Here is a 72089-nt window from a genome sequence, read left to right on the forward strand (position 1 = left end):
TCAAGCAATTCCCTGCACCTATTTGTGGCTTTCATTGACATTCAGTAAAATCTGTGATGAACCCCTTCCACCCTCCTGTAACCTTGAGAAAAATATGAACAAATACTGTGTTAGCATTGCATCCGAGTTGAAATATAACATGCACTCAAAGACTACATCTGTGGCTGAAATATTACATGCAGCCACAATGAATCATTATGTTAATTGATAGACAATTTCATACCAGCAGAAAAATGGCAAGAGTGACAATAATTTACTCCATGATCTCTTTATCTATTTTACACACACACAACTTCAGTTTGACGTAGAATAGGGTCTGTACTAGTCAGCAAGAAAATATAATAATGACTTTATTATGCAAAGGCATGTCATAGTTTTAGATGTACTATACAAGATTCACATGGGTTGCCTCATAACCTAATAAATACCATTAATAGTATTTATTAAATGATATTTGTGAATTCAAAAGAACATTTTGTTTTAACCGGCTCGAAAGCTGCAACATACTGTGATTGCCCTCAGTCGTCAGTGAGCTGCACCTAGAAAGCACGCTGACACACACACACATTTTATTTCACAAAAGTATAGGTTAAGTTACAGCTCGTTCTAAGTATTGTGTCTTCTTTCTAAAGCTTGGCAAATGAAATCTGCTACAAAAAAAAGTTTCTTTATTAAAGCTTAACTCAAAATGTTGTCATTTTAGTAAAAATGTCATCCCATATGTCCTTGTAAACAGGACAATAAAACAAAAAATGATTGTAGTTCTTAATTTTAGCTAGGGCACATAATAAACAAAGTCTGTCCTCTGGAGTGGCATTAAACCTGTTGGTCTCTAGGGCTGTAGAAGACATACTGTATGCATACTCTTTCATCAAAGCCTGATTGTTGCATTTAAACATAATGGATCACAAACATTATGGTAACAATAATATTGTAGCTTTGCTTTTCAAGATGTTTGTACTGCATGCATAACCAGAATATGATGGCATAAACTGTATGACAATCTGTACTTTGAGTCAAGACATCTGTCTCTCAGTTTCCGTCTAGGTGAATGCACCAGAAACAAAGTGTGACTTGACAGGAAAAACATAAGCAGGTGTATTGAAGCGTTGCGGTCCGCTGGGGCCCCCAGGGTTTCCTGTGAGGAGCACTAACAGTCTTTGTGTTTACTGCTCCACTGGACGTCTCATATGCTCGTTCATAACTGTAATGTTGTTCAGCTTTTTGAATGATAACTACAATCGTTTACCATAACATGTTTTTACAGAGCTTGGCATGGTTCATGAACTAAACTAGTGGTCTGAGAAAATATATATATATATATATAATATATATATATATATATATATATATATATATATATAATATATATTTATATATATGACACACCACTAGTAAATATACTGTGTGTTATATATATAAAACCAAGTCACGGAAATACAAGTTTTTTTTAAGTTTAACTGTTAATATTTTATTTTCATGGACAAATGTATTACATAAATCGCTCACTGTAAGTAAGGCATTAAAAATGGAAAGGCTTTTTTCCCTTGTTTTTAAGACAATCGTTGGTAAGCTATTTTGTCCTTGTTTCATTGTCCAGAAATGTGTAAACGTGATCATTTAAACGTTATTGATCTCAGATAAGGATGACTAGATCTGATGAGGTTTGATCAGTGCCTAACTGCAGCCTATGTACACAGAAAACCCTACAGCTCATTATTTTTAATTACTAGCGGTTTTAGCTCTACCACTGCTGTGTGTTAACAACTGCTTGTGCTGCCAATAACTCAATGCTATGTCCTCAAACGAGAGACCCAATTCATTTGCATTGCACAGTTGACATCAGGACAAAGCTGCTCTCAGATTGTCAAAACTGAATGTGTCCCACATGTGCTGGTGAGCTTCACACAGATCTTACGGCTCAAAGATGACTACTCAACTGTAATGAGGCGCAGTTATTAATTACTTGCCAATAATCTGCCTACAAAAAAAACATCTGCAGACAAAAGAATTGTTTCTGTGACGCAGCCAGATAATGGAAGACAGTGAGCCAAAAACAGGACTTTAAACTAATGAAAAGTAGCTGGGTGCTTGTTTCAAGCTTGCCACTTGTTTTTTTGTGAAGCAGATCACTATAACAGCTATTAAAGCAAAACACATCAATGGTTCTTTCATAATTTCTCCCAAAGGAAGCTAATGACAGTAACACACACATGACAAAGGCATAAATGAGTAGTTGTGTAGCCAACTTTTTTATATAATCTGTCGTAGAAAAAGATAATATTAATTTAGTTTCAGTTTTTGACAAGGCTACACTGAAAAAAGAAGCTTTGCACACACCGCATGCTGTGTTGTAAGAGTTGCTGGTAACCGCAAGAGCAATGTAAATGTCAGAAATAGGTTTCTGGTAGTAACTGTATACTCAGCCCATACACATACAGTATTTATGAGGATCTTTAATTAATACTGGTAATGTGTTTTGTTCAGCACAAAACATGACAACAATAATAACAAACCAAAGAGTTAAAGCCCCTATGTGGATTTGAAAATGATTGACTTAAGCAAGTGGTGCTATCAAAATAAAATGATCGAATGCAATGCACTCTGGCACAGACACCGCCAACCCCTCCGTTTTCCCCAGGATGATCCCAATTTTCTACAATTTAATTCAAATCTTTTTGGCATTTAAATAACTGTAATGGTATAATTACACAGTTTTACATATATAGGCTTTAATTAAGCCAACTCATCAGCTCACACATCAATCAGTGGTTGTATCAACGTGTGTACGAACAGGCGTGATTACATCCGACATAAAATAAATGTATTGAAATACAGAAATTACCGACTGTCCCATTTAATTTATCTCCTCATTTATATCATTCATTCACACTTCACTTGTAACCCTGGTACTTCTGACAGCACCTTGAAGGCAGCATAACGCTCATTTGTTACTTCACATTTATGCAAAAGACAGTCTGTAATCATTCCAGCTTGCCTCACAAAGATACTAGTAACACAAAATAGTTCACAAAAAAATTGGCTCAGGGAGAATGATGGACCCATGAGATGGTTTGAACTTGTCGGTCCAGCGGGTGCACTCCCCCCTCTCCAGATGGCTGGCCCTCTCTGAGGATTCCCTACTTCCTACCTCCCTTACGCTTTGAACACAGCCATTTTGGAACTTGGCCTTCACTTTGATGTCAACTACACACCTGTAAAGATTTGTGACTGCCTCTTGCATGGTTGCAGTGCTGTTGCAGTGTGGTAATTTCCAGGGAGTATGGAGAGAGAACACAAACCATGAGGCTTCCTGCTCACATTCAACTTCCTAACTTTTATCATTTTAATAATTTTTATGTAAAGCACTTTGATTTACCCTGTTGCTGAAATGTGTAATACAAATAAAGCTGCCTTGCCTAAACAAACATAGCTTATAGGTAGCCTCCAACAGAAAATCAACAGAACAAATCCTCACTCTCCCACGGGTAAAGGGATGGATGACTCAACCCTGTCCCTGTCTCTGGAACTTGTACAGATCCATACTGTAAGAATTAAAGAAGTTGTCTGTAGGTTTAGTGCCTTATGAGCACTGTGTATTTGCCTTGAACTACATGTTCAAAGTGTCCATATTATTCTCATTTTCAAAAACACAATATTTTTTATTGTATTCCACATTGCTGCAGATCCTCTTTTCACACTGTGTGTTTAGGTCTCTGTTTAGCTACAGAGTGAGATATCTCACTTCTTTACTATCTTTGTTGGGAGTCGCATATGCTCAGTAGCTAGGTAAGATCCCATCAGCTAGATAGAAACTCTTTCTCCAACTTTGGTCAGTACAAGAAAGGATTAGCTGGGAGACTTCTTCTAAACGAGGGGCACATGTGGAATACCTGCAGAACAGGGACATGGAAGTAGTTCTTTTGGAGATTATGGTGAACTAGCGTGTGTTGTAGCAGTGTTTTGCCATTGAGAATGAGCTTGCATGCTAGCACTAGCATGCAACGGTTAGCCACCTCGTCTCGGCTAGTGACGTAGAAAGCCATGCAGCATGGATGTTTTTTTCTCCAAGTTTGTATGCGTGTGCAAGCACCAGAGACACAAAATAACAGCCCAATTCCCATAAAGTGGTTTTTTTTTTCATAATATGGGCACTTTAATGTAATTTCCTCCTAAAATGGCAAAAAGTCTTACATATGCAATGGTGCTCTCAAGGACAGAGTCTGCAATATTAGATCAGTGCTGGAAAGTATCTAAGTACATTTACCTACAATAATGCAGGTTGCTTACGTACAATTTTGATACAATTCTATTCATTCTTATGAATGGGTTTGTATGATATGGTACAAAAATGTATGCCCACCAATTCGTATGATATCCCACGAAATTAGGCTACCACCGGCTGGTCCCCTGACCCCCTGCTATAGAGCTCCGTGAGCTGTCGGTCGTATCAGCGGCTGTTGAGTTTAGCCAACAAAAGGGTTGCTTTGAGCCGGGTACAGGGCACCATGAGTGACCGTCCTTTCAGGGGCCATGGCAGTTGAGTTTAGCCAATAATAAAAAAGTTTGACAGGTACCATTCATTATATTGGTACCACAAAAAAAGGACAGAAGCCGAAAGAAATATTAACTACATAACTATTGCCAGCACAAGTCCACTTTAACGGTATTATTGTAAAGGCCGTATTATTGTAAATGCCAATCTACAAAGTAAAAGTCAAGTGAACAACATGTGAGGCAGCTAATAGAACTGCAAAGAGGTCAAATAAGTTTTAATGAAAAGGTCAACTCATATTGGAAACAAAGAAGGCCCAGCTGTTACACACATTATGGGTGTTAGAAGTGCTGCTAATTAGCATGCAACCTTTGACATGTCATTACTCAATGTTTGAAATGATGATTTAAACACTTAATAACCCTTTCATCGGAAGTGTTACAGTCTTCTGTTCACCCTCTGTTTATTGCTAAACAATTTCCAACATCTCTTTAAATCATTTACCGAGCAGAATATCAAGGACACAGCAGAGGGCTTCCTCTTGGCTCTGGTATTGATCTATATGTAAGCAGAGACAACATTAAATGAATGCAGTGAGGCAGTAAACTGTGTAGCACTGACTACGTCCTGAGCAGCATAGGTGATTTGTATTCAAATATTACACATTTTATGCCTATAGACAGTTTGCAGGTCTTCATATAAGGCTGGTTCAATTCTGGTACTAGAAAGTGTCTGGTTTAGACTCATTGCACAGAAATAATCATGATTATATATAGGTTAAACAGATTTCAAAGATAAGAAATGTGTATTTGGTCTTGTTATAAGATTAAAAAGAATCCACAACTTTGAAAATCTTTGTGTTTTAATAAGTAAGGAATTACAAATATAATATATGCTGTTTGGAATGCACTTATTAGAAATCAAAGCATAGCTAGAGCTGCTGCAATTCAATCTGGCATTAGCATTGTTGTCAGAAAATGCAGTATTTCAACTTAGCATGCTTCCTTAATATCTGATGACTCATCGGGGTCATTTTTGGATTTTTATTACAGTAAGTATATTACATATATTATTGGATCTTTAACAGTATTTCTGCCCATAGATAATACTGAAGTTTGTATTGAGATCGTCACCAGTGTAGTCTCTTGATGAAGAGAAATGTTTCATTACTTGATTCTTTTTCCAAACCTACTTATTTCTGATCAGGCAGACGGTGATCCTGTCCTAGCGTGCACCAAGCCGAAGGCAAAGAAACATTCAGCAGTGTCTGACTGTGACACAGCAGTGCTTACTAATGAGCCATCGGGCTGTCCTGAGATAATCTTTCACTTTCTACCTCATGATACTGTCTATTAAATAGTGCCTCCTTGCATGCAAGGTCACGTAAGTAAATTTAAACAAACATAAAGTAAGAAAAGAAAAAAAAAAAAACCTGCTTGTTGACATATGGTTTCAGATAATGGTACATAAGGTCAGTGAATGAAGCAGTGCAAAAAAATATGAGCTATTTTGGCCACTGAATCTGGGCTCTATTCAACAAGCCAATGAAAACCCATGACGAATATTATCCGCATGCCCAAGGTGCTTCACAGAAATATTAACCCTGAGAAAACACTGCTCTCGTGTTTAGGTGTAAACAAAGGGTTTTGTTTACATTCTGTTTTTTACAGCGTACGTATCCCCAAGGTGTGACAAACATATTCATTAAACATTTTTACATAATTTTTTTTAATGTTTTTAAACCTACATTGTAACTGAGTATAATATCCAAATAAGATGTATTTTATTTTGTTGTTCAGTAGTCTGGCATTGCCAGATCTATACAGCGCTGTGTCAGCGAAGGAGTATGATCTGGCTACACCACCTTAATAATCTGGGATAGGTGAAAAACACTGTCTGGTTTGTATTCAGGGCTCCGGACTGCATTTTGCGACCATTTTTTTGTAATAGTGCAATTATTTTCTGACCTGACAAATTTTTTATTATGTCATGTTGTAAAAATGAGCAGGGAGCCTGTGTGCCAGAGTTGGTCAATGTGTGTGGGAGGGTGGGGGTCTGTGAGGGATTAGTCAACTGCGTGGATAACCTCATCTACACTTGTGTGTCTTGCTTTTGTGGCGTCACACTCTGAGGTTAACGAGGGCTAGAGTAAATTAATCATACATTAGTGTTTCCCGTTTAGAATAACACCAAGCATACAGTATATTCCAGTATTTCCCCTAGTTGCACTCAGCGGCCATTGCCGTCAGTTCATGAACAAGACAGGTTCTGTAATAATAGCAGGACAGTCGTGTACTGTAGAGTCAGTTGAACAGGGGAAGATCACGTTGCCGTTAGCCTACCGGTTCTACAAACGGGCTTGGTTGTGAAGGACAAAGTAATGTGCTGCAGAGCCGGTGTTTTAAGCTGAGCTAAACGGAATATTTGGTTTAACTTGATGATGCTGGTTGGCCTTCATTGTTCACCGTGAAGTTAGCTGGAAGTGAATGAAGCCCCTGTGTGTTTTATGTGGAATGACTACGTAGGACTCTATATTTACAGGCTATGGCCTGACTCTGTTTAAAAATTGGTCAAATGGCCTTGTTTGCTCTGATTAATTTGCATGCAATCAACACACCAGTCGTAATTTTGTTTTAATGAAAACTCTTCACTTCTTCACCACTGTTTTGGATGAAAGAAACAACGAGAGTAACAGGTGAACTAGCGATTTAAAGTGAGTGAGAAATTTGGTGTAGAATGAGTATAGAGGGACCTAGCTTGGAAGAGTTTGACCCCAAGGAGGCTACAGATGTGATTCAGTCAGGGTAAAAGATCAAGCGGGCCCAACTACAGGGGTTGGCCGTCAGAGCCTTCTAGTGTTCCACACACTGTCCTCTAAGGGAGAGTAGGGAGAGGCACAAGTTGTTTACTTATTGTGATGCTGTGATGACAGTAAAGTGATCACTCACCTCTTACCCCATGTTTACATTTAATGAATTTGGTTTGGTATATGCACTGTAATGACCAAAATCCTAATTTGATTACATTTCTGAATGTGCATTTGTTAAGCACCATTCAATTAAAATGTGACTGTAATCTAAAATAAAACAGCTCATTTTAGTTTCTGTATTTATTTCCAAAGCATTGATTATTAATACAGTTAAAATCTATAAAAGGGAATAAAATGTTAGTCTTGCACCCTGATGTTTCTTTAAACCATCACTGGACAGCGCTAAGTTCCAATAGCGTGAGAGGAGGGACATCCGTATGGCAGCCTTTATCCCAGCAATGTGCATCCGTTTAGCCACACTAGTAGTCCAATACAAACAATGCCACATCCACATCTTTTGTTTTCTTCTTTCAATGCCCCTCATTTCTTCTCTATGTTACAAGTGTTCTTTACACCAGCCTCATGATTACAGTACACTGACTTGTGTTTGAACTATCAGGCCACCATCAGGTTACAGCACTCCATGTGGTCAAATAGTAAGTGTACTGTAGAAGGAAGCACTTGTGTGGACAAATCCAGTATGCTGTGTAATGTACCTGTTCTACACTGCTTATACTCATGTGACCAAGCTAAAAGCATGGAGAGACAAGGGGGTAGCCGGCTCTTCCTGTTTACTGATGCACAAGGACAGCTGCATCTTTCCCTGAATTACAGACTACAAGGACAGGCCATACTTTGTTTGTGTCGAGAGCAGTGTGTCGGGACAGGCAGCAGAGTAGGACAGGGCTGCCTCAGGAGACTGTCCTGTTACCTACAGCACCAGTCAAATGTCTGAGTGCGTGTTAAGTGTGACACTGCCTGCTTCATACTTGAGAAAAAAAAAAATGCAGAATTTTTGTGATTTACCCCCTCTGGCTTGTAAATTTAGCAGTATGGCGGAATTCTTTAAATGTTTCTGTGTTGCAATTTTCTTACTTGACAATGACAGTCTTGCACCTACAGTATATGTTACTTGTGTTTGTAGATATTACTGACATCTAACAAAGGCACTTTGATACATACAGTAGGCAGGTGTTCAATCTACTCATTTCAGAGCTTGAGCTGGCTCGTTTCTCAGACTGAGAACCCAATTGCTTTAGAATACCCTTTCATTACATTTTTCCAGTTTTCTAAAGAAAGATGTGTGAGTGCAATTCCAGCTTCCAGCAACTACCAATACCAGTCAAACCTGTGACTGGTACTTCTTCTGTTACTGCTTCACTCTCTCTACACCTGGGGCTTCAGATTTAACTCTAGATTGTGTTCCGAGATTAAACTACCAAGGGATGCATCAGTTATTTCAAAGAAGAAGAGAATCAGAGCCTGGTGGCAAGCTATGTTGGGGGTGTAATAAGAATCAGCTGCTTCTTAATGACAGAAATGTCAAGCAATCATCCAGTGACACCTGTCAACATTCGGGGTGAGGAGCTACAGATTGTGCCGGCTGCAGGTGGTGGTGGGGGAACATCACTTGGATTGGTCTAATAATGTAAGAGGGCAAAAGGAGACTGCGAAGTGAAGCTGAGGTCAATCTGTGAAAGCAAACAACTCTACACGGTCTAACATTAAGTTGTTAGCAGTGAATTTTGTGCTTGTCTCCAAAGTGTTCTACTGTACAGTTACACCATAAGAACACATGGAAAGGCTACTAGAGACAATCTAGCAATGGGGATGCATCAGCCGTGACGCCAAATCGGGCCAGGGGCGTAAAGTGGGGGGCCCAATACTTCCTAATCCCCTACCTCTGGCATCCTTGCTCGGACCACATGTATCTTCAAACTCTGCCTTCAGGTTCATCTGAACTGTAACGTTTGAACTTGCATCAGTCTGGTAGTTCCTGCAACAGTTATCTTGCCATGATCACACACACACACACACACACACACACACACACACACACACACAACCAGATTTTTTTTTTGCACGTCTTAACAGTGAATGTCTCAATAATACTTATTACTCTACTAGTCCCCCTGGCCGGCAAGTCAAAAAGTCAATTTCTGATACTGCTTGAGAGTTTCTCAAACAATAATGGCTGGTTTGGCATAAAATGTGCTGTACACATTCATGCTCCCAACAGGGGAAAACCTATTGATTTCTGTGACTCGACTTTCCTTAAAAAGCCATCTTGGGGTCAGTGTTTGCCTGCTCTAATGGCACTCTGCCAGGGTGGTTAGTACTGTTGACTCACAGAAAAATGTCTTGGGTGTGAAGTCCTTTTAGGCTGTCTGGAGTAGAAATACACGTTAGGTAAAGCCTTAAGGTTACTCTTACTACTGCCATGACCAACCCCCCACTAGCTTTAAACAAGACCTTAGTGCTTTCAAATGTTGGGATTGGTGTAACTGTTAAAGATGAATTCTCAAAAGGACTAATTAAGTGCAGTTTAACGTGATACTTGTCATAAAAGAGGATCAAACACTCAACCTCTGTAGGTTTGAAAAGTGGCACAAAAACTGGAGGTGTTGTCAGCTTGCATCCATGTGGGTTACAATGTATTCTGCTAGAACCACGTTTTTTAAAATAAGACGAAGGACCTCATGTACATACATTTGCAATCGTAGCGTTATCGGCACCATGGCCAACCCACAGAAAGCGCACACTGTGGTACTTCAGCTTACATCGTATGTACCAAACCTGCAGTTCATCAGCTAATCTGTGCCTGTCTCCGCCCCACTATACCGTAAATTGCGCTGTAGCAAAGCTTTAAGTACTTGTGCATTGATACGGCTGAGTATCAATGCACAATGCTGATGTTATGACTGTTTGAAATGATTACCAGGATAAATTATCTGTGAATGTCTTAACCACACCAAAGCCAATCCATAAAGTAGATGAAGAAATATTTCACAGAATTGTGAAAAGTGAAGTGAAAGTCAAAACTGCCAGTGCCATAAGAAGGTAGCTCGGGGGATCATCAAAGTTAATAGGAGTCATCCTCTGGGATCCATAAATGTAATATATTGAGATCCATCCCATAGTTGTTAAAATATTTCAGTTTTGAAGAAAACAGTGGACCGTCATACTGTCATTTCCATCCCTAGAGCATCGTCGCTACCATTGCTAAAATCCTAAACAGAAACGTCTCAAACCATATAATCAACTAGTCTATGGTACTGACCGTAAATAAACGGGGGAGAAATGGATTATGATGCAGGAGTGGCTCTTGAGAAGTCTTTTTAACAGTTATTTTTTTTCCCCCACTGTGAAAACAATGTTAAATAAATTGTTACTAAAAGGAATTCAAGCTACCGTTAAATGTATTTCTCATGAAAGCAACAATTCTTCTATTATTCTGTCAAGCTTATAGAGGTGTTTGATGAGAAATCACCAAACATACAGTACTCTTATACTATTATTTCATCTAACAGAACAGAGTTGGCTGCAAAGTTAGGTGTTTGGGTTTTTTGCCCCCAGCATCTCCTTCCAGGCACCAGGGCAAGGGTTATGTTTAGGTTAGCTGCCTGAAAGGTAACGTTGGAGGCAAAAAAGCACTATCAAGCGCAAACTTAACAGCACCTAAGTAGTTTAGAAAGTCAGACTTCTGTATGCTATCAGGGGGTTTACATATTCATATGTGAAAACAATACATGACTGTTACTTGGTTCATTTGGATTCTCGGTGAGCCGCCACACTGTGGTTAGGGTTATGTTTCAGCATTAGGAGATGAGTTATTGTGTGCAGTGGGCATGGGTCCAAAGGCACTATTCATGACCTGCCTGGAGAAAGAGGACCTTTAGTTTTTTTTTTTTCTGTTGTGGACTGGCAAAAGTGTAGACCAGTGGTTTTCAAAGTCTGGGTCAGGACCTGCCCCTGGGATATGGATCTATCTATCGACCCATCAGCTGTAACTGAAAAAGCATCTGCCTGCTGACCACAAATATACTGTACACGGTGCTTCTCAGGAGAATTCTTAACTGTATTTTCCCCTTTATACTATATAAAACAGTAGGGCTGTAACATTACATCAAACCCACGAGTCTATTTGCATCACGATTTTTGACCCAGGATAAGATACAAACCTCGATTCTTTTTTTGGGGGGTGGGGGGGTTGGCGGAGAGTTATACTCGTTTTTTTTCTGCCACACAGCATTGTTTTGTTATTGATTACATGCCACTTTGCAACACAGTAATACAACAGAGACCACATTTATTGATAGTGATTGATTTTAATGATCCAATACCAAAGATTCTTTTGTACCTTAATGTCAAAAATTAGACATAAGAATAATGGTAATGTAACAGTAATGGACAATTCTGCTTCCAATCTGTAGGGGGACTGAAGAGGAAAAGTGCTTTGGTGCCTACAGTAAAAGGTGCTGGTTAAATTTACCTGACAAAAGAGGGATATGGCACCAAAAGGACTAATAGTGATCTAAAGATGTGGTAGCGCTGGACGTGAACGGGAAGGATAACTCTGGGAGGGGTGTGTTGAGATTCTACCTCCTCACTCCGACACAGGTTTGTTGATCTGAGTGTCTAGTTTGGCTTCATATAATTACAGCCCTAATAAACATGATTCTTGGCTCAATTTAACCACCAGTTTAAGTTCTATACTGTTAACTTTTATTTTGCCTAAAAAGCAGTTCACGTGACGAGAAGTGAGGAGAGTTGACCGATGACGGATAAATTGGTGTTGAAGCAAAAAGTAAAATCGCCTACTTGGTAATATTTCTTAATTTAAACCAAATGCTAATAGGAAACCTAATGGCATTAATGAGGCAATCTGTACACTTTGTCTAATGAAGGTGGCAGCATCTGGAGGCAAAACTTCTACACACACACACACACACACACCTTCAAGCACACCACCGCCATAGGAAGGGCTGCCCCCGCAGCGAAAGCTTGACCGGAGAGGATCAAAGTAAGCCCTCTACAGATATTAAACGTCATTTACAAATATCTTTTCTTGTGAAGTGTGGGGTCACGAGTGTATTAACCCGTACTAAAATCTCTTCACCGTGGCTTGTCTATGTAGATCATATGCTGTTTACTATTGTCAGTTCTGCTTTGACCCCCGCCCACTTGATCTGCCTTGTCCATCACGCTCTATACCGAAACATTTATTAAAATAATAATAGATTGTTCATCAAACACTAGGTGTCAGTTTTGTGTGTTTAATCATAAGGGGTAAAGGTGTGCTCAATCTCGGGTCCTTCCTCTTGCCTCTGAATTAAGTCGAGCTCTTGTTTTTGCTGACACATCGAAGGTCACGTTGAGACAAATTCTTGATAAGCGGAAACAGGTCCATAAACTATGCAATTTTGACACTACTGTGTGTGTGTGTGTGTGTGTGTGTGTGTTGTGTGTATGTGTGTATTAGCTTTGTATCTTCATATAAACACATTGCTCAGGATATGGCTTGTGCCAGATATTTTGTCACGACTTGTTATTTAGGCTTCACTTTAATCTTGTCTGCGCCTCTATTAAAGACAAATAGTTGAATTGAAGAATGTTTCAGGGAAATTTAAGAGCACCTTGATCAATTTCATAAAGAGCTACTTGCTACGTGGTGATGAAAGAATTACTTTGTGTAATCTAATCAGTCATCCCTCGTACAATTATTGGCATGCAACATGATGAACACTTCAACGTGACTGTACAATGGAAAGGTTTGAGCAATTTGTCAGTGCTTTCTTTAGAAGTGCACTTGCACATGCAGGAACAACAAAGCCATGTGCTGTTACCATATGAGATGGCGAGAATACACATGCTCCAGGATAACTTATTATATATTATTATTATAGCCAATTATTAACTCTGTAGTGCACACAGCCTTGTCTCTCCGTGCTTCTGCAGCCAGTTCACCTGACCTGTTAATCCAGCCGTTCAATCCCACTAATAAAAAGGACCAGACACAGGATGTGAGTATTGTAAGAAGCAAAAAGGGTAACAGAAATGATAAATGGTGATAAGGCACATATGCAGGATTAACCCAGTACCTTCCAGAAAGCTAATTTAGTGTCACCTTTTTATAAATGAAGATCCACCAAGAGCATTTCTTCACTCTCCCTCCCGCCATCTTAGGTTGTAAATTTTATACAGAAAGACATTAATTCATCTAATTTCCCCTCAAGTCTCAGAAAATGTGAAAATTTCATGTGGAATTTGTCTCACATGCCCATACCGATTTGCTATGATACAAAACAAGTGAAAATCAGAACATTCTCAGTTTTGAAATGCTGGAATCAGTAAGTGTGCCATTTTTGCATAAATTGGTTAAATAGTTAATTGATTACCAGAATAGTGGCAGATACATTTTCTATTGATTGATTTAATGAACTGATTAAACGTTTCAGCTCTATGTTCAGTTTACCAAAAGTAAAATATGGCTGTTGTGCTGATCCTACTCTCACATTTAGATTTAGCTATAGATACATAAATGATAGTTACTAATTTACAAATTTGATCTGCTAAAAAAGGGAATATACATGGCGTGATGCCAAGGATCCCTGGCCTTTCCCAGCATCACTGACCCCTTTTAGCACAGGATAACTATTTTGACCAGCCGACCGTTCTCAGAGGAGGAAAACAGGAGATCAGAGCATACACAGCAGACAGAAAAATAAATAAAATTACTCCTGCAGCCTCTTTCAAGCTTGCAAGGTGTCAAGAACACCTCTGCTGCCTCACAATTCGGTCAGCGCCAAACCTACGCACCTGCAGGAGCTCTGGCTGGGAGTTTATTTTCTCCTTTCCTGTGACTGCATTAACACTCACCAAGCCCACATGTACCTGAGGAATATGTCAGAACTCGGGATAACACCTAATACCAACTCATATATTAGTCAATCTCTCATAACTCCAGTTCTTTTTAGCTTTTTGGCACACAATGAATGCTGTCTATGTAGTGCAAATTGAAAAGGCATTTGCATAAAAAACATTGTTTTAACTCTTCTGTGGATGAATTTGGTATGTAAAGCTGGGTTTCTGAGAGCTGTTAATTATTGTCTGGAAATAGATTTCTAAAACGTTTTGTGTCACCTGTGTTGCTCTGCCACATTGTTAGAATAAAGTTGATCTCAAGGTGGGTTTTTGTGTTTACAGTTTATGATTGATTCTATCTTTTATAATTAATACTGAAATATCTCCTTCAGTGAAACTCATCTTAATGTTCCTTAGTGACAGGAAGATAAAAAGATACAGTATCCAAGCATCCAGGTAGTTCATTGAACTCTCAATTGAAGACGACGCATAATGTCATAGTCTTGATATTTCATTCACTTGTTTTTACAAAAGAATTTTGTAGGAATTTTGCCACCATTGGCTAGCATAGAGTAGAGCTCTGACAGGAATAAAGAGGAGGAGGTGTGTGTTCAAACTGGCAAAGCGTTGCTTACATTTCCCAAAAAGTGTGTTTTAAAGTGTAATTTGTCAATTTCTCCCTCATCCTTAGTCGGCCACAGTTGCATAGCTCCATATTCTCCGGAAGCTCATCCTTGAAGTGAAAACTAGAATGCGTGAATGGGAAAAATAATATAGTTGCATCAACTCTTCTGGTCTGAAACCAGGGTGGACAAAATACACGGGTTTGCTAAACTACGACAGTGATGAAGCTGGTACCTCTTCTCTGTTAAAGAAAAAAAAAGAAGCAGATCAACATTTAGCTCGCAGCTCCTTATCTTTAGCCGACGCTAACTGGTTAAAACGACACATTTTGCCGGTGGCATGTCATATCAGCTGTCACTTTTATTCCTTCTGTAACTTGATCAAAGGCCAAATTATAAATTTGTTTGTCAAAATATCTCAGGTCAATCAAACCACTTCTGAAAAATATTTTATAATTGATTTGACCGTAACATATTTCTCTCTACCTTCTTACTTGCATAGTATATAGTCGTTAGGGGACTTAAGTCCAAAAAAAGCCTTGACCCTCCCTTTGACAATAATACATTTTTCTATGACACTCCAAAATGATTGGGGGAAAAAAGTCACGCTCACCCTCCTCAACAATTTATTGATGTCTTCTATTCTGGTTTGCGCTTGGCAAATTTGTACAGATAGCCACTGTGTTTACAACAATGACATTCATGACTAACCTCTGCCTTCTCATCTTACACCACCACCACTGTTATGGTGACCATTTCAGTAGATTTACTCACTAACATCGTTGTGGAAACACAATAAGCATGCACACATCCTGCATTATATGCATTACTTCAAATACTAAGTTACTCCTCTAGTAAACTAGTAATCACATGAAATAAAACAATAAAACATTGAGACCATTCAACAAAGCACACTGGGTAATGCCAATTTCAACACGTGAACTGTTTGCTATGGACTCGTCACTAGGCTTCCTCAGTCATTGTATATTTTAGCATAGGTAAAGCTGAACATTACCCATAACTCCATTTCTCAGACGAGCGGGAGTTTTGGGAGCGTGCATGCTACCACTCCTTCCTTCTCAAATGACTTGAAAAGGCTGTCGTTTGCACAGTTTCACAAATAATCACCGGCCCTTGAGTCGGGTATGGCTGCAGCCTGGAGACCTCCCGCCTTATGCCCTCCCGGCTGCGTGCTGTTCGTGAGCTTCAACTTTTTAAAATAAAAACTTGTGTTTTCGTACGTTGGTGTTTTCGATGTTTTTTTTAAATAAACAGTGCGGAAATCATGCTAATGAATACAATTATTTAACAAGATGGAACTAGCAAAGTAGTTTTGTGTTTATATGTGTGGGCGGGATTTATTCAGTTTGGGAAATCGCTGACTTAACAGGGAGGGACCCATCTGGGGTGGGGGGCCGAGACTGAGAGAGCTACATGGAGCTACATGGAAAGATATGCACCAACAAGCCACTTTGAAATGTTGCTGTTTTAATGAATACTAAAGTTGGGTGACCCTTCCCCTAGACTTAATGGTTTCAACAAAGATTAAAAAGACAAGACCCTCTCCCATTTTCCTCTGGTGGTCCATTCCATTCTTAAGTATTTATTATTTTGTAGTATACATATTGCAAGCAGATTCTGCAATGCTCAAATCACAGGAATGTGGAGGAAGTCCAAGACAGTTCATATAGACAGAGCAGATGCCCTGTTTCAGCAGCCAGGCACAGAGCCCAACCCTGTCTGATAGCTGGTGGCACAAATGAGGGACGAATGCACTCAATTTTACACCTTTAAGGGATAAGGCAGATGCTGAAGATGCTCCATAACTACGTAAGCTCTCTCTAGATGTGGTAATGGGGTAGTGCAAGGTGTGCAGGTTTGTTGTCATGCTCTGTGTCTGTGTGTGTGTGTGTGGTGTGTGTGTGTGTGTGTGTGTGTGTGTGTGTGTGTGTGTCACACTCCAACACAGAGGTCAGAAGCATGGCACCCATAAGTTTTTTAATGACATGACTATTTTGGTACAAACATTTACCTGCCATTATGGTGGATAGCCGTTGGACATTTTCTCGCCAAATGGATTTGGCACATGGCGGGTGTACATTTTGGACCCTACTCTCAGGTCCCCAACAAGCACATGGTTGAATCAAGGCAACCGCATAATGCATCTAAATATGGTGACAGTACAGCTTTCAGCATAGGGCTTTGTGTTCCAACAATACAATTAATTATCATATCAAATACGAAATGTCAGTTATGTAGAGTTAAGCTTAAAGGCCCCACTTGAACTACAGGTTAAGCTTTTATCTTAGTAGTGTACGTTCTCTAATTTGTGAGGTTGGAAGAATGGACTTCTGGTTTGGACTCCTGGTCGCTTGAGTGAGGATAAAAGTGGCTTAGAGTCAGTGATCAGCAGTGGGCAGATTGACTTTGTAGCCTTTATCTCAAGAAGGCCAGAACGTTAAAGGGAGAGATTTTAGCCGGCCTACAGTCACAGCTTCACCCAAGATAAAAGATGAGATTTTACATTTCTAACAAACAGAGAGTGCACTACTGGTCCCATTCAGTATCTCGGTATCTGACATTTTGCTATGATATTAAAGGTTCTCTTAGGAATTTTAGATCCGATTTCCATATATTTCGTTAGCCATGTATGGTTCACTGAATCATAAAACATGCGCTACTGAGCTTATTGTTAGGCACGTTGAAGCTGTGGTCTTTTTTCCCAATTTAAAAAGAAACACTCCCCCCCCCCCCCCCCCCCCCCCCCCAAGGGGAAAAGAGCATTGTTTAAGCTTTGTGCCCCTACACACGTTCCTAACTCAACATCAAAGCACATCTTAACAATCCAGGCCATTCTGGGATGTTTTTGATCCCTTCATATGTTAGTTAATGCAAGGAAGAGCTATCTCACAATTCCCAGAGCTCAAGCTGATTGGGACATCAGTCTGCGTTCTTTCCCACAAGGCTTCCCCTGGGATTTTTCAGATGGAAGCTGGTTCAGAGAAGGCCAGTGTCTCAGGGGCATCACTGAATCTACTACAAGCAGAACAAGGTATTCGCTGTTGCCTTTGAGGCACAATCTCAAAGTTCAAAAGTTAAGCATCTTCCATTTACAGTCAAGGAAAGTCTCATCCCAACCTTCAAAGGTATCTTTTAGGTATCTGGTCTTATTTATTGTAAGAGATTGACTTTTTGGTTCAACATTTCTCTTTTCCTCTTCCTAGCTGCTAAACGTTTTACATTGTTCATCAGAAAACTGTACCTGCTGCTGGAATTGAGGGTGATGAGAGTGGTAAGATGTTGTACGCAGTATGTTGACTTTTTTTGTTGTGACTTTTATGTTGACTTTTGATTTTTTTGCTACTACAACTCTTTAAATAATAATTATTTTCAGTGAAACCTTGATGTCAGATGTCTCAGGTGAAAAGCTCTATGTTGGAATCAGAGAGAATATTTGAAAACAAAGTTACCAGTTCATGGATCACTGCAGTTGCCCCTGATGTCACACGTGCCTATAGAACACGAAGGGCTCTTTGGGAGACGAGAGTAGCTATAGAAATCAAAGATGCTGTAGCCCTCTTGTGTAATGTATGCCTACTGTTATGTGATCTGACAACCCAACACAGTGCTTTTGCAAAGGGATATGGATAAGTTGTGCACCAGAGCCCATGCACAGCAGGGCTATGAGTCTGAAGTCATGCAATTTGATGTAACTTGACAATGTAATGTGTGTGTGTGTGCGTGTGTGTGTGTGTACATATAGAAGGGAAAATGCTGGATGCAAGGAGCAGCACCCAGCAGGATACACAGGGCTACAGAGATCTAATAATAAAAGCAGCTAGTGGATCAATCATGTACACAACTGCTTGCATTACACCAGCCGTTGCTTGCACTTGTGTCCTTTTGTATTTAACAGGTGATGGAATCACAAGTGGTGCTATGTCATTATTTTCAACCAAGCAAATAAACAACACAACATCAACAGCTGTAACTTTAATCATAGATTCAAGGACACACTGAGGTGTAATTTTTGTGGGGGAAACACCGTACTATATGACACCTTGTCTCAAGGTTAAGAGGGAAAATGTATTCAACAAAAACTCTGCTCTAAGTACCTCCATGATAATATGTTTGCTGGATGGTAAAGGACGCTGTCATAAAGGGTGTGTGTAAAACAAATTGCAATCTGTCTGTCAGCTCATGTTAAATGGAGTGCACCATTGATGAGACATGCAATCTGGTGTCTGCTTTTGTTAGAGATAAGCAGTCGCTTATGAGTCATGGCATTTAATATAGATTTTATACATTGCATGCATTTTGGACAGGATGGAAGCAAGGTGAAACATATTGTTCCTGTCGCTATTTGAGGACCTCATGTTGTTGAACAGCAAATGTCAGACATGACCTTCAAGAAGAATACATATTGTGACTTATTTAATCCCATTTACGTTGATAGATTCATGCCTTAGATACAGTGAAAATTCAGTGAATTACTAAACTCTGAAATATTCCTGACCACAGGCACAAACCATTGAGTATAAAAATAGGAATCAAACACTGTGAGCCATGCAAATCAGCTGTGTGTTCACAGGGAAGAAATTCAGTATTCCAATTTCCCTTTCACCTCAGCCGACGTGGAGGAATTATCTGTCAATTCAGTAGTAGCCTTTATTCATGCTTTTTACATTACATCTACGGTTTAGGAATTTACTTTCTAATCCTCACAGTCATGAAATTCCTCCATTTTTTTATACCAACAAGAGCATTTATTATTCCGTCGGCATTGCATTCAAAAGGGCTGGTGTGGCAGGGAGGTCAAATATGAATCAGAGCAGCTCTCTAATATAAAAATATTGCCTCAAAGCAGCCAGCAGCAGAGGCAGTTAAAGATATATGCAAACACCAAGAGCGCTGTTTGCAGTAGTGCTACTAGCTGTTGGTGCCTGCAATACTATGTACAGTAAAATAGCAATACTATAATATAATTACCATTGATCCTTGTTGTTGCTATCAAAAGCTCAACATCCAGTTCTGTGATTAGAGACACAGGTGTTTAGCTTCTAAGAAATCCATTATTGCTTCCAGCTATGCGGCCTGTTCTCTCTGCTACTGATCCCCTGCGTTGTCACCTTGAATAAGAATATGTTCTTAGTGAACTCAGCCAGCAAATTAAGGATTAAAAAAAAACTATCCATCATGTTCATTTTGTTAGTTTGTTGTTCCACACAACAGATACATATGCTCCCTTTAACATCTCAATCGACAATCACCAGCACTTCCCCCTGCTGCCCTTTACAACAAGAATATCAGGGGGAGCACAAAAAGGAATAAAAGACCGAGCGACATATTGTGTGGATGACAGACTGAGTGTATTAGCATGAAAAGGAATCTGCTTTTTTGTTAGCACACTCACTCTTCCCACCTGTGCTTTGTCAGGATAGACACCATGCCCCACCATGACTCAAGACGACAGATGCATACCAATCCAGTCTTGCATATACCTCTGCAGCCCACAGACCAGTCAGAAATGCCAGCCTGCCTCCTTGTGTCGCTGCATGGCACCTATCTCTGCTGCTGTTTGTACTGCCCTGGCCTGCAAGCTATTGGGGAGGGGGGGTCTTACTGTGCATTTATTTTATAGCTGTAAGTTTATGTCTACATCTCAAAGGCCTGGACAGAGGGTGCATAAGAGGAATACATAATTTATTACCAGCAGTGCCTTGTAAGTACATCTTTGTGACACATATAGGAAGCGTTATAAAGGGGCTGCTGTTTTATGTAGCATTCCCAGGCATCTACGGAGTGCTCTGACATCAAAGCATGTGTCATTATTATGCTTTCAGGGGAAAAAGTTCACATCCATCAGAGTGAAATGTGCCCCTCTCTAAAGTAACCCTGATGGCTGGTCTTCTGTGTCTCTTAACACTTTGATGATAAATACTTACGCCCTGTAAATATTTGAGGGCCGAACAACATGCGGTGTCATTTACTTTAATCATATTGCACCTTTTCATTATTTTTCTAAAGCTTACAAAATCAATCTCAGCAGAGCGTGCAAAAATGCATTTAATATTCCGTCGCTATTAATCTCTTGCCCAATGAGATGATTAATTACACTGTAATAAAGGTTTGTCGCAGTTAGAACTGTGTCTTTATTCATGAAGGCCTCCACATGAAGCTCCATTTACATTTAAATGTGCTCATGGGTGGGATGTTCTTATCTGATTTGGATTAGGTTGGAGGGCAGGATGGGGTCAAGAGTAGAGACAGGAAATGTGGTGGTCTGTCTGACTCCTCCGCGGAGGTTGTCGAACCAAACGGGAGTCCTACATGAATGGCCAGCTGGTTGTTTACAGTCCGCAGCACAAATCTCACGCAAGCAGAGGTTTTCGGTGTTTGGTGTGAGGAAAGACAAATTTGTCCCTTGACAGTGCAGATAAATGATTTATTGAAATAGGAGTTGAAAGGGCCAGCTAAAGCATCTTGTCACCCCTTTTATAGTAAATGTGCTGTGAGGGGAGGGAGGGGGGGGGGGGGGGATGGCTTTTCTTCTACTAATTGAATTGTGTTTTGATATGTTTGAGCACAAAGGACATGCCTTGTTGTTTTAAAAGGTCTAAGCATACACCTCAAATGTTGAATGGTGTTTTGCACCAGAGGAAAAAACAAAAAAAACAAAACTACTGTTCTTTCTTATTCATTTGCATTCATCTTCACTCAGCGCAATTAAGATGTCATTTCAAATAAGCAGATCTATCCTTGTGAGATGACAGAAAACCAAGGCAATATTTAGGGAGGAGAACTTGGTATTTCTTACCCTTGGTGTATAGCAATTCATTTGACCTTGAGGTGGTTTTAAAGGGATTCTCATTCAGCCATGTAAAGAGAAATGGCTTGTGTTAATGTGGAGGTATGCTGCTTGAATACAGAAGAGACTCAAAATATGTTTGGCTTACAGCTTCCCTACTAATAATGAAGCCCTGCCCATTGGTACTCCAGGAGGAGATAAAGGATGCTGTCTGTTCGTATGTCCAGCACTCCAATCCTACAAACTCTCTCTCTCTCTCTCTCTTTCCCCCCTTCTCTCTTTATCTCTTCTTCTCTCTCTCTCTCTCTCTCTCTTAAAAACATATTTTTACTGTTTCTCCTGCACTATCACATGAACACGCTCGCTCATACCCTTGGAAAAAAAGCATAGGGAGGGGGGATGAAATGCATGACTTAAGTTTTAATAAGGGAGAGAGGTAATTTGAAAAGTCTTTGGAGGTGTTTGGAAATTTATCAATAACAACCAGCTGGGATTTCATGCATGGGAGCATTTGGTGTAATTGCCTGCACATCCCTGATAGAGGTTCCTCTTCAATAACAAAAAAATGCTCTTTAATGCAGAAAAGACTGACACTACTTACCGACTCTTCCTCTTTACTTTTGTCTAAAACAGTTCAAAAGATGAGTGATAGTTAATTTTGACCACTAACAAAACAGCCTTCTAATTTTTTTATCTAGGTTTTCTTTGTGCCAAGTTTTGCTGCTTGCAGGTTTATTCATGCAAAAAACAAAAACGATATCTTTCATTTTCCAAGATTCCTGTACTTCAAAGGCATTCATTTGCATTCAGTGGCACAAATTTAAAGCCTCTTTTTGAAACAATAACATTCCTCCGTGTTACTCGTTCCTTCTTAAAGCCTGAGCCAGCTACAGCAGAGCACCACTTTTTTGTAAAACTATCACAGGTTTTTGGTAATTGCATTAGTTGACAATGGAAAAAGTGCCAATGTAAATTATAACCCTTCTTTTGTCCCATTAGTGTGACAGTTCATTCTCATACCTACACAGTGTCGAGACAGGATTCAGCTGAGGATAGTGCTAAAATAACACATCAACTTGATCTGTTAGGTCTTTATGAACATGATTCGAACACATGAACCGTCAACACTAGCCCTAACCTCGGGCATCAAAAGTGGCATAGATGGATGCAGAAGGTTTTTAATAATGAGAAAGCTAAGCTTCTCTCGCTGGCAGTTCATATTTCACTAAAAGGCTGCCATTGTTATCAGCCTGATCAATGAAATAAGTCATGGAGCATAAAACAAACCAAAAGCTAGCTTGAATGTTAGGCTAAATGTGCACCCAGAGGCCTGTTCTGGTTTAAAGAGTAAGCTGGAGAGCTTTCTTTAGTGTCTTTTCTTTCCGCCATAGCAGTGTCTGAATTCTCTCACACAAATTACACATGAATGATAAGGTCATGGTCAATAGCAGCGTAATCATCCAAACTGAAGATTGGATGGCTGTTTGTCTGACTGTCAAGAGCGAGTCATGCAGGGGGAAGCGAGTGCTCTCTCCTGTGCAGGGAACAAGCTTAGGGCCACATAGTGTATTACAGAGGGAATAACCCACACTGCCACCCCTGCTATCAAAATTGCTTGGGAGGAGATTGCTGCGGGAGGTTGTGTCTGTCTCCACGTCCCGGTTCTATATTTTGTTCTGTGCCCAAGGTGCTTCACTGATCTCTGGCCAAAAGCTGTGTGAAAAATTCTGCCAACTCATGGAGGATGATAGCTAGAGGAGGGGAAATTCAACAATTCACCACAGAGCGCTGGTGAAAAGGAGAGTTTAAAAGGCAGAAAGAGAGGGGGGGGGAAATGAAAAATGAATTGGAAAATGAGGACAGAGCTCTGGTCTCTTATCTCCTCTTGTCCTGATGTTCTCTGAGATAAGTGCAGCGTAAGTATGTTGTCAGGTCCACTGAAACACATTACTGACAGCACCACAAGTTCTGGGGAAGTCTTGCGGTGCTGCTGCTTGGCTGACCTTTCTATCCCACGCACTTTTGGTTGCTTGTTCACTGAGCTAGAAATTCTTCAACCAAGGTTTATGGATGTTGTGGTAGTGGACTGCCCTCGTGGTTAGAGAGACCTCTTTGTAACTTAAAGGTCATACATTTAGTTCTTGCAACTGCCATTATGCATCCATCCGTAGGCATGTACAGTATGCTGTCAAATGTTCTCGGGATGACTGAATGCCTACCTGCTCACTCAGCATAAGTCAGCCAATTTAACAGTGCCAGCTGCCAAAAATGTATATAATAGATGTGGTGTTTCTTAGTTGATTAGAGTATGGATTTGTAGGCACTTCATGTGGTTTCATAAACATCTTTATTTTGACTTTCCTGGACCTTGTTTTTCTGTGTTGCCCTCAATATGATCAATGTGAAAAAGGCCATGAACCCGAAGCTTCTCTCAGAGGTCTCATGGACGACTTTTATTATGCTTTTAAGTATTCTTCTCTAAGTGCATGTACACTCCAAATGTAAGTACAATCTTTCATTTCTCGTAGTGCAGGCTCATTTCAAAGAGCTATTTTGTCAGGTAAGATTGAAAAGCATTTACTTCCATACAATGCCCTGTTCAAAAAGGTTGCCCTTGCAATATGTGTACATGGCAATGCTGCCATCACTCTACAAGACATCAGTGTTTCCCTGCCGTACAAGTGTTAGCTTTCTTGTTTCTTTGTTGTTTAAAGTGGAGGCAAGCTTACCTAAGCAAAACTCAATGTGGGTTTAGCTTGTCTACACAGAAGTGTGTACGACATATGTACAGTACAACTGCATTTCCTCACTCTGCTGTTTGACTGCACTCTAACACTATGGGCCATGTTTATGTGGTAACGGCCATAACATTGTAACATTGTTCTTTCTAAATATATATATATACATATATATTTCACGCAATCACATGCATTCTACCTTTTCTTTGAAAACACAAACAATTTGTTGAAGCCTTTACTTGGACCACCCGACCCCAGTATTCCATACGTAGAATAAAAAATGTTTTAAGTTTCAGACCAGTTTCTGTCTCAGAACCAAACTCTTGCGAGATCCGGCAACACAGACGCTAACATCAACTAACGTTCGTGAACGCCCAAACAAAACGTCCTTGATGCCACATATGTCTTTTAGCTGTGTAAACATTAGCAAAAGAAATAATTAATACGTTATACAAATATAGTTTCACATAATTTTCATCCACCCACACTACGTTCACTACACTTTCAAATGAAGCCACACCCCTTTAGGAGACACGAAGTGTGTACTGTTTCACACCATAGGTTTTTGTGATGGGACAGGAAGGAGGACCCAAACGCAGAGACGTGGAGGCAGGAATAGTCCGATACAAAAGGGGATTTTATTCCAACAGTTCAAAAGAAACATGCAAAAGGCGAAGTCCAAACATAAATTCAACCCAACACTGGGAGAGGCAGGAGTCCAAAACGGGGAGGGAAGCACACCGGGGACTGGCAGGGGACTCACGGGGAAAACCACAAAGGAAAGCCGGGGAACAGGCAGGATCAGGCCGGCTGGCAGGACAAACACACATGGAGCACGGGCGACATAAACAAACAACTTACAGGGGAAAGGCGAGGCGAACAAACTCACAACAGGACGGCTGGACAGGCAGAAGGATCTGACAAAGGACAAAGAAAACACAGGGGTTAAATACAAGAGGTAACGAGGTAATGGGGAATAGGTGAGACGTCAGGTGAAGCACATCAGGGCGGGGCTGGACAATCAGACAAGCCAACGTAAAGCTAGACAAGACTAGACAAAACAGGAAACATACTACCACAATAAAACGGGAGAAAGAACAAACCGACACACAAGGACACAAGACAGAATCAAAAAACACAAGACCAAGGAGAAAACAGAGACAAAAACACAAGGAGGCCAAAGACAAAAGCGAACTCAAACAAAACCCCCAAACCACAACAGGTTTTAGTATAGAGGATCTTTGGAGAATGCGGTTGATAATTATTATGTTAATGAGAATGGAGAAAAAGAAAAACTAGATGATAAACGTCTTTTCCTGTTTTATTTTGGTAGTCTGTTTTTCTGTTTTGTCTGGTTTTACTCCCTGTTTCATGTTGTCCCGCCTGTGTGATTGGTCTGCTCCGCCCTGATGTGTTTCACCTGCTGTATCACCTGTCCCTTGTTTGCTCGTTACCTCTTATGATTAGTCTCTGTGCGTCCCTTGTCTTGTGTCAGATCATTTTATTGTTCCAGAGTTTCTCAGTCTTGTTCTGTGCTGTCTTCTCGTCCTTGGAGTTTTTCTCCAGTTCCTGTTTATTGGATTACTTTAGATTTTTGTCCATCCGTTTCCTTGTTTTATCCAATTCCGGCAGTAACTTGTTGCCTGCTGCATTCAGGGTTCCTTTTGTTGGTGTGAACTTTGTTTTTTTTGTTTAATAAATCGTCAAGGTCAAACTTTCTCCTGCCGGCTCTCTGCTTTTGGGTCCTCCCATTCCCCGAGTCATGATGGGATCCAGTGACGTGGGTCGTTATTCTCTTTTTTTAAATTAAAACATTCTCAATTTAAGGCATTTGGATAAAAGAACACACAGACAACCCAGTATTTGACAATTTCTGAGTATAGGACATGACATTCTCTAAAAGCAGAAAAGATGACGTCTGAGTCAGCCACATTTCAAGCAATTTTTCAAAAACAGCTTCATTGTATAATTATAAAGCAAGCATTGTCTCATGTGTGAACATGGACCTTTTTGCTTGGAATGGCTGAATCTGATCACATTCACACATATTGTGTAATAGACTCAGGTAAATTAAAGGAACATTAAACTAAGTGCTTGCAAGCTTTTTTTTAAGTTTCAGGTTTGTCATTTTAGTTTCAATAAAACTGCAATGCCATGGTTTATTCTTAGCCAACCTTGGACAGCCAGCCATAAGTGGCTTCGGAATTGTATTGATCAACAAAAAGCTGAGGCTTGTGTCCCTGACTTGTCTTCAGAGCAACTTTTAAGGTCCATCTTCTTTTTCATTAAGTAAACAAAGGAGGCCCTAATTTATTTTGGAGGACTAACACAAGACAGGTGAAGGGAGTGTCGCCATTAGCTTGTGTCAATGCTGCTGTTTGTCTAGCATTTTATTTTCATCATTTACCATTGGTCACAAAAATGTCCTATTTGTACACATGTATTCCAATATTATTAAACTAAGCCAATTAACAGCGACAAACGGTGCACATACAGACAGAACTGCTCTCTAGTGTTTTCTGAATATATTATCCATGTTAGGTATGCTGATAGCTTGGTAATGCTCACATAATGTATAAATCAGGTTTAGCCTATTATCTCAACTGTTGCTCATTACATATGGCAGTGTTTCTAAGAGATATACAGCATAATTGGCCATTGTGTGACTGGTTCTGGTATAAATCATGCCGCTTATCTTTGAAGCAAATGCCAGGGAACAAGTCCTGTGTAATTAATGATAAGCAACAAAGGTCTGCTTTATATACTGTAGTTTGTGCTGTTCACATTTATGGAGACTGGGAGACTAAGCAAAGGAAATGTAAGGATTGTTCAGAAGCGCCATTAGGGCCTGAACACAAAGCCCATAGTCATTATACCTCGGATCATTTCTGCTGTCCCATATCTTACATGTTGACTGCAATCCCCTTCTGGACAAATTGATCAACAGTACTTGAAGCATCAAACTGCAGGATTCTCATCTCATTTTGAACCCTGGACAGGACGAGCAAATCGCTGCCTGCAACATGAAGCTGCATTAATAAAGGGGCCCTCCAATCAGTGTGCTGCAGATATTTGCACAATTCATTGGCAAGTGTTTTCATCAGATTAGGATTTTGACATGCCTCAACATGTGTCTGGGAATAAAGAAGCCCCGTAGTAGGAATCCCAAAGGAGCATTTTACACTCTCAAGTTCTTCCCCAAAACAAGTGGTGGAGGCATTTGAATTACAGGAAAGACAGGGTAATACATCAGGCCCCGATCAAAGCATTCTATTGGAGTCAGCACTATCGGGCAGTATTTTTCAGAGATGATAGAGAAGGAGAGTGAAACCTTTTGAAAACAAATTTGTCACGGGGGATTATTTTTATCTTTATGATGACCTTGCAGTAAAAGAAACAAGTAGCAAAACATCATATTAGCGAACCTTTCAACTGCTTCTCACTGCTTGGGTTTCTGCCACAGAGAAGATGATAGATTCTGATTAACTCGACTCCCCCACCCGGCTCATGAATCTGACGGCTATGAAAAATATATGAAAAAGATTTAAATTACAGCACAGGGATATATTTTTATATAGTGAAAGTCTTTCCATCAAAGTATTCAATATCCTTGCCATGTTTACTTGCAGGGTTTTTGACCTATTTTAGCATGATCATCATGATGTTTTTAACAATAAAGACAAAATATCTTAGGAAGTTATGTTTGTCTAATATTCTGTTGTATACTGAGACGATCCATTAAACAAAATTGGCTTTATTCACACATCTTCAGCCCAGTGCTCCCTGTTGCACTGCCGCCTGATGGATTTGACTTTGGTCAACAGTCTGAGTGTGATTTATGATCAAACAGCACCTGAACCTGGGATTTATTATCCATTACTGCTGTCCGTCAGGCAACATTACATTACACTCCACTGTTCACCTGAGTTTGCCGAAGAAACAGTGCACCACTAGAAGAAATATGCTGTTAAATCTAGTTTAAGACATGCAAAACGTTGAGTGGCATTGCAGTCTGAAAAGGGGTTTTCTGATTTCATGCTACAAAGAAAAGGCTTTGTGAGCCTGAAATTACATTCTGTAGGTCTGTGTTTTATTTTTCATTGTAGCAAAGAAAGCTTTATGTTAAGAATCTTATAGTTCAGAGTTCAATACAAACCCATGTCCTATTTGGCCCTTATTACCTTCTGCCTCAGGCTTTTGACAGCAAATGTAAATTCGTCAGTTCGAAATGAGCAAGCCATTTTTGTTCCATACCTGAATTTCACTCAGCGCATTGAAAGCCTTGTGCAATCCTGCTGTTTCTGCAGCCAATAAACATCACTTTATTCAGAACAATGCTGCCTAGAAATGCAGTTGAGCAATGCATCCTTGCCTTTGTTTTCCCTCCTCCTAGAATAGTGCCACTATTTACATGTCTGAATGGTTCAGCGACTGCATGTTAGCCACGGGCAAGGCGGCTAAACTACACACCGTCACAGTCAAGGTATTACTCCCTGGATTGTCTTCCAGTGTATTTCAGAAGGAAAAACTTTGTTAAGACTACTTAACACTCCCGGTAGCTCTCAATTTGTTGTTAGTTTGGATTTGCAGAACAAAAGCTAAAACAAAGGCCAATAGTGACCTAATTTCAGGGATGGGAAGAAACGAAGTACAAATACTTTGTTACTGTACTCAAGTAGATTTATCTGATATTTTTACTTTACTATTTTTTGTGATGACTTTTTACTTTTCACTCCTTACAATTTAACACATATTGGTATTTTCTACTCCTTACATTTTAAAAAAGTGGCTCGTTACTTTAGTTTTGTACAAGAGGTTTTGATGGCCCACATTGGTAGCGGGCGCGAGCCACACACAGAAAAAAGAGTGGGAAAAGAAAAAGAAACTAGCTGTCCCGTCGGAGGATAATCAGTTGAGATTGCGTGTGTGCATCTCCGTGTTTTAACAGACACATCGGGGGGGGGGGAGTTGAGCCAGAATCAGCTTTAAATATAGTCCTAATCTAGTCCTCAATAACAAGTTTCAAATCATGTCACTGGAGTTATCGTTATTATTTTCCGTGTCATTAATACCAAATTAATGTAATTGGAAGGAAATATACTGTACGTTGCTCTCTGTCAATCTATTGACAGAGAGCATTTGTTGAAGAAAGGGAATTAAACACAAACGGGAGTAAGGGAAAAATCCATAGTCTTAATAGTTCAGTTACTTAAATCATGCTCTACCAAAAAAATCTCATTTTCATCAAACGTCCTGGAGCTTTTGATAAAATAATTTACACATCCCCTGCACCATGACTTTAACTATATAGTAGATATAGATTTTGCTACATAATGGTTTTGTCAGCTGGGAAGTCAAATGTTTGATACTCTCAAAAATCTCAAAACCTAATTCCAAGCTCACAATGTGGAGGATGAAATTAATATTCCATAGAGCACACCTTCTTTGGCTGATGCTCATGTTCTTTTTCAATTTTAAATAGATGTATAGGAGTCTGACATTTCATTAGGCAGAAATCACAGAAACCAGAAAGGTAATAAGCTATGGGCAGATTGTCTGAATATTCAATTATTATTTATTGTGTTTTTCTGGATACCGCTGCTGTATAACTGCCGGATAGCCTGATTATAAGAAGTTAAAATTATAACCATGTAAAGTATGTCTGCTAGAGTTAGTCAACCCCAGAAGTGTATGGTTATCCTATAATAGACAGAAGTTGCTATATCTGCTGGCTCTTGTTACTTGTTTTTTGCCATGGAGAAAATGAATAAATATAGACGTCATATAAATAAATCAAACATGATGTTACAGGAAATGGTTTGTCGAAGTGGAGAGCTATGCAGCAGAGTGTGTACTGTACCAGTGTGTATGTATGTTTTTTTTCCCCATCATCTGTATTATGTAAATGTGTTGACGTGGTGCCTTTATGTGCTGGTGTGGAGCTTTAGACGGCTATGTTTCTATTTCAAGAAGTTAAGCTCAACGTATCCTGTTCACAGTATCCGTTTGTTGGATTTCCAGACAGCAAATAGCTCATTAATTTATTGCAGTTTGGGAGCAGACTTTACGATCACAACGGCGTGATTAGTCACTTCCGGACGGATCCGACCCCGTCTGTGACGTACGTTAGTCGGCATAGTCGTACACAGTATTTGTGTGTGTCATTTCAGAATTTCCCCACTCTTGTTACCAGGACAACCTGCACCTTCGGTGCACCCTTAAAGTAAATAGATGGGAAGATGGGTGGAAACAAGGAAGGGATCTGGTCTTTGAGATCTCCTGGGGAGCCTCGGAGAGATGTAGGGAACAGATGTTCAGGAGGAGCCCTTCTATTCTCGGCCTGTTTTTGGAGGTGTGTTTGGTCATTAGCAAATATGAAAAGGCAAAGGGCCAACATTTTCATAAGGCGGAAATGTAATTCTCTGCCCGAGAAAATGCATAGCGCCAAGAGTGTGCGACTTCTGAGTGTCTGTTTTTGCCTGTGATCAAACATGCATGACAGCTCACCTTCAAAGCCCGGACAATATGTGAGTGAGGCATGCTCAGAACATGCGATCCCTGCGTCCAGTGGAAACACACAGTACGCCTGACAGTTCTGCTTCTTTAGTCCAGCAACAAAGATGTGCGCTAACGCTATGAAAATTTCAATAATGAAATGTCACAACAGTGCTGCGACAGTCTCACTGACCTGTGGAATCATTTGTCACGGAAGCCTTTTGAGAGTTTCTCTCCAGTCTGAAACAATTCATCTTCTACTGTACATATACTCGCGTCTCCTTCTAGAATAGAGAGTAGAAAAAATTGACACTTAATTGCTCAAAGGCAAACAACACAAAAGGCTCATTTCACTGCAACCATTCAGTGTTGGCATCTGATTACTCAAACATGCACGCACATCATCACAACGCATTGCCGGATTTAATTAACACAAATGTTGTTCGGCCCCTTTTCACAAATATGTTCAGAGGGGACATGGTGCAGCAGCTGTATTTTCTGACAGTGCTGTAAACAAGGTATACATATATATATAACTTGCATAATAGAGACCGACAGGAATAACAACTGTGTGCACGTCCCCCTGAGGCAATTTTCCCTAAGGCAACTCTCCCTGAGGTGAATAGATTTGCCAGCGTACATGTGAATCTGGACGCGATGACCGACACTGGGAACAAGATATGTCGAGTGCCGCAGGTCGGTGGGGGTCTGCAGTGAAGAGGTAGAAATCCTTTGAGCACACAGTCATTGTTCCAGAACGTAGTTTCATTTAGCTGAAAAACACCTTGGGTAATGTACAAAGGCATCTTTGGCTACATGCAGTCAAAGATCAATTTTTAATAAAAATTCCTGGGCCAGATATTTTTCACATGTCTAAGGCACATCTAACGAAATTGGACAGAGCTGCTTGTTGCCATAATTCAACAAATTACACACTTTTCAGGGGACAGTGTTCTATCTCCATAAACTAAAAGCATCCATATTTGAGACTTTCTTGGCACGGTGGAAGCATTTGCATCCCCTCTAATTTGATGCAGGCTGCAATTATCTATGACTAATGGTGGATGGTAGGCTTCAGTACACTGTTGATATTTTTCAACAGTGTTAATTTAAACTGTTGATCTATGTATTGGAACAACTGTGATTAATACATGTTATTTGCATAAATGCATTATGTGGATGCCAAAAAATTACTGTGTTTGTTTGTTTGTTTGTTTGTGTGTCTCTGTGTGTGTGTGTGTGTGTTAGTGTGTATGTGTGTGTGTGTGTGAGAGAGAGTGTTCACATTAAGACACATTCAACACTTTGGTGAAGCAATGTTTGGGTTTGTTACTGTACACTGGTAAAATCTGGTATGTACTCATGGATCTTAAATATATCATGCTTCCATGTTACTTGTAATGGACACGGACATTCATTTGTCACACTAAAGGTGCTCATTCATGCAGTCTGAACAGTATGTCCTGTACCATGCAGACTTCTACATACGGGTATATTGCTTCCTTTTTTTCTGCTGCTGAGCTACTAGCAGTCCTTATCACCATATCAAAACAACAAGGATAAAAAAGATAAGAAAGAAGATTTACAGAGGAGGAGCACTCCAATCAGTGAGTGGGGCAGATATCATAAACCATCATCATCTAGCTATTACTATCTTAGATTTAGCGTGGACTCTGATTTTACCCATAATTCATCAAGTGTAAGTAATGTTTATTTTCCTATGCACATGCCTGACATGAATGTGGATGCTCCCAAACCTTTGCTGAGAAATTCTCCTCTGTGGATGGTTCAGATTCTCAAAATTAATCTGATAAAGAACTTTATGAGCATTACTTAAGACGTGCATTACCACGATATGAAGGTCTCTTTGTGGCTTGGTAGGTACCATTTACTGTTGGTGGCCTGTTCTATATCTTTACTGTATGAAAAGTTAGAGTAAAATAATATCTTCAGTTTTTTAGGAACTGACACGAAAATGTAATTTTTACCCAGTGGGACATTTTAATGGAGACATATCATGCTCATATTCAGGTTCGTACTTGTATTTTTGGTTTCTACTAGAACATGTTTAATACATGCTTTAATGTTTGTTAAACATTATTTTTCTCATACGGTCTGTCTAAATATACCTGTATTCACCCTCTGTCTAAATCAATGTCTCTTTAAGAGTCCATTCTGCTCTAATTGGCTTTTAAGAAACATCTAGTCTATATCCACGACATTCCACTTCCGGGATTGCTTTTGTTCTGTAAGAAAATCCACTGAATTTTACTCTTTTCGGATGTCTGTTACCTTCCACTTTCTTTGTGTTGTAATTTTAAACTCTGGTCGATTTATGAGAACTATGGTTAACTGCTCCACAGATCTCTGCAGGGTGAATCCAGACAGCTAGCTAGACTATGTCCAATCTGAGGTTTCTGTTGCACAACCAGGGGCGGATTGGCCATCTGGTAATACTTAAAAATGTGGGCCCATTTGTTTTTTTGAATATACAAATAAATTGTCTTTACAGGCCGACAGCGCATAGGATGGGTTTTTATCAGTTGCATGATTTCCCTATGGTTATGTGATGATAATAATAATAAATATATTAATAATAATAATTAAGCATTTGGCCAGTTGGCAACGGCTGGCCTGGTCCTAAGATGGGCCGACCGACCCAATCAGAGGTTACCGTGGGGAACTGGTGACGGGCACAAATCTTCGCCAGAGCTCCAACTGCTGTCGGCCCCCGCGGCCGTCTGACGGCATCGGTATTAAATTGAGACAGTTGAGTTTCAAACTTTTTGCCTTTGTTTTTATGAACTGTGGTGGTCCATTACACTCTAGGTTATATTCAACATCACTGATAATTTTTGATCAATAGAATGTAGAAAACATTACACTTCACAATGTTTTGTATCCATAACATGATTACGTTGTTGTACAATTTAGCAGTAATCTATCTACGTCAATCGTATATTTTTCAACTTGGGAGCAAAACGTGCTCCTCGGGGGGGAGTTACCATAAGCCCTGTTCATGCTAATTAAACAACTGGACTTTGGGGTCAAGTGTTGTCGTATCCGGCCTATGTCCCAAGATGTGAAAGCCCCCTTACTGGACTACTGAATATTATAACATTCCATTATATTTTGTATTTTGAATTGTCACCAGATTTGTGTGATTTCCTTGCCATAAATATAGAAGTTTTTACCATAAATTGGTGCATAAAATGCATCAGAATGCAGGAATTGAAGTCTTTTACCTTCAACATTTTCTTGGGGGGAGGCCAGACCCCCCCCCGCTTTATGTGTTCCCCTGAAGGCCATTGTAGTGCAACAGGCAGCCGTAAAAGCATATTTTAACTGCAGAGTTAGAGTTAAAAAACAATGAAAAGAAGGGGAACAGACAGACAATATGTACAGTGTCAACAAAGAGAAACACAGACAAACGAACAGACTGACAGTGACAACAAAGAACAACATACTGTAGAGAATGACAGTATCAGCATTCAAACAGCATAAATAGGCAATATGTGTTAACTTGTTATAAATGTGTGCTCTTTAAAAAGTAGTAAGCATTGTTTGCCAGTCTCTTACAATAAATGTTATGTACAATTAAATCTGTTTCACCATCTGTACACAAATGAGGGCTGGTGTGGCTACAGTGCCAGGGCTAAATTTTTGTCCCAGTCCGCCCCTGTGCACGATTAAAATAACCTTTTGAACGTACACGTTCCGCCAAAACCACTTCCTTTCCGAGGCTATTTTGCAGAGGCACCATGGCTCCACTTGGCACTTAGCACCGCCCATGATGATTGTGATTGGTTTAAAGAAATGCCATTAAACCCAAGTTTATTTTTCTACCATCTTGGGTTGCTGTGTGGACTAGCCAGACCCACTTCCACAGCACTATGTAGGAGGTAATGCGAGAATAAGAAACATATAACGCACCATTGCAAAGGTTTTTCTCAAGTCTGTTATGGAGATACTCAGACGGGTGGCAGTATGTATTCTTATGAGCATGCATGTGACAATCTGAATTGGCTTATTGAAAACCATGTTTTCTCTTCTAGGCAGCCCACAAAAAACTGACTAGGTTGTCTTATTTCACAGTTTGTGGGTTTTTCATATATCCTCTTTAGGTAAAAGTAGCAATATCACAATGGGAAAGTATTCTGTTCCAAGTAAAAGTATTGCAATAAAATTCTACTTAAGTCAAAGTAAAGAAGTTTTACCAGCAAAATATACTTGAAGATTTAAAGTGCAAGTATTCATTATGCCAAATGAACCCTTTTAGTGTTAAATTACTGAGTCCCCTAAGTCCCAAAAGGTTATTTATTCCAGGACTTTGTGCACAAGTTGCAATTATCTTGTGCACTCAAACGGTGGATCTAAATGAGTTAAAATGTTTGCAGAATTCTCATGTAGCTGGTTGAGGTGAAGCTAATTTGAACTATTTTATAAACTGTTGGGTAGTTCAAAGATCCTGCATCCCCATTATCTAAACCCAGATGTATTTCCACTGCTTTTGCCTAATGAGATATTTTTATAGGACTGGGTAGGCCACCACAGACATTCACACATCTCCCCCTTTAGTTTTGTTAGTATCAGTTTTGCCAGTGCATGGAGTCAGGTGACTTCACTCCTGGCACAACTCGATCAGGGGCAGGTATAAGCAGCCACAATAACTGCCATCACCTGTGTGCATGGCCTTAAATCTGTAATAATACATCATATTTTATTAATTGATCATATGTTTTATTCAGCACAAATATACTGTACGTATTCACTTTCCACCACTGTGTTTCCCACTGGCATAAGGGACAAACTGTGTGTCAATCACTGCTCATGCACACACATTAATTCTCCCTTGTGTGTGTTGTGTGTGTGTGTGTGTGTGTGGGGGTGGGGGGGGTTGGGAAAACAGTTGTCGATGTTCAAATTCTTTGGCTAAATCCTGGATCTTCCCAATCCTACCTACAGCAACTTTAAGTGTTCAACAGAAGTTAATTATTACTGTATCATTATACGGTATCTTTATTTTAATGATACCCAAACAAGGTTTAATTAAAAGACTTATCAGCAAGAAGTATAATAAAGTAAGTGGGGGTTAATATGGGGATTGGAATCATGATGACAAAAATGAAAGATAATCCCATTTAACAGTGGCTTCATAAAGCCTCAGACATCTGAAACAAAAAACATACTTTTAGCCACATCAAAAATGACACAGAGATATTGAAGTAGCATCTCTAAAAACTGCACACTTAGATTGATCTATCAGCACTTCATGATTTCATTAAAATGTTTCCTGCTTTAAAAGATAAGACCTTACTTTTTGTTCTGCAGATTACAAAGTGCCATTATTATCAGTTTAATTATTCTAAGTGAATAGAGGCGTAAATGAATAAAATGTCTATACGGTGTAATAGTAGTGATTCACTCTCATTTAATGATGGCTAAATCTCCTTCCCCTGTCTTGAGAAAATGAATTTGAACTTTAAATGCAAAAAATAGTTCCCATGAGTCTAATCATGGACTTTTACTTCAGAAAGTGATTTTGAAAAGTACAAAATATGCACTAATCAGATCAACAGTGGACCATAAAAAAATCCAATTTAAATGAATGGATGGTTGGAAACAAAACAAAAAGAAAGGTTTATCAACTGAACTCCCACTCAACTCAACTCCCACTTGTAGAAAATATACAGTACAAAAGAAAAACACTACAAATAATGGTACAGAAGACAGTTATTGCTAGAAAGCTACTTGAGTAACTGCTTTTTAACTTTAAGGCTTCTACAGAAAAACGTTTTGTTTTTATGACTATCCTATCATTTAAAATGTTTTTGGTCTCTTTTGGATTTGTCATTTTATTAGCTCTTGTTCAGCTGCACATGGCTAAAATGCCTCTTGAAACTTTTGTATACCTGGTCCCCATTTAGGATCATCCAACTAGTTGCATAATGCTGCCATAAAATCAGGTACTAATACAACTAGTCCCTAAAAATCATTTCAAAAAAATCAATCATCATGAAAAAAAACGTTAAAGTTCCTTGAGGTTACAATATGCAACTTTTCACCTGGAGGCAACAAAGTGCATTGTGTGTCCTTTATTTGTCCCCTCAGGTGTGCAGGTTTGGCCAGCACCTGTCACTCAATGTGATGGGCTGTTAAGACGACATTCAGCCTGAGGCTGTGGTAACGCAAAGTCACCACAGGCACTGAGGACATGCAGAGGAAGTTCATCTGAAAATAAATAGATACAACCAGCTATATGCCAGACACCCCAAACAAATGTCTGCACCCCAGCGAATCCTAAAGGCTCTAAAACAGCTAACTACTGTCAAAAAGAGGATTTTAATAACACAAAACAAATTTCTTAGCATTTCTTTGTGTCATCATACTTTGCTCAAATTGTACTCATTTTCACCATTTTTGTCATTGTGATGTATGTTTTGTTAAATTAGTGAGCATTGGCTTGTGTTTTGTTGATTTATGTGAGAAGGGTCTGCTTAAAGGCCCAATATAGCTAATATATTTACTGTATTTAATCAAAAAATGACCACAATGTGTCATCAGATATTAAGGAAACATGCAAAGTTAATTACTATCTTCTGTCATGCGCGTCATTTGGTTTGAAATGTGCTGGGGACAGAGACGCATTCGGAACTCGCCCATGACATTATTTTCACAGTGAGAGAAAAATCCTGAGACGAGAGCAAGAAATTGCATTGAGAGCAAAGACTTACGTTTTGAGAGAACACATTTTTTCACACTGATTGCAAAAAAATTATATTTGAGAGTTTAAAAAAGTAGTTTGAGAGAGATTTTTTTTTTTCTCAGAAATAATTTCTAATTTATCTTGAAACTTTTTTAAGTCTCAAATGTAATTAATTTTTGCTATTGGTATGAAAACTTTTTTCTCTCAGACATAGTTTTTTTTTCTCTCCGATCATTTATTTTCTCGCATGTAATAAAGAAAATAATCTAGCTCCATAGTCCTGTAGCCTACTAATGTAAATGACTAAAAATGTTTACAAAAATGTGATGACGTCCAACAAGTTTTATGAAGAAGAAAGCCTTAAGTTTTCAAAAAAGCATTAGACATATGACCCACTATGTTGTCCTTCGTGTATCCGTGTACCATGTGGACAATGTGACATGACGTGACATCAGACTCAGAGAGAGGAGCTACGGAAGGAAAGAAGCGTGCAGCAGCAAAACAGCTGTCTGTGCCTGCCCTGTGGGGATAGAGATTTTTGTGGATTTGTTGGCATCTGTCACGCAGGAATTATGTGTTTTATTTTTATTTTTTTAAACTAAAAAGGTTTTCAAAAAAAGTGGTGGGTACAAAATGACTCATGACAAAATCTGATAGGTATGTGTACCCACCGTCCCCACCAGAATCGACGCCTATGTCTTCTCTGACAGCAATGCTAATGCCAGTATTTTCTCCTTTTGAAATTTCAATCTTGTGACGGAATGTTTCTTGTATTGTGGCCCATTTTGACAATCGGGTTGCCAGACATGAAACACAAACACGCAAGGACAACATGCTGCAGCGTTGGTAGCAGCAACGATAAACTGGATTAACAGAGAGAGATTTATTCTACCTGACCTTTAAAAACTCGGCATCCTTCTAAACAGTTGCATGACCAGAGACGTGGTAAAACGCTGGTAAATATTGGAGATGCATTTAAAAGATGGAGACAGCTTAGAGGCCAAAAGGACGCTGAGGATTGCCATTTTTCCCCTAAACAGGTATGGTAAGCGTTTAAACACCGTGGCAGACATATGACAGAAACTGCAAGTTTGACTTCCTCATAATGGAAACATGCAATTTAACTTTGGCAAAACAGCTGAATTGTTGGATTGGAACACAACTTCTCACCAGGTCGTTCTGCAATGTATGTCATGTTAAACTCTTGTGGCTAATGTTCTCATTACCAGTATGAGTCCCACTTTGTTACAACGTGGCATGCAATCATAAGAATAAGAAGATTTTTTGTCAAAGCACCAATTGTCAACCCTATAATATCGCCACAATATCGTCATTGAGGTATTAGGACAAGAATATCGCAATATCTGATTTATTCCATATCGTGCATAAGCCCACAAAATGGTTTGTCTTCTGTTTCATCAAGTTTCATCAAGTATTCAAAAGACTGTCTATGAGGCTACAGGAATGTCTATATGTCAGTGTGTTTGTTATAACACTAATAAGATTACCGTCCAAACAATGATGAGAGGAGACAGGACCGCCGTCATGACTGTGGCGGTATCAACATGCAATAGCATTGACCAAAATGACAACACTAAAATGTAGTTTAACACAAACGCTCTTTATTAGCATAGCCTTCCACTTTTTCTTTCCGCACCCCTCTCTCTTTCTCGCTCTCTCTCGCTTCTCTCTCTGCACGCTGTGTATCATAGAGGCTACACGGCTCTCGGCGGGACAGTTCAGCAGTGAAAGGACACAAAGTTAGAGTGTAACAAGGTTTTTAATATTGTTCTTGGGAATTACACAAAATGTAACCCAAAGTTAAAAAAGGTAACTCGGGATAATGGTTGCTCTTGCAACAGTCCAAACTTAAACAATGTCTCTTAAAACCAAAAATCAAAAAACCTGATTCCCTCAGGTAAACTCTTCTTGAAAAACAGTCTTCAGCCTTACTTTTAGACAGGGGTGCAGCCCGTGGCCTATCTGTCGGTAAGAACTCTCTCAGTCTTCAGGAAGTTTCCCAGTCTTCAGGTAAGTATTCCAGTCTTTCAATCCTTCCCAGGAAAGTGCCGTTTCGACCCTCTGTAGATCCTCTGAGAGCAAAAACTTGAGTTGTCTCCCAACAACCTCCTCACCAACTGGTCTCTGGCTTTAAGCGCCCTTCAGCTCATCAGGCCCGGATTGCTCAGGTGTGTTGGGATGGGGTGCTTGAGGGGTGGAGTTCCCAACTCCACCAGCAGATGGTGCCAAAGCTGCCCGTGACTGCAGCCATCTCAGGGTACGTAGCGGCCCTCCAGAAGAAACCCTCTCGTGACATCACATCCCCCCCCTCGAGACCGACGTCCGCGGGTGAAGGAGGCGAAGAAGGCGTCGCGCCGGGAAAGGGCATCCGCATTGCCGGGGTCTTGCCCGCCCTGTGCACAACAGAGAAGTTAAACGCCTGTAGCTCAAGAACCATCGTAACCCTACTGTGTCTCCCTGTTCCGGGCCACCCACTGTAGAGGGGCATGGCGGACACCACCGTAAACCGTCGTCCAGGAGGTAGAACCGCAGGGATTCCAGGCCCAGGTAACCGAGGCCCTCTTCTCCACAGTGAATAGTTCTTCTCCCTTGGCAGTAGCTTCCTGCTGAGGTAGAGAACGGGATGTTCCTCACCGTTATGCGCCTGGGCAAGAACAGCCCCCAGACCCACTCCGAAGCTCCGCCTGGACAATGAATCCTTCTCGAAGCCCCGGCGCCCCAGGATTGGCCCGGAACACAGAACTTGTTTCAGGTCGATGAAGGCCGCTTCCGCCTCGGGATTCCACCTCACCATCCGAGAGTGGCGGTTCGTCGTAAAACTCTTTTTAGAGGTGCAGCAATGGTAGCAAAGTCCTTTATAAACCGTCTATAATAGCCGCTAACCCCAAAAACGACCCACTGCTTTTTGGGTGATGGCCGGGGCCAGTCCTGTATGGCCCTCAACTTGGCTTCCTGAGGCTTGACCAACCCCCCCCCGATGGTGTAACCCAGGTAGTTTGTCTCACTGAGGGCCAGCCTGCACTTCTCTGGGTTTGCCGTGAGCCCTGTTTCCCTGAGCGAATCCACCACTGCCTGTACTCGGGGTAAGTGACTGGCCAGTGGGACTTTGTATGACCACATCGTCCAATATGCTGCTGGTACTTTTGTGGGGAGCGAGGACTCGATCCATCAGCCGCTGGAACTAGCCGGCGCTCCGGGGAGACCAAACGGGACCCGGGGTTGTACTGGTAAAGCCCCCCTGGCGTGGCAAAGGCCGTCTTCTCCTTTGACGCCGGGGTCAGGGCACCTGCCAGTACCCCTTTGGTGAGGTCAAGGGTGGTTGGGAAAGCGGCATGTCCAATGAATCTTTTAAGTCATCCACCCTAGCATGGGATAGGCATCAAACTCAGACACCTCATTTACTTTCCGAAAGTCATTGCAAAACCGTGCCGAGCCGTCCGGCTTGGAACCAGTACGATGGGGCTTGCCCAGGCACTATTGGACTCTTCGATCACCCCTATTTTCAGCTTTTCCCTTACCTCCCTTGTATAACCCCTTGCGAGCCCCCGGCACGCGGTAAGGGCGCTGGTTCACCGTTTTGGCCAGGCATGGTGCGGTTTTCATGTTGAACCACCTCCGTGTGCCCAGGGTAGGGAGGAGAAGACTCTCTGTTGCGTTCCACCAACTCCAGGCCATCTGCCGTTGATGCGGGGACAGGCTTGGACCAACCTGAACCTCTTCTCTCCTGGTTCCTTGGTCTCTGTGGGGGGTAGCCCAACTGACAACGCCCCCGGGCGTGCCACTGTTTTAAAAGGTTAAACATGATATATCTGCTCCGGCTTTCTTTTATCTGGTTCCCTTTCACCTTGTATTTTACGTCTCCCACCCTTAAATGACCTCGTAGGGCCCCTGCCAGGTGGCCGGAATTTGCACTCCACGGTGGGCCCCAGGACCACCCACTCGTCCCCGGCTTAAACTTTTGGGGTTGAGCAGATCGTTGTAGGAGGCTTGCTGTTGCCGTTGAGCAGCCTCCATGTGTTCACGCACAGGGGATAGAAGCCTTCTTCTCTCTCTCATAGCCCAACATGCTCGATCAGGGTCCGCTGGCGGCACGGTTGCTCCTCCCAGGCCCCCTTTGGCAATGTCCAGCAGTCCTCGGGCCTGTAAGATAGCAAGAGCTCAAAGGGTGAAAACCAGTAGACGATGAGGCACCTCTCTCACCGCAACGGGAGGTACGTAGCATGATCCCAGTTGCGCCCGTCTTCCCCGATCGCCTTCCGCAGCAGGATTTTAGGGTTTGTTAAAACGTTCGACGAGCCCGTCTGTCTGGGGGTGGTAGACCGACGTTCCATGCTTGATTTTCAGCAGAGTACAGAGTTCTTTCATAACCTTGGACATGAATGGACTCCCTTGGTCTGTCAATATCTCCTCGGGAGCCCCCGACTCGTTGACAGAAGAATAGCTCCTTGGGAATCGTTTTGGGCGTACCTTCCTCAGGGGATGGCCTCAGGATATCGGGTTGCAAAAGTCCAGATGACCAGAATGTAATGATGTCCCTGGGACTCTTCGGTAAGGGGCCAACGATGTCCAGTCCCATCCTCTCGAACGGGGTCTCGTAAGGGGTAAGGGAATGAGCGGGTTCATATGTGGGCTTTGGTGCCACCTCTGGCACTCAGGGCAACTCCGACGTAGTTCTCTATCTCTTTGTGCACCCCTGGCCAAAAGAAGCGTTGCAAGATCCCTTTTCCCTTTGTCTTCTCCACCCCTAGGGGGGCCCCCAGCGGGTGGGTGTGGGCTAGGTTAGCACAGGGTCCGGTGAGGCTGTGGACGAGGAGCTGTCCTGCACCTCGCCATCTTTCTGTACCACCTGATACACCAACCCCCGGTTACTGCAAAATGGGGTAGGTAGGGCTTGTCCTATCCCCTAGTACCACTCCCTCTATCACCTGCACATTCTTCAAGGCATTTGCAAGAGTGGGATCTTTTTACTGGGGGGTACCATACTGGCCCGTGAGAGGGGGAAGCTCTTGGTGCCTGGGGCGTCTCCTCACTGGAGCTTGGAGCGCTTCCTGGGACCATGTTCTCTTCCTCCGTGTTGGACCAGAATCCGAATCAGCCTGGGCCCTGCCATCCCCGCAAGAACACAGGCTGGTGTGAGGGGTTCTGGGGGGTTGTGTTTGCGTTCTTTTCCCAGTAGTCCGCCCCCCTCCGCTTCCCGGGGGACTCGGGCCGATTCTCCTGTGTCTCCCTCCACAGCGGGAGAAAGGCGGGGCAGTCTCGTCCAATTAGGACCGGACGGGTAGGGAATCAACCACTCCCCTGTCGTGTGGACGTTCCCTGGTGGTGGGCATTGTGAGTTCAGTGGTGGGTGTCTCTGGTGTCTCCATGGACACAGGTAACCGGGAGGGCTTTCCCTGAAGTCCCACCCGATGGGCCCACCAGATCTTGTGTACCAGGGGGGTCCGGGTACCGGAATCTAGCAGAGCTTCTACATCTGGTGATTTACCGTCACCGGGCAGGTGGGGGGTCGGTCCTGGGCGTCATCCATGACTCCCACGAGCGAAACAAAAAGGTGGGTGGGTGGTGCGCTGGAGGTCCCAGCCGTGGGCAAAAGTCATCCACCGGTTCCCACACTGCCAGGAAGGTGTCCATCCCCCACACCGGTACACTGGCGCGTTTTGCTCTCCCGGAGTCCTCTTCCTGGGGCCGGCGGGGGTCGGGCTCTCCCTGGAGCCTGGACAGCTCCTAAAGTGGCTGGGTGGTCCCTGGGGTTCGTTGGACAGCCTCCTCCATCTGTGGCGTGGACGCACTCGTTGCCCCTTCCGGGAAGCCTGAAGCTCTCTGTCGTGGCTTGGTATCTTTTCCCCGGCTTCCACAGTCAGGTCCGCTGTAGTCAAGGCCTGTTGGTGATGAGTCGTTTTTGCCTCATAAAGGGAGGCCCGTAAGTATTGTCCCCCCACAACGGCCTCCACTACTGCAGCTGCCGTACTCTTCTCCGGTACCAGCCATCTCCGCGTGATCCGGACAAGTTCGTGCATCTGGGCACGAGGAGGCTGGTTGGGGTTGAAGATCCCCTGTGGAACCGCTGGGCCATGCCGAACTTGGTGAGTCCACTTCTGTGAGGATCTCGCCTTTAGTGCATCGTAGTCAGTCGCCCGGTCGGGGGCCCGGTCCCGACAGCATTCAGCGCTCCCCCGACAGAAAGGGGGCTAGCAGTCCCAAACCCTGTACCCTTTGGGCCACGCTCCCTAGTGGCTGTGGCTTCAAAGGCTACAGATACGCCCAACGTCATCTGAGGCCCCCTCTTTTAAAATAAAGTCACTCGCTCTTTTGGGCGGTCCCTTACAAACAGCCAACTGTCCCCTGCCAATTGTAGTTCCCCCGCCTTCAGGGGTTGGCTCTCCTTTGCTCCTCCAGGAAGCCCTGTCGCTGCGTCTGACGTGCCCGGATTCTCCACCATATGTGATATCCTGAAGGCTACAGGCTCTCGGCGGACAGTTCAGCATGGCAAGGACACAAGTTGAGTGTAACAAAGGTTTTTAAAATTTTTCTTTGGGGAATTAACAAAATGATAAGCCAAGTTCAAAAGGTAACTCAGGTAATGGTTTCTCTTGCAACAGTCCAAAATTAAACAATGTCTCTTCCAAAACCCAAAAACATAAACCTGATTCCCTCAGGTAAATTCTTCTTGAAAACGGTCTTCAGCCTTACTTTTAGCAGCGTCGCAGCCCGTGGCCTATCTGTCGGTAAGAACTCTCTCAGTCTTTAGGTAAGTATTCCGTCTTCAGGTAAGTATTCCAGTCTTCAATCCTTCCCCTGGAAAGTGCCCCTTCGATCCTCTGTAGATCCTAGAGCACAACTTGAGCTTGTCTCCCAAAAAACCTCCTCACCAACTGTGTCTGGGCTTTAAGCTGCCCTTCGCTCATCAGGCCCTATTGGTCCCAGGTGTGTTGGGATGCGGGTGCTTGAGGGTGGGGTTCCCCCTCCACCAGCAGATGGTGCCAAAGCTGCCGTGACTGCCCGCCATTCAGGGGTACGTACGGCCCTCCAGAACGCAGCCTCCGTGACATCACAACCACACAAAACAAACACCCCGTCCGGGGCCTGGCTGAATGTATCTGTACGCGGTCCTTTTCTGGTGGTTGATTAACGCAGATGTGCTGATTAGCTCTCATAACGGGCCGGATGGATAGCGCACTGCTATGAGTCCATGAGGAAACTGTCTGATTATTCCACATTTTAATTGTGATATTTTGTGATTAAATTCTGAATCTGCCACGTTCTCTGTCAGGTAAATGCAGTAGTGCAATGTCTTCCTCTGATGTAGAAGGACACTGTAAGTCAGTAGTAGGCTATACAATGGATTTGCATATTAAGAGGTTGGGGTCCTTCTGTAAGTACCTTTGGGGTACATATTGGTTCTGGAGAATGCTACAGGCAGCAATACAACAGGCCAAGCAATCGGCCTGTTCCAGACAGGCACATTTTGAATGGGCACTTTACTAGTTATATTAAATATTATAATTAAAGACATGACTAAAAATTACTTAAAAAAGAAAATGCATTGAATTACAAAGCTGAGGCAAATACAAGCTGTTTGAGCAACATGCGGCTCTAGATTGACACTGTGCTGATTACGGTATAATTTGTGGAAATCAACTGCAACACACATACTACCGGCTGAAAACTACTCAGTTGTGTCTTGACAGAGCTCCGGTCAATATTGTCAATAGCCAAGTAGATGGAACTACCATGGTGAGATGGTTTTTCGGCCTGATCTGTAACATATCTCCTCCTAATTGCTTTAGTTATGTTAAGTAAATGTGCTTGATTGTGTAATTGTTTCCTTCTCTCTCAAAAGGTTGTATGTACACACACGTAAATGTGAAAAATCAGGTTAGAGCAAGAAAGCAGCTATCTCTGGTTTGTTTGTTCATTCCGTGTTAATTAGTCATAATGTAGTGTACATACATTTCAGCAAGGTCATTTAAACTCTGGTTTACTGTTCATTTATTAAATCCATTCTCACCTAAACAGTATCCTTAAAAGATGCTTTGTATTGCTGTGACATCAGATGTCAGAAAGATTGCTGAAAAATGCAGCTGAAATGGTTTAGACAGGTGGGGGTGGTGGTTTGGTAAAGTGTGAAAATTCAAAACTTATTCTGTTTACATGCAGTTGATCAGTACTTTCTCTCCTTTCTTCTAATTTATAGCTGTCACTATGATTATGCCCCTACCCTAAGTCTTTCTCATGCAAATGCTCACATTATCTATTATATTCAGGTGCAGGTGGTGGGTTATCTAGAAATACTTCATCAACCATGCAGTGAGAAAATGCCTGTGTGCATGTACAAATCTATCTTTAAACGTCTTGCACCTGTTGTGCTGTGGGGAACATGAAGATCTGTAACAAATATAATGTTAATTCATCTCAGATGTTGAGACATTTCAGTCAAAACCACATATGTCAAACTCATGTTGGCGCTGGAGGAAAAGTCAGTGGATCACCAAAGTTATAGTGCATATGTCTTTCACAAAGTATAGTTGCTAAGTTTCATGGCAAACCATCTAATAGTGGTTGATACATTTCACCAGACAGGTCTGATGGCGTTTTTACACCTACAGCTGTTTGCTCTTGTCCAATTTGTAAAAATGTAGCGTTTTTACCTTCATTCACTTTCTTTTTATAGTAGTCTGGCATTGCCAGACCTATTTTCAGAGCGCTTTAGTAAAGTATGGCTACACCATAGATACACTATGGGATAGGAGAAAAAAATGCTCTGACTTGTTTGCATTTCTTTGAACCAATCACAGTCATCTTGGGCGGTGCTGTGCTCCGGATGCAGCGATGGTGCCTCTTCAAAATAGTCTTGGAAAGGAACTTCTTTTGGTAGAATATTTGAACGTAGTAAAACGCCAAATATGTACTGAGATATGTACTGTGTCCATAGCAATCCCCTCCAAATAGTCCCAATACGTTGGCATGATGGCTCTTTGTCTATCCGTGCCAACGAATGTTTCTGGGGATCTGTGTAAGCTGGTGAACTGGCCAGCAGCAAAAACCTGACTACTGGAGCCGTTTAGTCCAAACCTACCGAGACACCTGGTAGTTTTGTCAAACTGGTTGTTTTAGTCTGCACCTGAGTGCAATTGCTATATTCACACCTGTCCAAAGAAACCGCAGCAAGGGGCTTAACACTTCAGGGTTCAATTTAACCAAACTAAACACGGGAGGTGTGAAATGCCCTAAGAATCTACAGCCATGCCAGAAGGCCTTTAAGCTGTACTTTCAAGTTGCTCCATTGAACAAAGGACACTGAATTTGACCTTTTGCATCTTTTACAATGTGAAAACAGATGTCAGTGTGGGGCATGGTAGTGAGTGTTCACATGATCGGTTCACATGATCGGTTGAATGGGCCAGTATCATTTACAGAAACATAATTATATCCCCAATGTTGGTGCTATTACCCTTCAAAAGAAATGTTGGTAACACTTTATAATAACCGTCATTAATAGATGATAAATTGGTAGTCAATTAATCTTCAGTTATTTGTCAATTAACTGTTAGCAACACTCATTCGACTGTTAAGAAACAATTCAATTATAATTAATAATGTTTACTAATTATTTGTAGTGCTGTAAATTAACAGTTTGCAAAAAGTTGGGCAACGTTGAGGATTGTAGACGCAGTGGTCGGCAAAGGCAACTTAGTGCAGCAGATGAAAAACACATCACGCTTATTTCCCTTCAAAATCAGACGCTGTCCAGCACTGACATCAGCTCAGAACTAGCAGAAACCAGTAGGACCCAGGTACACCCATCTACTGTCCAAAGAAGTCGGGCCAGAAGTGGTCTTCATGGAAGAGTTTTGCTCCCAAAAAGCCTCCGACATGGAAACAAGGCCAAGCAACTCAACTACACGAAAACATAGGAAATGGGGTGCAGGAAAATGGCAGCAGGTGCTCTGGACTGATGAGTCAAAATTTGAAATATTTGGCTGTAGCAGAAGGCAGTTTGTTGGCCAAAGGGTTGGAGAGCGCTACAATAACAAGTGTCTGCAGGCGACAGTGAAGTATGGTGGAGGGTCCTTGGCAACAGTGAAGCATGGTGGAGGTTCCTCGCAAGTTTGGGGCCACATTTCTGAAAAATGGAGTTGGAGATTTGGTCAGGATTATTGGTGTCCTCAATGCTGACAAATACAGGCAGATACTCATCCATCATGCAATATCATTAGGGAGACGAATGATTGGCCCCAAATTTATTCTGCACCAGGACAATGACCCTGAACATGCAGCCAAGGTCATTAAGGTCATATCTTCAGTGTTAAGAAGTACAGGAAGTCCTGGAAGTGATGGCATGGCCCCCACAGAGCCCTGATCTCAACATCTTTGAGATCTGTTAGTTCTCCAAGATGTTTGGAACAACCTACCAGCCAAGTTCCTTCAAAAACTGTTTGCAATTGTCTTGAAGGCAAAGAGTGGTCACACCAAATACTGATTTGATTTAGATTCCTCTTTTGCACAGAACTGTATGTATGCAGTATATATACCACACACACACACACACACACACACATACATACACCGGTATACACTACCGGTCAAAAGTTTCCACTCCATTATAGACAGAATACCAGCTAAGATCAGTTGCATTGGTTTTGTTTTTTTAACCAGGACAGCAGTTCAGATTACATTATGTTCTCTATGGCTTCTTCAATGTTTTCACAGTTAGTTTTTTAAAATGATATCAGATTAGTAAACAGAATGTGCCTTTGGAACACTGGATGAATTGTTGCTGATAATGGGCAATGAAGATATAATATTAAAGATCAGCCACCCACCCAGATCAGCTGGTATTCTGTCTATGATGAAGTGGAATGGAAATATGTAAGTGACTCCGAACTTTTGACTGGTAGTGTATAGCCTATAGATATCACTGCTTTACTGCACTTACTAACCAATAACTATGAAAAACGTCAGTCGCAACTTTACAATAGTATCCAGATAATGTTTATAGATGGTTTACAAAGTAGTTATTAACAATTTAACAACTTTATAATAACCATCCAGACACTGTTTATAGACAGTTTACAAGCCAACTAGGAACCCTTAACAAAGTTTTAGGAATATTTGGTCCATCTATCTATGTAATCAATAGATGTTTTAAAAATGGTTTCTTTTGATAAACAAAGCCATAAGCCAGCCAGCCAGATGCAAAATAAGACTTGTAGAAGGTCCGGGATAGATGGAGGGCAAGGTGTTAGATCTGGGAGTGTGACCGTGAAGCACAGACCTGGTGTATAACCCTTGAACTCTCCATGATGGATTGCTTCTATCAACACGCTGCTGCTGGAGATGTTGTGTTGAGTCCAAGATGTGCAGTGTTCCTGTAAGTACGAGCTGCAGGTGAAATGAAAAATATTTTTCAGAACAGGAAGAGTTGGCAGAGAGGCCATGCGAGGCATTACCAACAAGGGGGGGAATACATATAAATTACAGCATAACTTTTTACAGGAATACATTTACACAGTACTGTTTTTCTTTTTTCACTTAAGGCTCCGATGTAAGTGGGGCATTGCCATCTCCTTTGAAATTCACAGTGGCCTAGTTCAAAGATGTACAGACCCTCAGCTAAATTCATACAAAAACTTCACTAGAGTTTGCTCAATCACCCATTCATTCACTCACATACTCTGTTAGCCTCTCATGGGCACATGTGGAGCGTTCCCACCCAGCGGCTAATCTCTAGTTGCCTGTGCTAGATTTCCTGCTTGAATGCACTTTAATGACATTTATATCATTTTGAGAGTAGCCCACTCATACTCCTTATAATTCCACCTACTAACAAATGTGCATTACATTATGCTCTATATGGACCAAACATTGCAATGATTACAAAATAAATTTTAAATTGGAGCGATTCCCTCATAAATTGCCCACTGTGGCTCTTCAGTACTGTGTTCTGCTGCTTGGCTGGTTATCATTAATTTTCATGTGGCGTATGCTTTTAATATGAATTCTCCCACAAAGAGTTTAATCAACAGTGCGTGTGCTTGGGGTCCTTCTAGAGGCCCAGAAGGTGTTAAATGAATCATGGATTGCAGCTGGTCCTCTGGTACTGAGGCTTGCAAGGTCATATCTGGCTGAAAGGGCTAATAAACTACTCTCCTCAATTACTTTCTCTAACTGTAAGACTATTGCCTCTAAATGTTATCAAAGGATGTCATTTTTTTATATCCTCTGGACCTGGTATTTCATTCCTCTTTTAATTACTGTAAGATTCGCTGTGATTTGCCTGAAAGTGGAAACCCTGACAGTTAACAGCCGGTTTTTCAACCAGGACAGAGCTCTGGATTTGGTCGAGTGACAAAGACTCTCATTCACTATCAGATTGTACGCACAAATCTAGGCTTAAACACATCGTTGCTGGATTCATTAATTAGGTCTTGAATGTGTTCTTACTGTGAACAAATGTACAACTGGCTTATACCATTCATATGCAAATATTATAAAAAGCCGCCAGAGATATGGCAAAACTTTAACTAAATATAATTGACCTATTAGAAACACTAGTCTGATGAATAGGCAGTTTCTTGCAGATTGGTATCGGTGTATATTTTGGCTGATGAATTACATACTTCGTCCAGCAGAAATAACTGATAAGAAATAACTAAATTTAGGGAATTATTATCAAAATGTCAGCCTGTGATATATGTTTATTTCTTTTAAAGTCTATAATGGAAATTTATTACCAGATTTTTGCAAACTCGCAAAAATCCAATGGTAGTGGGCTCCGCCTGGTGTCATGCCAAAAAGTGATCATCCCCTAAAAACTGACTGCTGTCTACCCTCCATACAAATGATGAAATGTATCATACACAAACACATGGTACAAGAATCATGCAATGAGCCCGTTCCGAACAGGCACTCACTCCAAATGGACACTGCACTAGGATTATTCAAGCTGTATTAAGAGCTTTTTCGACCACTAGTGGGCAGAAAGATTCTGAAACAAATTGTCGGGAACAGAGCCTTAAGCTATATTGGCTTATTGAGTAGTTATGGATAAAATGCTACATAAACAGTACATGTACATCCAGCAAACAGAGCAACATTATCATCCCATTAGTCTGGCATTGCCTGACCTTCCTCTACTGCGCCGCTGAGGAGGGTCTGGCTATTCCACACAGCATTCCGGGATGGAAGAAAAACAGGCTCTGGTTTATTGGCATTTTCTTAAACCAATCACAATCGGATTGGATGGTGCCTCTGCTAAATAACCTTGGGAAGGAACATGTTTTGGTGGAAGGTGTACGTTCAAGGGTTGTTTTAGTCGTGCAACAGAAACCTCAGATTGGACATATAGTCTAGTTAGCTGTCTGGATTTACCCTGCAGAGATCTGAGGAGCAGTTAACAGTTGTTAGCAGTTAGCAGTTGTCATAAATCAACCAGGGTTTGAAATTACAACACAAAGAAAGCGGAAGGAAAGGACCCAAAAAACTGAGATCTGGTGGAATTTCCAGTGGCACCGGAACAATCCAGGTTGTGGAGCTTTGTCGATATAAACTATCATCACATTGGTATCATGTTTCAGGCCACCTGACAAATATAACTCACCTTAGTTACCGTGTCCTGGTTTGGTCCGCCAATTCCTGAGAAATATATGTGGGTGCTCGACTTTCTTCACTGGTGATTTTGTCTCTCTAAACCTTTGTGTGTAACATGTAGTGAACGCTTGGCTTTAGTGAAAAGTGTGTAGGTCAAACCATATTATGGTGCAGTGAGATGTATTAATTAGATGTGATATTGTATTTAATTGCTGCACCTCCAATATGTTGGTTTTAAAATTGTTTAAAACACCAAACAAAGTTGATCACAAAATTTAATATCTCTCAATGCTGCTTCGCCTGGTTGGCACTCATAGTCATCAATAGAGTGCTCCTTAATTTCCACATCAGCAGAAGTGCACACTTCATGGTAATAAAGACACAGTGTCACTGTCTTTGTTCTTGTAATTCAAGCCTGTTGTTTTCTCTCACACCACTCCAGGGGACATAAGAACACTTGCATTTTAATATTGATAAAACAAAATGTTTTACTTTTATGGCAATGTTTTTCCAGTAAAACTTTACCATGTGCATAGAACTGAACTAAATGTGTCACAAGTATCTTGAATCCAACACATTATTATTTACACATGAAGAGTGATATCCCACCCAGAAAAACACATTATTCTTAAGTTAGATGCATTTCCATACAATGAATAACAGTCCAGTCAACTTTTACATAGATTACAGTCATGCTATAACACACAATACAAATGTAAATTTGTAAATTCTATTGTTTTGTGATAGTTTTTCATATGTCTTACGGTCCTTTCTGTTTTTATTCTTTGTTTATTAAGTGAGTGTTGTACTTTGACAGCAAAGGTTAACCGTAGTCAAATTTCTTGTTTGTCCACGCAAACCTTGCTAATGTCCCCCATCCTGACTGGAGTCATTCTACAACTTTAAAGCATTCTTACTCAAAAGCATGACTTTATTACACGCTGTTACGTTTCCTGTAACTCACGGAACAAAGCAGCTGCTTGTTTATCTTTGCCAAGCAAGTACCCCTTGGCGGAGATGATTTTTTGTTGTTGTTACTGTCTGTAGTGTTGAAAAGACTGTTGGCGGCTCATTTAGTAATCTATACACCATCTGTTGACACGGGAGACATAGTTACCAGGTTATCACTGTCTTTGGGCTTGAGTATGTGTGCTGTTGGACTTTCACAGACTGCGAGTTTCTGACAGGACAGTTTGTTTAGCTGGCTGATTTGTATAGTGCTACGCCATAGTCACTTTTGGTGAGTGAAGGGATGCATGTAATGTCGTGCTCATGGCAAGCTGTGGCTTGTTCACCGAGATTAGTGTCATACACACATGCATCACACGCACACTGCGCACACACACACACTCATGAATACGCACACATTCTGTAGTAGCAGATGATGCGATCCTACTGAATGCATAAGCGCCCAAGTGGCACCTTGCATTAAAGACACGCCTGGCACTGCCAGTAAGTGTTGTCAAATGCTTCATTTGGTGGAAAAGTTAACGTTCCCTTAAGGCAGATCAGAGCGGCTTCACAAGCCTACAGTAAAACTCTTTTCTTGGGATCTTAACATTCTCAATACAGACAGAGTTTCTTCAGTTTAAGTATGGAGAAAACTTTCATCTCTCCAATAGCAGCGGTGTCATTAGGTGAAACCATGAGCATGCTGAAACAAAATTGTTGGTCACAGTGCACACACTCCGCGCTCTCTGTTCACTTCAAAAGGTCCATTGAACCTTAATAACCGTGGACTGTGGATGTTGGCTCAAAAACGTCCCCCTCCCCCCACAAAATCCCTAGAGCAAATACTGTTTGCAGTGTGTCTGTATGTACAATGGGGTCAGATGCTGGCATGAAAATACACACACAAATCCCAGTGCTAAACAACACTCAGCGAGCCAGCTACAATGACTACATTAAAATATCTTTATTCGCATAAACATTAGCCACTGTCAGTAACTAGTCAGACTGAAAGAAGCACATGTTCCAGTATAATCACCTCATCAGCAGGAATTTCACAAACATTGCAGGAGAAAATAGCAGAAGCTGGAGGCAGTGTACTGTTTCCAGATCCATGTCTCCCGTTCTTTTAACTCGGCTCCACAGGGAGCGGAAGTGTGACAACGTTCTGTTTGCTGTTCCTCCCCACCTTACTGCCTACACAAGCTTCTTATGTTACTCTTGGGAGGTTCAGCACGCTGTTTTAACTTTAGCAGACTTTATTTTACTTTAATTGTCCTGTGCTTGAGCACAGCAAATGTATCGCGTCTTTTCCCAGATGCACTCTCAGTTGGTTTAATAGTTGTTGTTTTTTTCATTGGGTGTAGGCTACAGTAGTTCCCTCTGCAGCCGATGATTAAAGAAAAAAGTGTCTTGGAAAAACAGTTTGACATTACATCTGACAACACATCGTCTTTTAGATGGAGCAGTTGTATATCAGTAATTATAGTTGTTAACCTTATCGACGTATAGAAAGATGGAACGCTATAAAATATACCCAGAGGGATCAAAATGTTGTCTATGAAAAATGTTAACATAAAAACAAAAACAAAAAAAAGATAAAAACATATGAACAACATGTGCCAGGCTCAATCCAGACAGCCTCCTGTGGGATTTTCTCCAAAGCAATCTTTGCGTAAATACACACTTAGGAGCCTCTGGTAAATAAAACTTGTATTCATTTTGCCGTTTACTGTCTGTCTCCCATACATCCGGAGTGCTTGAATGCTACATTTAAAAGGCCAATTGTCTCTTTCAGCCTCCAGACTCAGCACATAGTTAAAGTTTAGCCATCTGTTTCCACACATGACCTTTCTTTTTAATTGCCTAAATTAGAGGGGAATGAGGAAGACTGGCTGGTTGCTCCCTCCTGTCCAATTCTAATATTGAAGAAACAATTTTTATTTACAGTGACAAATAGCGCCGGGGAGCTATGTCTGTGTCAGCTGCTTTCCACCTGGCCGTGTTGAACACCTGCCCAGAGCCAGTTTGGTTCACTACAGATGGCTAAGGTGGGCTTTCTATCCTCAGCAACCTTTTCCTTCAGACAGCACCTTGTGCATGGAGAGAGCTACGCTATCCAGTCAATGCCATATCATGTTCATTCCTGCTCCCTGATATTAACTTCTCGTAATATTGAATATGAGAAACTGCACTGTCAAAGGGGAAACAAGAATTAGTGTTGATGAATGGAGGATGATAGATTAATCAACAACACAATCTTGTTACATGTATTTGTACAAAACAGGTTAGATTGTATTAAAATGTTGCCCGATATTGCTTATGTGTTGTATAATACTCTCCATTATTTCCAGCCGATTAAATTGAAGGAACAGATGGTCTTGTATAGAAACATATTTCAGCTCCTGCTTTCATTTAAATCAGGCTCTTGTGCTGGTTTCCACTGAGGTTGTGTACACTTTTATGTGCAGCTCATCATGAGGTTTTGTATCAGATGCTAGATTATGCTCCAGTTCTAAATGTGACTCCTGTGGTTAAATAGACCTTAGGAATAATGCCCTCTTAGTAAAAATCATTGGGTATCTTTCAGTCCCCTAATGAAGTCACTTATAATACAGTATTAGAATACAGTATTAATACAAAAAACAGATACCCAGCTATTTATTATGAACTATTCATCTGCTAACAGTCTTACTGTACACAAGAGATTACATCCCAGTGATCACTCTCTTCAACCAGAAATTAGTTTATTAATGAATCATAGTGAGAGACAACCCACTTACAAAACACAGTAATTACATATTGTTGGAATAGTTTCTATTATTGAGCTTTTCTGTAGACGCAACATGCAGAATTACTAATTAAACATTGCTCCCTGTAGTTAACCTACTGATTAAACCATTGCTATTTAATCATTCTTTTACCACTAAAGAACAGCCTCTTAATGAAAATGAACTTGTCATCTTTCAACTTTAAAATGAGGTGATTAGTGTGCGGGTCAACGATTCTCAGAGCTAATTTGTTAGTAAAAAAAAAGAAAAAAGGAGAGCATGTGAAAAACAGTTATTTGCATCCACAGACGTCATTTAGCCGTGTCGCCATTTTCAGTTCAAATGCGGGTGTATTTTCATCGTGTTTGAAGAAGGAGGAATCCGGGGACACGCCAGGAGCCGTTGCTCATCTGATACACAGACAAGCACAAAGCTTAGACCGACAATGGCAACAAAGCATAACATCTCCTGTGAGTCTTCTTGTTCGCCTTTCAATGGAAACAAGCTAAAGGGAGACTTGTGACAGGCTAGCATGGTGATCTATAAAAATAATAACTGCTTGTAAAATAATACAGGTACCTTCTAGTAAGCTTTGTTAAAAAAAAAAAAAAAAAATGTTTTTAATACAACTCAAAACAGAGCTGAGATGAAATGCCAACTTCATTATTTAGTGCGGACTAAATGTATTGGCCTCAGTGGAGGTCAGGCCGTTGTTGTGACTGTGGCCGGGGAAGTATGTGCGGCTCATGGGCAGAGGTTTCAGGGTCACACGCTGACATGCCTCAAGGAAGATGTGTAATGCAGCATTAGACACAGCTGGTGCTTACTAGGGCAGGCCCCAAGTCACAACCACCAACGAAAGGTCATTTTTGGACCAAAACTGTTTGAGATTAAATGAGTGTTTTTGTGGTGCTGGAGAGAAGGTGCGGGAACAAGCTGATAGGCTACGCTTGGTTCGGGGTGGATCACGGGTTAACATAAGAAAAGATGACAAATGACTTTGTTTGCGAGCATTTGACCACCAAACCTATTTGTCATTGCACAGCGCCAAAGAGAAGTGCACAGGAAAGCACGGGAAAAGCAGACCTCATCAAGTAATGTATAGCGGCAATACAATGAACAGCAAAGGGTAGCCCTGGGGTAATCAATAATTTCCAGGTAATTATCACCTGATCAATAAAAGAGTTTGTTGTGTAGAGGAATGGGTGAGGGAGGGGTAATTGGTTTCTGCGGCATCTTATATATGTATTTTTTCCAACATGGGGAAAGGGGTTAAAATGATTTTCTCGACATGGAGGAAAAGTCTGTTTTCCCTGCGCTGTTCTTCCACTCCGGGTTCAGGACCAGTATTCAGGGCCTATTTGCATTGGCATGCATCATTAAACCCTCACAAAGAGGGCTTTGGTGAGTCTTGGAGAAAAGAAGAATATACTAGGTCAGGGCTAAAAAGGAAAGGAAAAAGAGAAAAGGAATGATAAAAGAGCATGGCCAATTTCAGAGGAGAGTTCATTAGGGAGCCTATTCTGTTTACTTGCGTCATATCTGATAATCAAAACACAGATTAGTTTTCACCAACCTTTGACTCTGCCATGTGCATTGTGTTGGAAACAACTAACAGAGACTTTAGAAGGAGACAGATGGAGCCATTTTGAAACCACATTTTTGTAACAAAACAAAACGTGGCCACAGAGTTTAGTAACCCAATTCAAATTGAGATTTAAATCAGTTTTCCCGCACAAGCGATCAAAGTAAATTGCAAAATTTTTAAAGGTATGCACTGTGTTGAACAGAGGATTTGAGTTCTGATGCAGTTCTGATGCAGTTCTGAAGCGTTCATGCTGTCATCTTAAAACTAATGAAGATGTGGAATGATGTACAACTGTAGAAGTGGTGAAAGCAGGACTGCAGGTCGGAGGAAAGATATTAAGAGGTGATGAGCAAAGATGAGTGTGACTTTGAGCTGGAGGATGTTGGTATGAGACTAGGTCTGTCTGGTGACCTGGAGTGGGTGAAACTGTCTGAGGTTTTATTATAATTTACCTTGACAACAGGGTTGCCGACAGGTAAAGCTCATTCATGTTGATATGTATTTCCACCTCTGTGCCTTAAGCCAGTAATCTCCCTGATGCCACTGTGCACCTGTTTTTTTTTTTTTTTTTTTACAGACAGTTCTCCTCAAATACACTCTTTTCTTTATTTGACATTTCAGCTCCCTGTGGATAGACTTAACCTCCTGTCTGTCCTCAGCCCTTCTTGACCTCTCCCTATTATTGATGAGGGATTTCATGTCTTGCATAACCTGGGTTTTGCTGTTGTTTTCACTGTGGGGTTCACCCAGCATTCAAATCCAATTTTACACTAGCTTGTTATGCAGTAGGAGACATCCAAAGTATCCTCATGTGCCTCACAGAGCAGCATCCACTCCACACCAAACTGTTTTGTTCTGTAGTCATGAGATCTAACTATCTTACAGCTGTATTATTATAGATGATAGACTGATAGACGCACCTGTACTTTGAATCAATCTGTAGTTATGAGATCTATCTATCTTACAGCTGTATTATTATAGATGATAGACTCATAGACACACCTGTACTTTGAATCAACAGATTGTGAAGTGTGGAGGAGGAAAAAGGCCAGTTATATTTGCATACAGCAAAACCGGTATTACCCTGGTTATATCCACAGCCAATTGAAATGTATGAACTTTGGTTTATGGATGAATTCCAGCCCCTCCAAAGCTCTAATTAGTGAGCTTTGGAGGGGCTGGTAGTATTTTTGGACAGAGCCAGGCTGTTGCCACTCTTTATGCTAAGCTAAGCTAACCAATTGATGGTACCAGCTAACAAAATGTTGAACACTGCCTGTACTGGTCTGTTAGGGTTGCCTAATTAATCTATAGCATAATCCACTGAAACGTCTCTCAGTATGCTGTCATGTATACATAGGACAAAACAAATAATATAATAATAATTGTTAAAGTAACTAAACAATGTATTTGTTTAGTCCTATTTTTATCAGTGCTTTAAGCAGATCTAATTTGACATGTAGAATGAAAATGACCAAATGTCCTTTTTTGTTTTGTTGTTCATTTAAGTGTTTAAAATATTGTAAATATTTATTAATTAGTCTGATTTGTCCCAAATTAATAATTTGTATTTTTTTACATTTGAATCTGAACTCCATGATCCATTGCTCTTCCCCTGCATCAAACACAACAGTCTAATTTGTTTGTTGTGCTGAGTCCATCTTAGTTTGCCTTGCATCCTAAGCATTCACAGCCGTCTTTGTAATTCATTGTAAATGTGATTGATGCTTGCAAAAACACCCCAAGACAGTATTGCAATCAATTAAGTTTGATTTATTGTCTTTGCAGTTTCAGTATGTATTGTGTAGCCGTTGTAACAGAAACTTTCTGTGCAGCCTCACTCACAGAACCATGATCATTCTCTTCTCAACCCCTCTGTATGGTGGAAAATCAACGCTCCCAGGCTGTGCTCATCATATTTCATTACTGTAATTCACAATGAAGGTCATTTTTATGAATTGACTGAGGAAAGACTAGTTTTTGTCCAAACTTAATTAAAACTCAGCCGTAGCTTTCTGGGCAAGCGTCTTTTTTTTTCTTCCTCTATGATTGAATAATCAACAGAAGTAAATCATCTACAGTCTATTGCATCAGTAGCCAGCATGCTGGAACAAATGCAAAAAATAAATAAACCTACCCTGGCATGTCCTGACTTACTGGCAGGAGCTGCAAGGTTACTCTGTGTAGCACTCAGACCTCTGGGCCACATTGCTACAATTATCAGAGAGAAAGTGTGCTGTGATCTATGGAGTGCTGATCAGCTGTGATATCGGCTATAGTTGTTGTTTTGTTGTGTGATTTAGGGTCATCACAATATATCCTCGCTGCTGCAGGTGCCACTAGCTTCACTAATTACTAATGGTGATTTAATGTAACGGTGTGACTGCTTCCTCTCCTGTGCAGGCCCCTCCCCTGCACTGTTGTCCTTGTAAATTAGGTGTGCACCACTGATTAATGGTTAACAGCCAGTATTCCAAGAGTAGCATCATCAGCAAAGCATTTAATTAAATGGATGTCTCAATTACTTAGCAAACTAATGTAGCTTAAACAGATACTATATTTATTAAATGGTAAAGAAAAAGATTCTGAAACTAATCGGTATGGATACAGGTAGAAACCAATGTTAATTGAAAAACAAAGAATACAAGGAAAATGAAGGACATCAAAAGGCTTATATGTGATATATACTGTCTATATATATATATATATATATATATATATATATATATATATATATATATATATGGTAGGTATTTTTTTCTCCCCTAAAACAATAAAATAATGACTGGAAGACCACTTACCGTTAGATGACACAGCAGTCTTGCAATTTGCAGGATATTTTTAGGACCTGTATATTTCCTAAATCAAAAACAATTCCCTCCTTTAATTAATTGCTTCTATCAACTGGTTCAATTCCTGAGCTGCACTGCAAAAGACAAAGTGCCGAGCCAAACATGGTGCCCTCTGCCATCAATCATCGCGCTGTATTAACTACCCCACCTCCATCGCAAAGAAAACAATTAAAGTTAAACTTGTTGATTTGTTATGGTGGACCATAAATCACACTGGTATGTGAAACCCACCGTCTCCTGGGGCCCCTTTCCATGTTCCTCGATCAGTGAGCCTAGGTTAGAAGAGCATGGCTTTGAACCCGTCCGATGGTGCTCAGTTATTTATTTATTTATTCATTTGTTTTGAATAAAATGATAGTCGCATATTAAAATATGCGGAATTAAAGCTGCTTACGTGAGCCCACAAGCGCTGTATGTGTACATACAGATAGAGCGCTTACATTATTTGAAAAGAAAAGAAAAAGCACCTTTCAGAGGGAGGGAGATACTGAAGTCTTAACGATTATGCTGTCTGTGTGGCTTTATGTTTCTTCTGACTTTAGCACAGCAACAGGAGAGGAGCGTTGTCTGTTTATCTCAGCCGGATGTCATTTTGAAACGTGTAGTGACACATTGTTTTGAACATCCAAAACAGTTGCAGCTAATGAGCTGTTCTCTTCTCATATTGCTCCTTATTTTCAGAACTGGCTATTGTTATGTTTTGCCCCAACATTTTATCAATTTTTTGTTTTTGTTTTGACAATACAAACACAGTGTGCGACTGAGACTTTTCCATTTCCATCACTCTTGGCCACTTCTCAGTGAGCTATTTTGGGCCTGGCGGGGCCTTTGTCTGCCAGGGTAAAAGATGTGGGCATTGTGATAATGTCTGAACTTTGAACAGCTGACTAGGAGTGAGTCACCGTTTCCAGGGCTTTGTCTTGAAACATCTACTTATTGTATGCATTTGACCACCGCTACTCATTGTATGCATTATTAAGAAAATAAATGAAAGGGACCCCTTAGCTTGCAGCGTAACTGGCAGGCTTTTATCCCAGATTCAGTGACATTCAGGATCATGCAGAGAGCACAGAAATTCTCAGCATGTTACGTTACCAAAGAAGAGCCAATTTGATAATGAGGTACAGCACAAAAGGCTGTCCATGGATTCTCTGTTTTGGCAGCACAGGAGACCTTGTTATTGTCCAGGGCAGGCCACGGGTCAGACAGTGTCCGTCTGAAAATATTATGGATGGAAATCTGTCAGAAGAATATTCAGGGTACCGGGTCTGCACAAGTGTTAAGACTTAACACATGTTTCATCAACTAAAGATGCATCCAAATCCACACACAGAGGCTTCACCTTGTTAAATTGCGCAACATTACGAGACTCCCAGTAGCTGGATAAATCACCATATGTTGTTAAAATCACCCACAACGCATTTGGTTTAACATTGATGTCAACACACAGTTTATGTTGTCTCTGTATGGAATTTCTTTTAATCCGGTAATTGAATAAAAACATTACGCCCATCACTGTTATTTTCTGCAAAGCTAATCTAGCACGGCAAGGTCATGCTTTATTCGATGCCATTCAGAAAAGGCAATTCAAGTGTTTACACGAATATTTAAACAGATAAACCAGTAACATTAAAAATCACAAGCATAAAAACGGGTTAAGAACATGCAGAACCTATAACACAAGATAACATTTACAGGCGATAAAAATTTAAGAAACATATTAGTGCTTAAAAAAGAAGACAAACATTAAAGGTCTTCATCTTGATTTAAGACTGAAGTAGCAGCGGATTACGTTTTTTCGGTAGTATTATTACAGGGGAGAGGAGCACTAGATACTGAAATTCACTCTGGACGGTTTGCACCGGTGGCTGAAAAAGCAAATTCAAGTTGGTTGACACTGGATATTATACAGCCAGCTATTATAAAAAACAAAAAACGTGTGGATTATGATTTCTTTTGCTGCTGCTATTAGCATAAGGTACACATTTGAAATAAATTAGATTCTGTGTAATACATATCTTTGTGCTGAGGGAAAACAAGATAGGGAAGCCATAACCATTAAACAGTCCTTCATTCTGCTGTTCCACCTAATTGAGAAAGCAGTACTTTTTTCCGCTTACATAACTTTACAGTGGGCACAAGGAATGTACAACTATTGTCATTACTGGAAAAATATCATCTCTGGAAAAAACGTTGTTTATGCTTTACCAGAGGAGAGTAGCACTGTACAGAGAGATGAAGTTCACATTGGCCCTCATTCATCAACCTAACGTAGAAACCAGCGCAGATATGAGCGCAGAATCCTCTCACGACAGACTTCACGTGGGATTCATGAAACGTTCGTATCACACCAATCAGAGCGTAAGAATGGTGTGCATGGATAAATGCAGCGTCTGAAAACAATCGCAATTTAAATATCACGCCCCAGTATATTCTTGGTTTTGAGGCCTCGCCCCCCTACTGTTCACGACATGGCCAGACGTAATCAGGCTAAGAAGCGGCACTTTTCAGAGGTGGAGATTGAAACCCTGACATCTCAGTTTAAGTTGCTTTAACGTGTGTCCTATTGGCAGCCTAAATACTGGTATTAGGCTGTAGGAAGAATGTGAAATAGAAAGAGATCACTGATGTGGTCAACAGTGTTGCCTTATTAAGTTGGACTCCAGCTGAAGTTTATTTAATTTATACATCCTTGACATATTTATACTCCTAATAGTATATAGCCTTATATTGCAATCTCTTAGGCCTAAATGTAGTGCAGTGGTTTTTATTTTACTCATATTTTTGTCATGAGTCAGAGTCAGGCAACCTCCGCCCCCCCTGTGCTGAACCACCACCCCGACCCTGTCTCCTGACAGCAGAGGGGCTGGAAAAACAAGCCAAGAAATATGTCGGTCAATGGCAGAAAGAAATCGTTGACTTGCGGCGTACGCACTTTTCATGAAATGAGGGCCAGTGTGAGAAAACCCAAGTGAACTGAAGACACAGAGGCCACAGAGATGGTTTAAACCAGCCAGATCATGGAGACACGTAGGCGACATTTACAAAATAGTCTGTGGCTGGAAAATGTTCTTACAGGATGTTACGTTCTCTAATGTTACTCTGGCCTCTTTTTGGAAAAGAGCTGTTTTGGTTTTGTGTTTCAGGTCTGCCACCCCTGAGTGCCTGATCATCCACAGGTGTTTTCCATCTGGTTATCAAAGAGGCTGCATATAAGCTCCCAGGTTCAAGCCCCACCCCCTTTCTCTTGCCACCAAACTTTCTGTCATGCTGATTGTAGTTTGTAAACTATTCTCTGCTGCTGCCTATAATTTGGGAAATGAATTAAATTGTTATCTGAAGTTGGAAAGGGTTCTCTGCCATACGTTTTGACCCCCTTTTTCTCCTGTTTTGTGGACAGCCAGGGAGGTTAGCACTGTGGTTTGGTTTGACTCTGTAGCTCAGTTGCCATTTTCTTTCCAGGGGCCTGTTGCACGAAAGTAGAATAAAGATATCCAGGATAAGTGAAAAAGCGCAGCTTGACTTAGTGTGAGCTGCTCATCGCGGCTTAATCGGTCGCACGTTTGCCGAGCCAGGATGAACAGGTGAAGCTATGTCAAGCCAGGTGTAGATAGCTGGGATAAGTGCAGGTCCACGGCTTTCTTAAGTAGACCACGGTAGCGATCACAGATTTACTGATGCAGAAATGGAGAAGACGCATGCGGCATATGTTTCACCCAATGAGAAGCAGCTTCTAATGGAAAGTAACAAGGAGGTGAAGAATATAATGTGGAAAGTAACGAGGAGGGGAAGAATAGAATATGCAGAAAGGGAAATACGGCTGTCATCAAACGAAGAGAAAAATCCCAACAGACTATAGCGGACTGACTGAATGTGTAAGGATGTAAAAATATCTACTTATCTACTAGTCACAACACATTTTTACAAAGTTGTAGGCTACACTGTGTTTTAGTTGCTTTAAATATGCTAGTTTCACGTGTTGGTTTTATTGCTGTATCTGTTATGTGATAAATGTGCTGGTTTTCCTTTAAAGTGTCTTTTGAGTAGCCTACCATGTAAAGCACAATATGAATAAAATGTATTATTATTTAGCCTACTTTGCCTTAAAAATGAGCAGAGGGAATTAATGTTCCTCAGAAAATGTACCCTAAGGACTCTAGGCTTAATTTCAACAATTATTCACAACGTGAGAACATGTTTTACAACCATATGCACAAATCTGTACAAGCTCTGTCTAATTCTAAATATCTTTTGTAGAATTAATGCTCATACAGAACATTTAGAAAGGGACAAAAACTAGAAAAAGTGACTTCAATACACGCTGTGAGCATATATGTAAAACCATATTCATGTTTGTTTTTTTATTCTTCTGACAAGTGACAGCACCAACATAATAAAATTCAGAAGCATTGTGGTGTTCCCGGTGTGATGAATGTAAACTACACTATATACGTATACAGGCCACGTTATTGGTCCGGTGATGTGAGACTAATTGAAAAGGTTATGAAACCAAAGTAAGCTATAATAAAATATATAGGCCTATATATTAAGGAGTAACACAAACTGTTCTTTATTAGAGAAGGACAAGCATCTTGGTGCCAGTGCAACCATTTCTACCCATCTAAACAACTGCTATAGTAGGGTTTAAATCAAACTCATGACAACAATAGTGACAAATAATGCATGTTAATAAAAATAAAGCAGAACACATTCAGAAGACAACGGAATAACTGTTAAACATGATTTTTTGGGATCAGAGCGGCAGCTGATTTAACACGTGAGACTCCAGTATTAATCTTAGCCTGGCTGTTAGCCTGCTCTGGTTTCTGACCTGGTTTCGTGCAACCAAGTCAAAAGCTAAATTCATCCAGGATAACTTGAATATCCCGGCTTAATCCCTTATCCTGGTTTCGTGCAACAGACCCCTGGTAGTATGGGTTCTTGTTGTTTTTTTTGCCCTTGGAGACCCTGACGTTTTTCAGCTTCTACTTTTAGTTGGGTTACTGTTTATTACCCTTTTTGTTTAACATCATCCAGCCATCCATATACTGTATATGTAACATTGTGTGTGTACTAAAGGAAAATTGTTATGGTACTTTGACGCTTTAATTTCTCCTTTGTTAGTTTGAGTTTATGATTTGTGTTACTTCCTAGCTTCCCATAGGCATAAAACTTGAGGGTCGTAACACAGGAGTTCAGTATTTAGTACATTCTCCCATGCGAGAGCACATCCTCTACATCTACAGTGACTCTCGCCAACTTAGCCTGAAGCTCTCACAACTAGGCGTTGAGCAGACACACAGCATCTAAGCCAACTATCATGGTGTGAACACAGATATTGTATAGCCAGTAAAGTCACTTTGGCTGGTCCTGACATTGAGTTCTGGCATGGGCTCAGAGCTCCAGCTATGCTTGGCGGAACGCCGCTCAGTTTATGAGCTAACCATGAGAAGTGTTAAAGCCTACCTAGTGGCTTCAGAGCCCAGACTTTCCACAAAAAGGCATCACTGCTAAAAGCCCTACTGAAAAAGCATTTCTTTCAATTAGACTTTGAAGAAGCCCAGACTCCCTTTCCCTTAGCCTTGCAGTTCGTATAGCTTGGCTCAAAAGGATTCTAAGTTAACATCATGAATAACCACAGGTTTGTTTTGTAGATGACAAAACAAACACGATTAGGTTTTCGTGTGAGCACTTTGATTTGTTCCACACTTACTCATCTTCTGAATGATTAGCAGCTAATAGTATTTGTGTGCCAGCGTCACTGCAGATTCACTACTTGTACATATGATGAAGTGCCTTGATTGCTTCAGACAAAAAGTAAAATCCAAATCATCAACTTCTTAAAGTTTTAGAGAGCTCCACAAACCAATTTAGATCGGAAAATGTGTTGATATGAAGTCATAAAGTTTTGATTTGTGGTGAGACATTGGCACAATCTTTATGTACTTTTGGCTCATTGATTCACGATGCTGCAGGGGCCTGCAGAGAATGTTGACTATTTGGAGCTTCTCTCCACTCCACAATAACGAGAACTGACTGTAAAATGTGTTCGAGCAGTTCTGTTAGTTCTGGGAATCTGTTGGAGCTGGGCGCATTCAAACAGTGTTATGCAGAAGAGTTTTTTCCCTCTCAGTGCCAGCTACAAATGACAGCATAGTGTAGCTGCTGCAATTTTAGAAAAGAGATGAGGAGGACGAGGATGGGGGAGGCTGGTCAACCGTTCATGGGAGAGTGGGGAATCTAGCCTCTTGTGACAGACGTGGAATAAACTCAAAGAGGGTCATCTCACAGTGAGAGTAGAGGGGGAAAAAGAAAGTATGAAAAACTTGAAGATTTTGATTTCCCTTGCATGGTTTTAGGACTGCAGCACAGAAAATGTGAAGCTGTGTGCTTCTATGCAGCAGAAATATCCCCCTCTCTCCATCTCTTTCTCTCTCTTTGTGTTTGTGTGAGCTGTAGCTTTATCTGTTCCGTTGGTATTCATCCACCAGATTCATCACCACACGAGGATGGCGTTCTGCCATCTCTTCTCGAACATAACTGACAGATCATTCTAAATCACGTCCTGCTTCAGGGACCGGTGGCTGCTGGATTGTTTTAATCACCGATAATTGATTTTATTTTAACAAAGCATATGAGAGAAGAAATCCTACCACTAATAGATGAAGCTGTAGTGTCGGTCAAGAAGACAAACGGTTACATTTTGTGCTGTTACCAATATCTGGAGGAACGCAATTCAAATGCATGAGCCTCTAATTGTGAGACGTGTTCTTCTTCGCTGATAAAATGACGGATTAAAATGAACTGGTGAAGGTTTAATTAAAATGTATGGACATGGTTGAACCTAACATTAAACAAGCTGCAATACTTGTACATTCAATTCACAAAGTTCTTTAGAATCTGTCCCATTACCCTGTGTGTGGTTCCATTTGTAAGAACATTACAAAAATCTCCTGGAGGGTTATTAACAAATGGCTCCCATGAACATTGGTCCCCTTGTTTTAATATTCTCCAGAACTGTCACACATAATGGGTTCTGTTGACCTCGGTCGCCTCAGTAATCTTTTCTCCATCTTAAATTGGATCAAAATTGCAGCAAAGGCTACAAACGGGGGCATTTTGGTAAATTTGCTGTTTGGCATTTTGCTGTACAAGAGCCTCCTACTTACGAGGCTGGACTCTGGATAAGCTGCTCGGAGCAGAGCAGCTCTGATACAGATTTATAGAAGAAATTACGCTTGTATGATAAAGATTACCTACAGCCTCCTACCTATCCTCTCCAAATGTGTGTCTGGGAGATATTCATAGATACACATGTAGGTGCATGCCATACTATATGCGCCTGAAGGAAAGACTAAATGTATGGCTACGGTAGTGCGCTGTGAAGCAAAGTGGCATAGAGTTCTGAACCCCCATGTTGTCTTCCCGTTCACCTGCAACTTTTTCCTTTTCTGAGTCAAAATTTTAAATTAAATTAAATTACACTTTTCCCGATGTTTTTGTCACTTCTTTTAACGTTTGTCGACATTTTCTGAGCGTTTTTATCGATGTTTTAACTTTTTCGGACTTTTTTGTCCCTTTTTTCATCACCTTTGATGCTTCCCCCCCCCAATATTTGTCACTTTTTTGACGTTTTCAACACTACGTAACACTAACTTATTGAGTTAGAAAAGCAGAACTTAGGAATTATTTCAACTAAAATTACAGGAATGGATGTTGATGGATAATCACAGACTGGAAATGTCAACTTTTACTCAATACTAATTCAAAACCACTTCCATGTTTTTTTTCAAATGCTATAAAATTAAATAAGACACCCCAACATGAATGAAAGTAGAGGTTTGTACTTGCCAAAGAGCATTGTGGAATCAATCATGTTATTTTGGGTAATTAAAAATAACATTGATATAGGAAAACGGGTCAGTTTGACCCGAGGACAACATGAGGGTTAAATAATGCTAAAACAGATGTGAAGCAGATCGATTTAAGTTTATTGAATTTGCATCAAGGTGTTTAAACATCTATTTACATAGCTAAACGCCTGAATTATTTTTCATGATGAAAAGTTATATACAATCCAACAAAAACACATATTGTAGCTGCATACAGAAAGAAATCACTCTCATCCAACAATATGGGGGCTATTTGAAGTGCACTATGTGATGCACTAATTTGAACCGACGGCCCCTTTGCTCAGCGCAGAATGAAGCACAGTGATAACCTGAATATAATGTCTCTCTGCTTTTGTCTAAGCCCCTCACCATGTGGGTATAGGCCTGTGTATTGGCAGGCGATCCATGCTTTGACAAAATAATCCCTCTCTGCATGACGGACATTATCCACCTCTGATGCTTTCACCAGTTGATCCGTATTTTGGGACTCTTCCATGTTAACCACCATGCAGGATTGCCCCTCTCTCAATTTTCTGGGTCTCCTTTCTTTTGTAAATTGAGCATTGCACGTGGTTAATGATAATTTTAATATTATAAGTGATGAATATTCCTTTTCTTTTCTGTTTTTTTTTGTGGAAATAGATTGATGATTGATGAGTGTGGATCACATCACCAGTTATGGATTTGTGAAAGCACGTCATTAATTAGATGACAGGCCCATAGTGAGTTTGTCTAAATTAGCGAAGGAGTAAAGTCTCTGAATTACTTATCTTGTCTTGTTCCTAATTACATGAACTATTGTATACATTATAAATTATCCTCATAACTGGACTCTTAACTGCTGATGTTACAAAACTGTCTCCAAAGTGCTGAAACTATGTGAGAAATTTGGATTAAATCATTATCCACTTCTACAAATCTAACCTATAGGAACGCAAATGAAATTCCATAATCGAATTGTTGGACGTTTTAAAAATCAGTTGTTGAAAAATGAAGCCAACAGCCAGCAAACTTTAAAATATTAAATATAACAAATAATGCTGCACAACTTCCAGGCTTCATAAGAGGACATACATTAGATGTGACTAAGCATACTTTTAGTTTTAATACATTTTCTAAACCCATCAACTTAAAGGGTTCTTAGCTTTTAATAGCTGTGACTGAGTTAACCAATGTTACAACCAGGGCTTTAAATTGACACCCGCTAACCCAGCAAATGCGGGTAAATAATAAATTACTTTGTCGGGTGACATTGTGAAGTTACAAATATGGACGCCTCAAATCCGCCGAAGACTGTCATGTAATGTAACTAAACCCACATCTAATGAACATGGTGTTATATCATCAATGCACAGTATATTAATCTTCACTTGACCAAACTCTGTCATCACGCAACCATCTTGATGACGTTGAATGTTTCATGGGATAACTAACTAAACCAGACAGCTGTCAAACGACATCTTGCTGTATTTTCTTTTTATGTTTAATGAGTCAGCAACACATACGAGCTGGTTACTCAGAGTGGTTAGCTAGCTTTAAGGACAGCCACAGTGAACACTGTGACTATTTGCACTTATTATGAAAGATGGTTACTCATTTAACCCCTACTGTGATATCATCTCTTTGAACAGACAAGGACGCAAACCACTATGTTGTTTCAGTTTATGCCACACTTTTCTCGTCCTCTGTCAGTGAATTATATTTGTACTTGAGTTACTAATGCCGATTGACCTTCCAATGATACATTATTCACATATGTAAGAAATGTTGATGAGTTGTTAGTGGATCCTGGAGAAGTAATAATTCAAATGAACAATCTGTGTGTTCTTGGGGCATGGCGCCATAAGCTATGAAAGGGATGTGATGTAACTCAGTCATTAAGAAATGGCTGCTTAACGCAACCTATCTCCTTGGTCCGCCACCTCGCTGGTAATTTCCCCAGGCAAGGTCATGGCCATCAGCCATCAAGCAGCCATCAGCCATTTCCTGACAAAGTAATACATATAAGGGCTAATTATTAATTACCATCTCTTGACGTGGCCTTCTTTTTATTATAATTTGTGACAAAGGAAAAATCAATAATGTTTTAATGAAATAAATTGGGTGGTGTAGGTATAGCTGACAGTTGGTTTTCGCACAAAGTCACATCAAACTTTAAAGTGGCTCTATTTATCCACAGGCGGAGTGATTGAATATGATTTGCCCAATCTATCCAAGGGTTTTGCTGTTCTTTCACTTAATCCCTGGAGTGCAGATGTTGTCAACTCGATTACAACTCCTGGCATGAATGAATACACTTGGCACGGTGGCATTTTTTAGATAAATATCTGTCTACTTGAGAAGACACTTTTAAGCCTGGAGCTCCAACAAGATTAAATGGCTGGGCAATTGTTTGCGAATCTGCAAGTGATTTGAAATACAAGCAGAAATTATAAAACATTTCCATCCTTTTTTTTTCGTCCTACCAAAAGAGAGAGGGAGATGTATTCATGGAAAGATTGGATCACGGAGCTCCTCTTTAATATCTCTCGAAACATATAGCATATGTCATATTTCTGACAACTTAACACATATCAATTCCCTTACGGTAATTTGATGACCAGTTATCTTTTCAGAACTGCCCAAGGATTAAACACGTTGAAAGTACAAGAATCTGTGGAATGACTGATGAGCAGACGTCAAATTCGCTCAACTGGAAATCGCAGAGAAAAAAAAAGAACGTCCGGTGACTTCCATTATTATTATTTTTTCCTCATCTAATAACAACCTGATAATGGTCTTGTATGGATGGCCATACTAATTATGCCCTGCTGCAACATGGAAATGCAATGATTGAGAAATAGGTGCAACAGAGAGAAGGTCAAGCTACTTATGCCTTGTTGTTAATGTCTGTACATTTTATTTCATGAGGCTGTGAAGGGAGAGGAGGGTTTAGTATCGATTAAAAATCCTGAACGAAAAAGGGGCTGAGAGACAACAGAAATGAGCATGAGGGACAGAGACGAAAGAGGGAGGGAAGGAGGGAAAATGGTTGTCCACCGAAAGTGAAATTTTGGAGTGAGAGAGAGGAGGAAGAATTTGAGTGAGAGACAGAAGCTGTGATGAGAGAGCGCATTAGTACACGAAAGAGAGAGAGGATTAGTGAGGAATGATAGAGTCACAGAACAAAAGGGAGACAGAAAATGGGGAGAGAAAGCTCAGAAACAGTAGAGGTGGAGGGAAAAGAGCGACAGATGACAGGGAAAGTGCTGGAGTGCCCCCCACTGGCCTGCTGACGTACCTCCATAGCAACACACACTGATCCATGAATCATTGTAATGCATTGCCCGTGTAAATTGAAACAACACAATGATCACCTGAATGGTTGCAGTCATTTCCTAATAAGATAAGTGCAGTGAATTAAATGAATGCAATTTCATTTTCTGACAGGCTTTTTTCACATTAAATAAACTATCTAGAAACTAAACTATTTAATATATACTGTACACCGCCAGAGAAAATGAGCTAACACAAGCGCTTAACGGTTTGCTATCACAAACTGTAAAACTGTGGCCCCGCAGACACCCAAATACTTACCTTGTTGCTATATTCATGTGTAAAAGAAAACTCCACACCCACAAGGTCAATCAACATATCACATTCTACTTGTGTTACCATGAGAACAAGAGGCCTTGGTCTCATTTATATTCACAGTCACACAGTTGTACTTTTGAAATTGCAATTAAATGCCATTTTGCCTTTGTAGACAGGAAACAAAAACGACAGGTAGGTACCAGAACCACTGCGATGCATCTGCAGCAAACTGTCATTTTATTTTAAGAAACTTTCATAGATTTATCATGCAGCTCTCAAAAAAAAACAACACATTGGAGGTGTTGTGATAATATGCAAGATTTATTATTCCCATTCATATCCACCAGAAAGTGTAGTTCATTCAAATTGAAAGTGGGTGTTAAAATGCCAAGAGCACATTTTAAATAATTTCATGAGTGAACACAATTTGAATCAAGCTAAAAGCAAAGGAGGCTCTCTTTTGAGTGTACGAGCAGTACAGTTAAGTGCCTTCCATCTCTGTTTCTTGTCTGTGAAGCTTGCTCAGCACTGTGGGGTCGTTGTAAAAACTGAATATGTGAATAGTTTGGTCTAAACCTGAGGGTTCAGTCGGTGGCAGAAACACAAACACACGCCTCTCTGTGTGTGCTGCAGTCTCGCTCTTTAACTGTGAGCGAGCGGTGCCAGGAGCTGGGGGACCTTCAGAAAGAAAATAAAGCATATTTGAAAAAGGGACATGCATAGAATGCGGTGAAAGGCTGATGAGTAATAAAGGTGAAGGTTACAGGGGGCACATTCATTTTTTATTTTTCTTCTTCTTCATTCTTCTCACCTCGTTTTGAAATATCACTTGCCATATGCGGCTGCTGCTATGAAGGTAGAACAAAATATGATACAAGCAAGTTCCCAACGCTCAACTCAGTGCGCTCTGATTTGAAGGGTCAGGTGTTTCATGACTAAACATGCTGAGGCTCTCTATAAATAGTGCCGAGCAAATGTTCATAATGGCCTTGGAGAGCTAGGGAAGCATGACTGACATTTGGCGTGTCCGTATATAACAGAAAACTCCCAGACCTGCCCGTAAGTTGTCCTGTAGGTAGCGTGGCAGAGTACTTATTGATCTACAATTGCCTCATGAAGGCATTTCTTAGTAAATAAAGGAACAAGGCATAAAGGGTCATGCATTTATTCATTCTCCTAGTGACCCCACTCACCCAGAGAGGAGAGAAGGCGCTCAGAAGGAAAGTAGAGAGAAATGTGTTGTGTTTACTTAGTACATCTTGAGTGTTGAATATTTTCCACAAAGTAGCAAATGTCATCTGCAAGTGACCCATGCT

At 40.8% G+C, this 72089-nt stretch overlaps 1 long non-coding RNA gene across 1 annotated transcript; it reads left to right on the forward strand.

Moving 5' to 3' along the window:
* The first annotated feature begins 38819 nt into the window (after positions 1-38819).
* On the forward strand, positions 38820-48080 carry LOC116696782 (uncharacterized). The gene is made up of 4 exons (XR_004333832.1): positions 38820-38919; positions 40101-40106; positions 40602-40605; positions 48067-48080. It is a non-coding gene; the product is annotated as an uncharacterized LOC116696782 (long non-coding RNA).
* Positions 48081-72089: the final 24009 nt, after the last annotated feature.

Source organism: Etheostoma spectabile, chromosome 10 (genome assembly GCF_008692095.1).
Source record: "Etheostoma spectabile isolate EspeVRDwgs_2016 chromosome 10, UIUC_Espe_1.0, whole genome shotgun sequence".
Classification (NCBI taxonomy): Eukaryota; Metazoa; Chordata; class Actinopteri; order Perciformes; family Percidae; genus Etheostoma; species Etheostoma spectabile.